General features: G+C 39.4%; 1 protein-coding gene across 1 annotated transcript; it reads right to left on the bottom strand.

The window, feature by feature from the left end:
- Positions 1-19243: 19243 nt before the first annotated feature.
- On the bottom strand, positions 19244-61641 carry sema3d (sema domain, immunoglobulin domain (Ig), short basic domain, secreted, (semaphorin) 3D). The gene is made up of 18 exons (XM_086073325.1): positions 61375-61641; positions 48620-48864; positions 42269-42429; positions 39158-39220; positions 38939-39055; positions 38460-38553; positions 37380-37508; positions 33968-34104; positions 31520-31634; positions 30870-30939; positions 30635-30779; positions 29347-29569; positions 28576-28664; positions 28351-28392; positions 24962-25119; positions 23869-23933; positions 23631-23770; positions 19244-21312 (listed from the first exon to the last, which is right to left on the bottom strand). Exons 2-18 carry the CDS (start codon positions 48825-48827, stop codon positions 20893-20895), a joined length of 2376 nt encoding a protein of 791 aa, XP_085929451.1. The 5' UTR covers positions 48828-48864; positions 61375-61641; the 3' UTR covers positions 19244-20892.
- Positions 61642-72089: the final 10448 nt, after the last annotated feature.

Genomic DNA, 72089 nt, shown 5'->3' with positions numbered 1-72089 from the left:
TACATTTGTGGACGGGCGCTGAGAAGGAATGCATACTGGGTTCAAGGGGATGTCGTGGTTAATGTCGAGCCTTTTTCATCCAGTCGTCAGACGTCTCCTGCGGAACAGCCCATCCATCAGCGCGAGTCAGACCGACTCCGGGGCAGTGGGTTACCTTACACCGCAAGCCCCGCGTCTCTGTTTCTTTTTACCCCTTGTCAACATCCTTCTTACCCCCTTTTCCTATCGATGCGTCCAATACTTCCTTCAATCCGCAAACTCATTCCCCGCATCGCATCTTTTGTTCCGCTTCTCTACTGCTTTCCCCTTCAGGCACCATCACCCTTGTCTCTTCCGCCCTCACACGAGCTGGCCAGTTAAAACGGGAGCAGGCTCATGGGAGACCATTAAACGCCAGAAACGTAGCTTTAGAGCTTTGCTTGCAGAGCAAACGACCGCAGGGGCACAATCCATCGCTGAGCAACAAAAGCCAACTCTAACCTTCCTACAACCCAAGCATGTAGTAGGCTACATACAGTATTAGAAGATATCCAAGTACACCGCTGTTCTATCCTTTGGATTCTATCTGAAGCGCAAAGATAATCTGGATGATTTACCCCACCTCCGCCTAAAATCAGGGTATGCCAAATTATCTGATGGCTCTAAAGCAGCCTGAACTAAACTAACCACCGTCAGCATGCGGGCAGTCGGACACCCAAGAACAAGTCAGCGTAATTTAGTAAGAGCCTATTTGAAAGCCCCCCAAAAAATTTAACAGAGTGATACAAAAAAAATAGCTACTACAATCTAGGCATGCAGGCAGATCAGGTGAGTCTTTTGAGAAGGTATACTCAAATGGCAGACTATGGATTAAGTCATAAGGAAATGTGCCATTTTGATTTTGTTGGGTGATGCAAATCGACATTTTGAAGTTCAGACCGTTGCTCTGAGAAAATCTTTGCATCTGAATTGTAAATTAAATCACTGCTCTGGGGAGACTTTAATGTGTATTTTGCTTTCCATCGATAAATGGTGCTTCAATTAAATCCATACATGCTGATGAAAACACGAAGCTAGTGGGAGTCAACACCTTCTGAACAAATATTAGCCAGGCGTGCTGTCACCCAGCCTTTAACTTTTACGGATTTGCTTTCACGAGAGGGCCATGCCTTAAAACCTCATCTGCTTTTAGCCTGACATTTTCAGGGGAACACTTTATTGTGAGAAATACGCACATATTGCCAGGTGCAAAAAAGAATTTCGACTGAAGTCGGATTTCACCGTTAAGTCGACATTTACATCAAATACTTTGTACGGTCATTAAAAAAATAAAAAACGATTTGTGCTGCGCGTAAGATGCCGGAACCAATAATTTGTTCCGGCTTCAATGGACACTCGCTGCTAGAGGTAACAACAACACTACTTTAAAATGGCGGGATTACTGTGAGAAATTAACGGGTGTCATCAAGTCAAAAGACCTCGTGCGTCGTAACTCAAGGACTCTCTGCATTTTAATGGTGCCTTTTTGCAAAGAACTAACAGAACTCACATAAAATGTGTTAAAACACACATTTTAATTATTTGCCTATAAGACCAGATAATAGCAAATTAATCACAACTTTCAGTTTTGTATCTCTATGCTAACAACCGTCAAGGCAACTATTTTATGGGTCTATGTATCTGCATCTAGATCTCAAATCACACTTCTGAGCAATTAGTTCCGCAAATAAGATCTGTGATGTGAACAGGAACCTGCAAATAAATGAACCTGTTTTCCACAAAACGGTGTGTGACCCGACGCAAGATTCGACTTTCTCCCACACTGACTGGGCATAGACAACTAATTTACATGAGTGGCCACTAGTACAAGGCATCACAATATCACTGATGTAACAGCTAATAAAAAATGAACACGGGCTTTTACATATGAAAATGTGTGTTTATGGATTTTTAACATGAAGCAAAACCAGGCGCCACAGCATCTACATTGAGGTACTTTATACAAATATAACAATTGAAATCAGTTTTGGTATTGTGACAACGCCAATGGGATGTGTGTCACATGAAATATACATTGAAATATACAGACAAACGTATAGGATATAAGCATTGAATCTGAATTGGACAATTGGACCTGCAGTGTCAAATCAGCCGAGGATAGGATATTAAGCAGAAGTTGGGTTTCCATTCCTACAAAACACAACTAGAAATGCAGTCGATAAAACAATTTGCCTTTGCTTATAGATGAATGTTAGAATCCTTCTTTAAGGACAGGTGCATGGAGTCTAACCCAGGACTTTCTCCCCAGCTCGCCACACACGTGGACAGGATTTCTACCCTCTTGCGAGTCGTCCGTATTGCGTGTGGTCTGTAAGTCAATGCCCTCGTTATGAGGTGCTATGTGCTCGAGCCGCCTACCTCGGGATTTACATGTGATGGGGCGCGGTGGGGCAGTGGGGGTCACAACAGCCCCAACTGCCAGGTGCTACAGTCCCTGCAACAAATGGGGACATGCTTATTGTCGCACAGTGAGATCGGAAAAAGCGCAATGATTAAAGTCTCAGGCATCGCGTCTAAAACGGAGTGTTGTGTTACGGCCATCAAGTTACGTTCGTGACGCTAAGGTTACAATGGTGGAAAAGAGGGTCAATTGCATCGTTTTCTTACACAGGGCTAGCATTTCCTCCTCTTGCTTCTGCGAAATTGTGCCCTCAGGACAACCTTTCCCTCAGTTTCCCCAACTCTAACCAAAGCAGTATGACCTTCACTGAACAATAGGTTTCTTTAAAGCTATAGTGAACGGTGCAACCTGTGTTTTTGAACTCCCTATAAACAACAAAATGTTAGGGAACAGTTTCACAAAACCTTCAAATCATTGTAAATATTTATTTATTTATTTTCAGTCATGCAACATTTAAAAGTGGCCTGCATTGAAAACCCCTTGGACACCCCTGGCATAAGTGATGTAATGATGTATAGTTCTTGAGTGACTTTCAAAACATGACATCACAATCCAATATTGTAACTGACCTCATGATCATGTTTGCTGCATAAATATAACCACGTTCATCATGTCATCGTTAAAGTCTGCAAATGTGTTTGGCGACCCAAATAAAATGCTCCGTTTCCAGAGTCAGTGTTTGAGAACGGCTGATCTCAGCAGCACATAAACGCCGCATACCCTTTGTTTTCCACCAGGGGTTCTGGCAGGCCGCTCTATATTAGCGCACAACAACTGCGGGCCGGCGGCAACCCAATCTGCACACCGCTCAATTAATTGAGTTATCACATGTGGCGGAACACGATCTCGTACTTGGAGCGCCACGCTTTCCAATTGGCTTTCAGTGCTTCATAAAGATCAAATGGAGATGTCTGAGGACACCTGCGTGCATGTGTGAGAATGTAATGGAGACCCCTCGACGACTCCCTGGAGACAAGCTTGACACAGAATCTAAGAATAGCCCCTCCCCTGTATGTATTACCAACAGTCAATGGGGAAGTGGGAACCCTCGGGACTCGACATTGTCCTTCAGAGGACGTTTCTTTTTACCTGACATAAGTACATAAGTTCATTATATACCTTAAACTGCAAGTGCTGTTGGCAACAGGTTTAGTGGTAGAGATATGTAAAAGTAGGTTTTGCACTTTCGCTAGCTCTGATATTTTGACCATGGATCTTTTTGGAGCACATCACAACTGTAAAGTCAAGTTTGAAGTTTGGAAAGATGGAATTGGAAGTGTTAGTGGAAGAGCCAAACAAACATATTGCTGAGGAATAGAAAACAAATCTATCATTGCAAAATATATTTTGTTTGAGTTAACGCTCCCCAAGTGCATGGAAATGAAATGTACGTGTTTAGAATGCGTTTAGAATTTGGGACAGTACATGTGAAAAATAGCTCTGGGAGTGGCTAGCACCAGACATTTGCCAAATGCGCTGAAATGAACCAGATGCAAAAAAAAATACTGCGTTGAAAGGAGTTTTGCCATAAGTGACATGGCATGATTCTTTCTTGTGACTGAATCTTAGTCAGCTCTTGCATCACTGTATTGCTGAATAGACAATACGCCATGCACAATTTTGTTTCTGGCATTTCAACAATGTTTACACAAGCAGAAAAGACTCACTGTCTCCTCATTTTACCCACATATATTCCAAACCCCAGTCATGTACACCTCCCAGAATTCTAAAAATGAATTGTTTGGTTATTTTTTCAGTCAATTCTGGTCTGTTTGTGCTTGTGCAAACCCTTTAGCAAATCTAGGCCCATAGCCCTGACCCATGGCATCACCTCTCACCGATCCCTAATTCAGAAACCCGTTTGCTCTTAAATACAAGCTGTGACTGAAATGCAGAGCATGCGTGGATTAGGGCAATTGGAGCCTAACCTCTTATTTTTAGAGCGAGGTTGTCTGTTATCTCTGGCGTCTGATGATGCTGAGTTTTAGGTGGTGTGCGGGGATGAGGGGAAGGAGGCGGACGAGGCAGATGACGGGTGGAGACAGTAAAGGTCTGCTGAAGTGCTTCACTTGGGATCAATGTGCACCTTGGGCTCTTATCTCTGATGAAAAGACAGAGCCAAGCATCGTTTCCTTAGTGTTGCCAAAGTTAAAATAACTTAGTTACTTTACTACTTACTTTTGCTTTAAAAAAGTCACTTAATTAAAAAGGAACTTTAATTATTATTATTATTTTTTAAATTACGTCTTTTCAGGATTTCACCGAACAAATTTTCTACTTGTTTTTTTATTTTAGAATATATATTTTTAAACAGCCTTTCTAATCTTCCCTTAAAAATACAATTTAAAATAATTTCTAAAGAAAAGGCAGCCTTATTTACTTAACATATTTAACTATTAATGTTGTAATGGCAAAACTCAACATTTATAATGTATATTATTTATAAATATGTGCGTTACATTACTTGTTACTAGAGATGTAACAATATCCAAACATCACAATACAATGTTATCACGATATGCAGGTCACGATACGATAATTATCACGATATTGTGGGGAGGTTGGCGATACAAAAAAAGTCACATTATTGTAATTTTTTTTTAAAAAAGAGCTCATACTAAAAAAAACAATATTGTGCTTTTGTATATTAGAGCAAAGCATATAAACAACCTAAACTCTCGAATAACACTTAATATTGGGGCACATGCTTGCCAATGCACGCACATGTTGAGTTCCTCTACATATTGACTTGGTTCTCAAGCATATTACGTGCCCTTTCATCTGACCACTAGCAAGGATTTTAAACACAGAAGGGCCAAAACATGCCTTGTGAAAAATAAACCACTAAAAAACTAGCCACCAGAGGGTGCTAGAACGGCACAAATGGAAATCAACCTGACTTTTTAAACAGATCTGCTGCTTTTAATATCATGACATGATGGCGACGATATATTTTATATGTTTTAATATCGCTATATCACGATATTGACGTTATCGTTACATCCCTACTTGTCTGAAATATGCAACTTATTTTAGAGTAATGCACCACTTTGTACTGCATTACCGACATCACATGTTCCTCAAAACATCAAGCACCAGGCGTGTAGCTACAATGAAGGAAAAGCCAAATTAGCCCTGAAGGGCCTGTCAAAAGCAGCATTGGACTCAATGTGTGATGTATCTAGTATGGAAAAAAAAACACAGGCATGAATAGGTTCATTAAACAGGTGTATACTGTCTGCAATGGTGTGTCTGATAATCATCCATCATTTGATATAATTGTGTAATTGGGGTAATGGATCCCCACTGTGGTCCTCTGATCTCATCATAACAAAGCGGCATTAGTGGATTGCTACCTTTATGTCACATATACACGCTGTCCAATAATATGATGAGCCTCTGGTAATGGGCTATATTTTCATTTCAACTCAGATCATATTTGGGTTGGAGAGAGTGCATTGTTGGATCGACACTAAACAGAGAGTAGAAAAGCAAGCAAGTAAGCATAAGCTATAACCGCAAACTCCAATAATCCAAAACAAAAGCTGTATGAAAAGTGATTTTTTTTTTAAATGTTTTTTATTGCGGTTGTACTTTGCAGTGGTGTCATATTGTAGTTTTTGTTACCTTAAGTACAATCCTAAACCAATACCCAATTATAGCCATTGTAATGTTTTGGACCTTCTTGTTGGTATATAGTAACAATGCCTGGTGGACTTTGTGTCCAAGTGTGATGGTCTTTGTAAATGTAACGGAACAGTTGAACACAAACTTTTACATCTTGAGAGGGCAAATGAGTCAACTAGCCAAGCATTGCACCCTATTTTGTCAGTCAGTTGCACACATGACCATCTTTACTTCACATGCTATTGAGCTTTTTCATGTTTGTAAACAATCACCCGAGTAACCATCACGGGTCCATTTCACAAAGCATGTTCAACAAACACAGAGACAAACCCTGAGATAGGAAACTGCGTTTTCGGTTCCAGGACAGCTGATTTGAGGTAGTTATATCAACGCAGAGTTGTTTCACCTGGTGTTGCCGCTACACTAAAAAGTCCACATCAATGGAGCCCCGATTCATCGAGTCACCACGGCAATGGGGAAGCGCAGTGCGCGCCGCCGCCCTCTGCTTCCATGTTGTTGTTGTTTTTAGCCCTCTCAACTGAAAATCCTAATGCGATCAGATAGCGAATTTGAACATGTCTTTAGAAAATAAGTGCAACACCGCAGCGGCTCCCCATAGATGAAGGTGGCGTGGGAGAACGTTGCTACTGGGGTGTCAGGTCAATGCGTACATTATTGTTATAGGAAAAAAACGGAGCGCAACACACAGTATATGCTGTGATGTGAGCGCATGATAACGTACGGCTGGTAATGTTGCAAATGTAAGGACGGATTAAGTTGTGTATGTAGATGATGGACTGTGATGTGAAACGGTACCGCTCAAAAAGATAACTGTCCGTAAATGCCAGCATATCTATGCGCGGTCTGATAACAATCTCGCAACAAATATTTAGTTCCCTGCGCAATAATGCAGCACCTTCATCAATAGGGTTGTTGGCATGTTCATGACAAAAGTGGACCTTACGCTATAGACTATATGCGTATTTACGCAAAAACTCGCCGCAGCGGACTTTATGAATGAGGAAATGTGGCTGTAAGGAGGCGGGGACAGAAAAAAACCTTGAGGTTCATTGTGGAAAACCTGCAACCGACCAGGTTTGGTTCATGGAACATGTTACTCAGGCAACTGACCGAGAGCTTAAATGACATCTTTTTATGAAACAGGCTAGAGTTACCTCTTTTTTTCTGGTTTTAATGACCTCCTTTTCTGAAACGGAAAACGCTGAGTTTCCCACATTTCAGGGTTTCTTGACCCAGAGTTCTCGCTAAACCTGGTTTGTGAAATACACATCTACTTTTTAACACAATTGTAGAAATGTAAATAAAAAGGCCGACGTTCTGCTATCCACGCAATTCACATGACGTAGCATCTTCTTTTCAATGGATCCTTCATACTTTTAAACTGTGGTGGTGCAGTCAAGAAAAAGGCTCAAAATCATAATTGAAGGTATTTCCTCTGTTTGTGCCATCGCACCTCCTTTTTTAAGTAGTGGTTTCACCTGAGCTATTACTTGGAAGTACGATTTAGTGTGACATCACAGTAAAAAGTTCCACTGAAATAAATCTTTCTGCAGACTCGTTCCAAAAGATACAAAAACTATAAACACCAGGCTGCCAACCGGGAGCAGGAGCTAAAAGAAGATATAAACAATTGATGGTGCTTCTCTCCTCAATGTGAAAAAATATTTGCCTACATTAACTAAAGTAGAGAATAAAAATAAATAACATACGGGGTGTTTTTGAAGTAATGAGGTAAGTGTAGCAAAAACCCTGTCAAAACGACACAGATGTGGAAGCTTAACACATTAAAGCCAATAAATGGCTGATGTCTGGCTTTGCTAGGGTTGAACTCCGCTGCCATTACAGCTTTAATGGGAACGCTGGCTGGTGCGCATTTACTCTTAACGCTCTCATCTGCATAATAGCGTCAACCTTACAATACTTGCAACCGAGTGATGGCCTCTCCCGCTCTGTGATCAATCTCCCTCACCTTTATCTCACATGAGCAGACGCTATAATGCAGACAAACAGGAATGAATTTGCATGAGTGGGGCACTTGTGCATAAATAGAAGCATGTGAAATGTGATCTCACCATTTGTTGTAAATGACCAGATGGCACTGTGATGCAAAAGCAAAGTGAAAACACATTAAAAAAAATCAAATTAAAAAAAGTCCAGTTGGAAGAATGCGGCAAACATGACAGACAAGCCATCAGAGAAAATATGTCACCATAATTTCAAAGCAGCATCCAAAAATAAGTTTGTTTTCGACTGCAGTCAAAGCTTGAAGGTGGTGACACCACAGACATCTAACCTAAAGCCTGGGGGCTAGATCCGGCCCGCCACATCCTTTTATGGGGCCCGTGAAAGCAAGTCATGTGTGTTACCTACAATGTGGCCCACCACAAAAATGAGTTTGACACCCCGTCTTACACTGTCCATTCTAGATTACTGCTTGAACAAGTCAAACTTACTCAATCAATTTACGATAAATTACGTGTGCAGGCAATGTTTCGAGTAACATTTGAACATTCTTAACTGTCAGTGTGAAAAACAGGACAAATGGGCTCTCACATTTTACATTGTGTAACCAAAACCAAAATTCAATACCATGCTCCATCCACTTTAGATGGCGTATACACAAAACCTGTTGCCTGTCCATCTGGGATTCATGCTTACTTACCTGAGGCAAATTCTCTATGGGAGTTAATAAAATTACAATCTAAAATATGAGCATTTTCACCAGGTTACGCTGATTGTAAAACATGTGTGAGTTTTTGGGTATGTTTTATTATGGCAGTCAAGAAGAATGCTGTGCCTCTTCTCCCAAATTAACCAATTGCTCTTCCATACAGACAATTAATGTACATCTGTCCCCATTAATCCCGTACCATTACCCTGTGTGCAGTTTATGTTTGGGCGTTGCTTTAATTGCTGACTCTTTAATTCCACAGTTTCACACCGCAAATAGACGAGCAAATCCTAGAAAATTGCCATTCATTTCATGCAATTTTAAGGAAAACTAATTTAGTGGGGTTTATAGGTCTTTCTTTAAAATGATCTGTCACTGTTTTGGGAGAATTTTTGTATCAAAAGTGCTAGTAGTTTTAGTAGGGTATTGGTGACTACTCGAGTTGAGTATTCATAATGGTATCGTCTGAAAAAAAAGTGGTTATCGAAAATCCCTTATTTTGAATATTAATAAAGACTACATTTGTGTGTTTTTGACAGAATTAAGTCTTTAAGGGCATTTGACACCTTTATTTAAAAAAGCCTTGAATCCGGTGAGGTCTAAACAGTTAGACTGGCCGAGACCAACGAATCTCTGGAAATTATGCGTTTCCCTGACACTGTTGTGCCATTTATCAAAAAGATTGCCACTTTCATTTCGTCTCTCTCGCCCGGTCTTTCTCCCCCCAACCTGTCTGGCAATATGAACCGCCATAAAATTCACAACTGCTCGTACGTGACCTCCACGTCCGCTGTGAAATATACTCCCTGCTTATTCTCGGCAATAATTCAGCATTAAGCATTGCGGAAGGAGCCATAAAATGTCTGCGAGCGAGGTCGTCCCTCACCTGGGGAGAGTGGACGAGCCTGATGAGCGCCGCGTCCTTCACGCTTGCCAAAAGTAAAGACTTAGTGTCCCACTCCTGGTGCTGCCACTCCAACATATCAATGCATTTTTGTATTTCTTCAATTAAGTTCAAAATCTGCTATCGTAGCTAGGTTTGACCCAAACTAGTGAGAGGTAAATTGGGAAATTGGTTAAACCTACCTACTAGGTTTAATCATTCACATGGGAAATTCACTCGTTCAGTCATTTGAGTTCACATCAGAAGGCAGAAATGCGTTTGCTATGAAGCAACATGATTACCAACATGGACACGGATTAGGGAACGCCTTCAAAGGGGGGTTTACTGCAGTGGTTCGCAAATTTTGTACCACCTAAAAAAAATACTTGTTTCTCCAAGTAATATCATGTTGACTAACATTAAATATTGTACAACAGCGTGTTAGTGGTCATCAAAAGCGAGACGGAGGTATCATCTATAAAAGTTGTATGTAGTATTATTGTAAGCCACTGTAACATTTTGCACAATGCTACATTTGTACATGAATATTAAATTACATTAAATATAGTAGGGGAAAAACATACTTAAATAATGATTCAATTGAAATGTTTTTATCAAAAGTTTATTAAAAATGAATATAAATATTTAATAAAATTTTTTCAAAGGTAGAAGTTAAATCCAACTTAACTGTACTCAGGCAGCGATTCTTTGACCTGCCACTTTGAAAATCCTTGACTTACGAGTATTCAAGCCATTACACATTTTAAACCCAATTCATTTATTTATATTGACTTATATTATGATTTTATACAATACAGTAATATGTGTTTTTATTATTTTAAACACAATAAAAAAAATTAGAGGGTGTGTGTGTGGGGTGGGGGTGGGGGTTTGGCAAAATGGATTCATGGCATTTGAGTGGGAAATATCTGCAACTTGAGTCAAAATACCACTGTAGAGGGTGTTGTGGCACATCTCATACTCTAATAACTTGATCTTAAATGTTCTCAAAATGTCTAAAAACAAACTAACTTTACTGTTAAACTTAAATTGAATATATTAGTTTAATGTTTTACTTGGTTCCAAGTTGAAGAATGGCATACACAAGCACAAAAAAAGCATTTAGTGTATTCGAATATACTCCAACACAATCAAACAAGAATGTGCAGTGTGCATTTTCGGTGTTATTCAATAAAAATAAAAAAAATACCACAACTGGAAAGCCAATTTTGAGATGGTACAAGAGAGAAAGGCAGAAATGAAAACATGGTTTGTTATAACTTATAAAATCTAAATCCAATTGAATAGTATTCTGATTTTTTGGGTTTGTTTTTGTTTTGTGTTTATTTTCCATTTTTCAACAAGAAGATGAAGAAGATGTAGTTACTAAGTTACTAAGGCTCATATTTCAAATGGTGTGACTTTTTTTTTTTTTGTAACCTCCTGAATAATGTACTCATTAAACATTCAAACCTTGAATTTGGTTAAATTAAATCCACAGTCATCTACCATCTGGTCAGGGAAGATAACGCAAAATAAATCATTAACAAACGATGAGGTCATTAAGATGATTCCTTTAACAGAGAAGCCCAGATGTGTTGATCTGGCAAGTCAGATGGTTGTTTAACAAAAGAGTCACAAATACCTCTGAAACATATTCAATAAAATCAATTTGGAAAAATGACAGGGACTTTATGGTACTGCTTTGGTAGCACTATTCCAAAATTTTCTATGTACCAAGTTGTCCAATTCTGATAAAACCGCACTTCTGGCATTATCTGGGCCAACCATTGTTTCAAAAGTCTGCCATCTGTTTATATGGATACCAGACAAGACAGCTCTTATTTTGTGCCCGGTCCCGAACAGCTTGAATCTGGGCAAGATGGATTGGTGAAATGACATAGTTAATGTGTATTCTTGCAAATCCAGCTGTTTCAACTCGACTGGCAGGCGTCGTACCCCTTTGCGACAACCCTGAATCATCCATCAATCCGACAATTGACTTAAATGTACCGACACGCTATGTTCAGCGGGTCGCTTTCTGGCTGCACTAAATACATTTTTCATCTCCAGCTGTTTCACAAAAGCTGCAGAAGACCTGACTGTTCTCCAGCAGATGCCCCGGGATTCATTACGGGCAGAGGAGGCAAACATATTTTGCCATCAGAAGGCCTTTCTCGGTCTTGTTGTTGTTGCTTTTTGATTTGCGGTGTCACAAAAGAGAAAAAATTAAATATTAGTGTCAAAGTCAGTAGTCATGTTTCTTTTCAGAAAAAGGGTCTTTTTATGCTTTTGGTTTTGGGGCGAAATCAACCCATGTTAATATCTAGGTCCGGTGTTTATATTGTCAAAGAGCGCAAAATGCTGCGTGTCTTGAAAGGTCACAAACCTGTAAAACAGCTGGCAATATTAGGCTTTGCAAACATCTGGCTGTTAAATCTGAAAAAGTCCAGACTCTGATATGTACTTGAAAATAAATGTAATAAGTAAAACAGTTTTTTAAAACTATTGTATATGAGAATAAAATTTAAAAACATGTCTGTTTATTTTATTTTATTTTTTATTTTACACTCAAAGCTGCTGGCACAACACCAAATTTACCACAAATCATTTTTCAATGTCATGAATTTAATCGGAATTTATAAACAGGTAAGGCAATTGAAAAAAGATTACGATCTGTACAGTGTAATGTTATTTCACACTCCATTATATCACATAAAAAAAAAATTCAGGTGCAGTAATCACGTACAGGATCCTCGCCCCCCAACTTTTTAAACGAGGATATTGAAATAAATTAGATGAGTCTTGCAATGCTTTGCTTAGCTTTACAGTCATTCTTGGAAGAACATTAAAACGATGATTGGCCAAAATAAATTGGACACTTTGAGAGCAAAGAGGTTAATAAAACTGTCTGAAACTGAAAGTGCGGGTGGTGGTATGCATGGTGAGCAGAGAGCGGCAATAGTCCAGTGTCTTTCCAATGAGTTTCTTGTCGCTGACGACATCAAACAATTTTCTTTCTTGGACAGTGGAGCGGAAACATTTTGCTTCCCTACATTGTTTCAGTTGTCATTGTTGCTTTCCAGCTCACATTCCTCCATGTCACTGCTGTTTTTTTTGTTTTGTCTTATTTTGATAATGTAATGAGTAAAGAGCACAGATATCTGTTTGCAAATGTTGGTAGTAAAAGTAAAAAGTCATCCTAAAAATAAAGTAGAGACTTGCTGGCATTGGAGCTGCATTGAAAAATGCATGTTGCATTTTCAGCGCAGCAGGGATGCGCCGCCGGCTCACTTTTACAGTCCAGCTTATGCTTCTCGGCATGTTGTTGTCGTCGTTATATTCTCGTTTATTGCCTGTTCTCATATTAAAGTTTGGACAGACTTTGCTTTGTGCAACATATTTGGTTTGAGGCCTTGGCACTTCGATAAAATAGAAGCACATTGTGTGTTTTATGGCAAAAGACAAACCAGTTTTTTTTGCGAAACAGCCATTTAGAGAACAATGAAGTGACATACCTGCATAACAATCAAACAGACCGGCTGCGGACGCTCGTTGGGTGAGCGCAGGCGTGTGCTTAACATGCAGTGGTGCAGCTGTTTCAGTGTCATATATTCAGCGTGAGCATTTTATCTCCTGACACTTGTTGAAATGACTTGACGTAAAGCAGCACGCATACATCCATGCGGTCACAGCGGGTTGCGGCACTGAACTTCATAGCACCCGGCCACTATCAGTTCATGTGGTTACCTCACATTGAAACATTGTATTTTCTTTGAAAATGGGTCCTATTTAATTCTTTACATAATATTTTACGTTATGCTATATTTTATATATAGTACCATACAGTATTGTGTTGTTTTCCTTCTTCAATTCCGTTGTGCAAGTTGATGTAAGACATAATTGATTTCAGTTATGAGTGTGGTATAGGATCAAATAAACCCATAAGTCAAGGTACCACTGTAGTGCGAAAATGAATACTGTACAGTAAATGTGACCAAAGAACAAAGCTAAGTCAAAACAATCATTCGTGTTCGTGAAAGCCTCAAAAACATGAGGAACGCATATTCACACGCTCATACATAACAAACGCTGTGTGGAATATGATCTCTTCTGGCATCGGACGCAGGCAACATTGTAGTCTGCGATGCATTACGACTTCCACTGACTCGAGCATATATCCAGTCTCATGTCAACACTGTTTGAAAAGTCTGAATGCTTTGTAAAAGTTTATCTAATGAGGTTCAGGACCTGTATCAAAAAAGCTCCGCCAGAAGAAATATAATGTTATTGACTTATGATTGATAGATAGTCCTTTATTAAGTTTATTCTTGTGCTTGAGGTGCTGAACTGCACTGAATCATTGGAGAGATTAAAGTTGAGTTACCCTATTGAGTTATGAGACCCACTTATATCATACATCAATATCCACTTCAGAGTGCTCTACTAGATTATTAATCTTTTACTTGTGTTTCTATTGTTACGTTTCTATTATTACATTGTTGAAATCTTGTCATATTTTCTACAACACTTCCATTGTAAAAGTAATGCATTAGGTCTGGATAAGTGGCCAATCTGAACAATTCTGGTGAGAATTCACAAAAGTCACGGATTTGAGTCATGGATCGGATTGTTTTTCGGATCAGCCAAAAGAAAAGATAAATCAAAAGAAAAATAGTATTTTGTCTTCATTTGTTTTGTTAAACGCTTTATTACCATTAATTAAAAAATAAATCAATTCAAAATGTCTAATATAGCTGTTTAGGAACACAACTTTAAGTGCAATATGAGGCAGAAACATTCTTGTTTTTATGTAAAATAATAAATAATAATAAGTATTAATGGCTTAAAGTTGTGTTCCTAGAATCTAAATGGCTATGTTTGACATTTTGAGTTGAATGTTTTTCTTTTTAATGGGCAGAAGTGGTTTATAAAATAAATGAAGACAAAGTTCTATTCATCTTTTTTTCTTTTCTTTTTTTAATAAGGAAAATACCTCAAATTGCAATTTAAGGCACATTCCCTTCCTTTAAATATGGAGCTGCTAACGCATTTACAGCAACCTGCCAGGCACTCGTTGGTAATGCTAACAGCTAGCTGCTAGCCACTTACGTCGAAGACTCCTGCTTTAACATACAATGACAGCGTAGTTAATTAGTTGTTTCTTAGCATCCTAAATTTGCGAATGAATATGAGTTTGGGATAGCGTTGTGTTGATGTTGGTCGCAACTTTAATGTCAATCAAAACTACGATAAAGAAATCCTAAATGTCTACAATGGAATTCAAGCTAGCCATCACACCACGACGTGGGCCACCTTCAAAGTAGAAGTCTACTAACTTACTAAGGCTATTTTGCATTGCCATCAATGTACAGTGTTATTTGGTAAACTTTATTTTGAAGTTAGCCTTAGCGTAGGCGGCATGTTATGAGTATGTTTCAGATTGAAATGTCTGAATGATTGACATGTCTGAATGGTATTGAATGTTTGTTTTTTGTTTTTTCCAACCAATCCTGGATTGCACCACTAGAAATTGCACAATTAATGGTTTATCAAACTTTCACTTTTTAAAGTGAAACAGAACATTTTAATCTTCTCTTTATGTTAAAATCTCAGGGTAGGGGGAAACGGGAAATTGACACTATATAAGCAGACGAAGTGCATAGGTTTGAGGCTCACTCCAAGCTCTTCTTAAGCCCATCCATCAACAAAAAGACTCTAAGATTATTGAAAGAGTAGAATGTCAAATAACTGTTTTTCGCAGTTAATCCAGCATACATTCACCATCTAATAAGAACCGTCTCAAGTTTAAGTCAGACCAACACTTCTTCTATGCGTATAGTAACATGATGGGATAATATATCAATGTGTGTATCCAGTGAAATGCCAAGAATGTATACTTGGCTAGACAAAATGTAACCGCAGGCTGTTTTCAAACAAAAGTCCGAACTGATTGTATGATTGGACTACTGTATGTGAGGTCAGTGTATGGAAACAACCCGAGCTTTGGGTTGGCTTGTGCTGAAGTATACATATAACAAAAAAAACAATTGCAAGCAAAATTAATGGATTTTTTTTTTAATTATTTGTTTTACTTTTGCAAGCAAGTTTTTAGGTTTTGTTTGCAACTCCTGACTTTTGGTTGCAAACTGAACTAAACTGAATTACCTTGATTCTCCATAGTGTTATAAAGACAAATTGTATGTGAAGCGAATGCAAAGGCTTCTTTTATGAGTAAAAAAACAACAACAAAACTTAATACTAACAGCCATCCCAGTGAGCCGTGTATTTGTAGCGTTTCGACTTGCCAACAACACAGCTTCACGAATGAGTAAGGTATCAGACTATCAGAGCTAGCTAGCTAGCATGGCTAAGCAATGCTGAGTGAGTGATTACGCTAAGTTTAATGGTTAGACCAAAGCACCGGATAAACGATAGATCAAGGGTTGCTTTTAGATAAATATAAGATATAACTAAAACAGAAAAGTGAAAAAAAATAGCAATATTTGCCTCGATGCTGGAAGCGCCTAAAGAATGAGTCAGACGGTCATTGTCACACCCCCATTCCTAGCTGACCAATAAAAAGGCTTCTATCATCGGTTGAGCGGAGGACCCCGCCCACACAAGACAGAAAAGAAAAAGATTTGCAACCAAAAAACTGATTCACAACCAAAAAACTGATTTGCAACCAAAAGTCAGGAGTTGCAAAAAAACATAAATTTTGCTTGCATTTTTTTTTTGCAAATATTTTTTTTGATTTAAAATCCCTTTTTTGTTTGATTAAGATTTATTTGAGGTTGCAAATCCCCTTTTTGTTTAAAATATATATTTTTTAATTGCTTTTTCCTTTTATGTATGATTGAAAATAAAGACACAAATTTCTCTCCATAAAATACCTTCAACTAACATGGTGCATTCAAAGTAGTGAAGCTCTCCATCCATCGCTGTTATTTACCCTTAATGAGTCCCAGCTTTCCCGGTGATAATTTTTTTTTCTTGTGCCCCAGAGCTCAGGATACTGGAACTCCATTTTCTCCATGTCATTTACTGTACAATACTGCCAAAATCTCTTGCTGCTTTCAATCTGATTTCACTCCACTGTCACCTCTCCAATTGGGTTCAATGTCTTTCATCATTGCGCCGCACTGTGCTGCCCCGGAGCATAAAGGGCCATTATGAAATCAGCGGAAGGTTTCCCCACACTTGGACAATAAGATGACTTGGCTTTGTTGTGGATTTTTTTGTTTGCAAGGCAAATTGGAGTTGCGCTAGCGGGATAGAGGTCATCTGGTTAGCCTTCTACTGTACGCTCTTCATGGACTCAACATTTACAAACATTATGAATTTTAATTACTACAATAAGAGCATTTAAAATGGTCAGGCCTCATCTTGACATCTTTTACCCGGCTTGTCTTGAACATGCTTATATGCTTGTTGTCCCTATGCCACCCAAAGTCATAAGCGATATAGCCTGCATATAGACATAGACATACCTGGTGTAGGATCTCCTATATACTATATTCTTCCTGTCACAAATGCTGAACAAGGGGGTGGTCACATATGTGAGTAAATCAGGAATAGGTGGTCATTACTTGTCGGGAAAACAACTGTTTGGAGCCTACATGGACATACCTCTTGTCTACCGCTACCCTCGGGCTACCATCAATATCGGCCATGCGTGACAGCTACGATGCAATTCTGACTCCCTCCACCCCGAGCAAGAGGTTCACAGTCACTGCTTGACAAACATGTACATTGGCACAGCTGTAAATACCCTGTGTTGACGTCTCAATTCCGTTTTCATACCTGCTGACATGCTGTTTTTAGCATCTGGTTTCTGGCATCAAATGTATAGATATTCAAACTGTATGTATGGATTGGGGAAAACTTCAATTTTGTGCCACATCTAAAATAGTAACAATTTATCTTTGTAAACACCCTTATGAAGGAAAATGAATCCGTTTCAGAATCATAAATGGTTTGCTCCACTATCTGCTCTTTGTCATGGTCTGGTATGTAAACAAAATCACATTAATGGTGGTTGAATGATTGGTTTAACACATTAAAGTAGAATTGAAGTAGAAGCTAGTCCAATTGGCTGTTGCCACCTCTAATTCTTTTGTATACGGCCCTCCGAGGGAAAAAAAAATCATAAAGTACGGTAAGCGAATTATGATTACATTAGAACCTCAGTTTATGAACAGCCTTATTTCTGAGTGTTTTGGTTATGATTTTTTTTTTTAAAAATTGAAATTCACACACTACACTAACTTTAGTAGTCTTGGTGTGGCGGCGGAAGGCTAAGAACATTGTGCTTCCCCCCCTCCACATAAACATCATTGGCTCCATTGTTATGTTTATTGTTTTCAGTTTGTAACCACTAGGCGGTGCATCGACACAACCTACAAACTGAAAACGGTTTATGAATGTTTAGCTGCTTGGATAAGCTAGCCCTTCGACTAGCAAGGCCTTGACATCCATCCTTTAGGTATATTTGTTCTTTGCCTAAAATGGCCGCCATGTACCACAATGCAACATAAAAGCGGTGATGGTGGCCATTTCAGGCTAGCAGTAACCACACAACAGCAAACGTAAACATTGTACCCAAAAAGACTATGACACTGCACAATTGTTTGTGAGGTAGCTCACTTTTTTCATCATCAATTGTGTTTTCATCAACTTCTATACTGCGCATAATTTAGTTTTTACCTGTTTAAAATAAGCTAAATGTGATGGATGAATGAATGAATAATACTCTGAGGTTAAAACGAATGAATTGGATTTCCATTCCATCCATCTAGCGTACTAGCGCGAAGCTAATCGAAGGGAATTCAACTGCTTGCAACCTGCCTCTATCTCCATGTAAGTGCGTTGCAAACCCGCTGTGGGGGTCTCTAGCTAGCCCAATGTGCTCATTATTGCTATCACATCAAATTACTGCTTCTTAGCCACACTTTCCTTTCCCGCTGCTTCTGTCTGAGCACCAGCTTTCTTCAAGGAAACCCTAAAATAATGACTAAAGAATGAGGACATTGTCTTCATGGAGTGGTTTCTGTTTTTGCTGGATATGTTTGTTCTGTGCGGCCCGTCAATAAATAAACAATGACAACAGAGGAAGTGTGTAAAATATTCATAAGGAAACGCGAAGAATCACTGTGGAGGATTACTGTAATGCTCTTCATAAAGCCACATTTTAAGACTCCTTTTAGACACTAAAAGGCCTTGACGTGTTAATCATCCGAATAAGTGTCACTAATAACTACACAATGTGACACTATTGAGCTTTGCGTAACACTATAACACGTGAAGATGCTTATCATTTCATTCCAGGAAGCCTCCGCATGATCACATGTTTTTACATACACAGCAACTTTTTTCTTCTTATTTTTTCTTCTTATTTTTTCTTCTTATTTTTTCTTCTTATTCGAGTAAACAAGAGAGCAGCTGGTCCTGAATCATCCCCGACGTACAGCGTCCGGGGACCTGCTTTGCTATATCGGGACACCTGGATAAAGGCCAACCCACCAATTCTCAAGCCGTGTTCTAGAAACTGCACACCTCTTACATTTGTTTACAGACGACAAAGACTTTCAGGTTTTTGGCACGCAAGACATTTATTTAAATAGTTTAAAAAAAAAAAAAAGTCTGACAGTACAAAAATATAATATTGGCTGCCCCTTGACATCACAGCTTACATGTTTATCATAATTATACTACACTGGACATGTTGTACAAGTGCATCTCAATGAATTAGAATACTGTGGAAATGTGATTTTCAATTCAAAAAGTGCAAATCATTTACTGTCTAGTCACAATATAAACACAAATATTTCAGGATTATCTTTTTATATTTTGATGATTATAGCTGACAATTGAAACCCAAATCGATCATCTCAAAAAATTATGTTATTTGTCACATAAATATTAGGAAGGGATTGATCTTCTGAAAATTACGTTTAATGAAGCTGCATGAATTTCACTTTTTGAATTAAACTACAAAAATGAATGAAGGTTCACTGTATTGAGATCCGCCTGTATATCCTGTACAAGTTATACAATTATTTACAATCATTCAACATGAATGCATCGTTATCTCCAAGAGGAAACCGTTTTCTCATGGTCACAAATTTGACAGTAGTGTAAAGTCTCTCACTGATCAAAGAAGGGATGGGCGTAACAATCAGTAAACAAATTGTCATCTGCTATGTTGATGGCGCTTCCATGTCAAATCACTCTAAAAATCTGAACATTTTAAACAAGCAGGTTTTGATTTTTGTGAAATTTGGTGTACTTGTTGGTTAGTGTCTCATAACACTAAATCTGAAATTTGAGGTCCAATGGAGCAGGGGTTTTGGAGTTACGGCCCGTTGAACTTTGAACTTTGGGATTTTGCATGGAACGATCCTAAAACAAAATTGACTTGCACTACTCTCCTGCAACCAGCAGAGAGGTGATCATGTGAGAACAAGATGACGTCAGCTATTGTAATTGTGTGATAGCATGTTATGTTTGATTGCTGAAACAATCACTAAGAAAGAAAGAAAGGTAGAGAACTTTGGGACAACACACTTTGCTTAGTATTTCTGGCATGTCAAATGAATAAAGGGCATCTTCTGTTTCCAACTATACCAAACATAGAACATTAGTAAGAATTTGTGGTCATTTACTGGCATTCTTAACTGTTTTTTATGGAATTGTTTTTCAGACAAATATTTATTGATATGACATCACTACTGTGTTGGCATAAATTAGTGATTGACTGCAACATTACGACAAAAGTTTGATTTTGGAATTTGTCGCCGCAGCAAGAACGGAATTTTGTCCTAAACCGAGAAATCCCTTCACTTTTTTCAAGTTTCTCCACCACATGTTGCTACAATTTTGACCACATTTGAAGGATAAAGCAAAATGTATGCTGTTTTCTACAAAGTTGCCTCGCTATTAAAATGATAACTGTTCCAACATGTGTGCAAATTTGGGTTATTTAATCTCAATGGAATTTTGAGGACCATCATTACTGGCTCGCAGGTTTGTCCAACTTACGTACCATTTCTGTGACTCCAAACATTTGTTTAAATTACATTTAATAAATTGGTCTGTATTTTTGGGACATTTTACACCAGAGCCTTAAAAATAGGGTACAAAAAAAATGCCTGCTAAATGTGCAGTCAACTGTGAATGTTTCCATCTTTTGCCTGTAGACTGATCTTTTCTGCCATTTCTACAGCCCTCGACATCATCTAATGTCCGCTACAGTTTGTCAGTCCCTCTTTCCTTCTCTCCATGGTGCCTCCTGTTCCTACTCTTCTTCATTTCCTGCATATGTTTCCACTTGCCAACTCCCAAGGCCCGGCCGCGGCCCTTTGATGGCCTCTTCTCGAGCCAGAGGGCGTCGCAGTACTCTTCCAGGGAGCCCACGGGCGAGCTCATGAGCCTCAGGTAGTCTTTGTAACGGTGGCCATGCCGTATCTCCGTCATCGGGTCCTCGCCGGTCTTGGGTTTTCGGTCCAGTTGGCCGTGCGGGATCAGCTGCAGTGTGAGCCGGCGCAGCGTATGCGCGAAGTGCGTGTGCTCCTGAGCTTCACACTCGTACACGCCGACGTCTGACGTGTGCAGGGAGCGAATCAGGAGGCCTCGTTCCGTTTGTATAACACGGTCATCCGGTCTGACCTGTGAGGAAAACACGATGTAATGGTTAAGCTTAGCGATAAATTGGTATGGAAATGTTACGAGATTATTTCAGTTTAAGGCGCTTTAGCATTGTGCACCATTGAATTCCATTCCATGATGTTTGGTGTACCACTAGAGGGCGTGCTTTATTTTGTGAATTCCTGATTTAGAAACCAAAGTCTCTGATAGTGAAAGAAAAAGTAGTTCCCACCAACTTTCCACCGTGTTCCTGTTAATGATATCAATTGAATGACCTTGAATATTTATGTATTTATTTTAATTTTAAAATGGTTTTCTGTTCTTTTAAAACGGTTGCATACCTCAGAGTAACTTCTCCAGCTTTGGTGTGTTGAAAGTAAATATGGCTGACCAAAAACGATTTTGTGCCCCAAAAAAATCTTATTATTTAATTAGAAGTGCACAGTTGTGGTAATATCCATCCAATGGATACATGGATTTTTTTTTTGTTTAGTTTTGTTTTCCTCCCACAATATTTTCCATCATGTCAACAAGCCTGTAGAGACATCTTCATAACAACATATATTGCTGTCTGGTGACAAGGATCCCATGTGAACACATTTTTCATTGCTTGTTTAAAAAACATTCCATAACACGGAAATAAAGAAGTCAAATCCACAATATGTATCCAATGACTTTGTTTCACCTAAACGCAAATACCTGACAGCATCCGTGTTTTCCGTGTTGCTAATTATTTTAACGGGCCAACATTCTCGAGAGGTGACCGCTCACATGAATAAAGCCGTAAGCGCAGACAAATCGCTTCCACTCACGCCGTTAGTGGCGGGGTTTTTTACGACGAGGGGGACTTGATTGGTGTGGTTCTGCCGCAAGGCATCAGGAGGCAAACAAGGATAAGGGAAAACATGGTGGGAAGTTGTGCAACATGTGGAGGAGGAAGTATAGTAAACAGAACATCTAAACTGGAGTTAGCATCTAATGGACGCCTGGTGTGTCCAAACTATTTCTTCCAAGGGTAAAAAACAGACACAATTTTGGGGAATTTGAGACTCATTTGTCTTGAGCTCGATTTTCACTGCATAGTTCAAGTAACACAATTCAAAATTTCACTCTTTCGTGGCACAATTATGATATGTGTAATGGCGGCATAAATGGAAACCAGAACCAATTCCAAATGACTGACAAGACAGTGCCTCGTCATCAGTAAGCTGAAATGTAATCAGTGCAAACCGTACATATCAGCAGAATTGGGTACTCGGACCTGCAGTGTAAATTCTACTTTATTTACATGGTTCATATTCAGTGTCAATCAGACAAAAGGAAAAGTTTGTTTGCACGATTATGCAGATTTTGCACTTGTGAAGTGTAATAATTGAAATTGTAATTGCATTTTGATTAATTACACAGCCCTACTTCTTGAGACTTTTTTTTGTGGGTCTGCTCATTATAGAGATGCCTACCAAATTCCAAGGTGCTAACTTCTGAGTGAAACGGGCTATGAGGCAAAATTAGCCAAAATCTGGTTTTGGTTGTCATAATTTTTGCAGTTCCTACATTTGGTTTTAGGTTAATAGTTTAGATTGATTGTTTTTTGTGCCGTTGATTTAATTTGTAAGTAAACTGAACCAAAACCAAGGTCAGTATCTGGAGTTTCATTTTTTTGTCTTCTTTTTTTTTGGGGGGGAGTTTCATTTTCATCAACTAAGTTGTGGACACTAGGAATTGATTGATTGGATCGTCAAGCTAAGGCTTTACTGATAATAAACAATCTTTGTCAATATGAACTTTAATGCAAGCTTTAACAGGATATTTTTTCTTTGCTCTTTTTTTAAGCATCACATTTTCCTTGTGACCCTGAACCTTAACCACCTTAAACATACCTGCTCGCAAATCTCCTCCAAAGTTCCGAATGGATGGGTGACCATTTAGTTTGATACTGAGAGGATAATGGCCAGTGAATGACAAAGCAATTTGTACAAATAAGTTCTTATCCTAGTGTGATAAACTGCTGATGTTCTTCTGTCCTTGTGGCTCGACACTTCCAAAGCCCAAGACACTCGTGAAAATCAATGACGACTCAATTTAAGGAACTCGTAGGTTTCTCCCTTTATTACATTTAACGACACAGTGAACCCACTGGGAGTTTTCCGTTCTTCTGTATGAGAAATGCTTGGTGTCCCGAGTCTAAGTGCTGCTTTAATCGTCCCGTAGGATCCGCTCTAATGTGATTTGTGTTGGCATTCACGACTCTGACCTCCAATAAGTCAGATACAATTTAGTGAAGTTTTACGGTGTAATTGGAGACCTCTTCTAGTAAAATGTTTGAACTTGAGACTGACCTGCTCTCTGTGTTCCGATCCAGTCCTGCGAACGAACCAGCGGATCTGGGCCTGCTGAGACTTGGGGACGCACTCGAGGAATGTCGAGTTGCTCTGCACGCCGAAGAGAACTTGCTCCTCCACCCGTCCCACGCCAAGACCTGAAAGAAAACACAATCCGAAAGCTATGTTGAGTTCTACTACAATTTCACGAAATCACATCCAAATGAAGAAATGACAGTTTGACTAATCTACATACGGTCCTCTGTATCCCAACACTGGCTGGCGGGGTCTCCATGCTTGATGTCCTGTCTCCTGGCTCTCCTAGGGAAAAGGAACAAAAAAATCCTTCAAAAAAGATCTCAATTAATCCACTGGAACGTTTGAGTGGATGTGGTAACCAGATTTGTTGAAGCACTTTTAGCCGTTCGTTGAACATGTCAAGCAGGTAAACTAAACAAAATCAAAGCACTGCAAAGAGTAGATATGAGAAATCGCCAATTGGAGGTGAAGTCAAAGCTACTGATCTGACTTTCTTTTGACTTAATTATACTTTTTAAAATAACCTTTCTTTAAATTCTCATTTTTGTAGCTTCATTTTACAATGAAACCCTGTTTCTCCTTGTTGAAAAGGTGAGTGCTTTTTCAGGTTCTGGAATGGATTAATGGTGTTTTAATTCATTTCAATGGAGAAAAAAAAATGGTTTGACATGCAAGAAACTTGAGTTAGCAGCTTGGTCACGGAATGAATTTCAATCGTAAATCAAGGTCGGCCTACCACTAAACTCGAAAATTTATCAGCGATGACTGTGAATGAGAACCAATTCTTTATTGTTTTCTTCGTTGACCTGTCCTCTGCCCCTTCAACCCCCCCCCCGTCATGCTTTGTCACCATATATCTGCAGACACTCACACTCGCGCTGATGCTGTAAGGATCAGCTTTCAAAGAACCTTGTTTTTTCAGCAAAGGGAAACAAAACAAACATAACAGTATCCCCGCTGGCCAATGACATGCCACTCTGACCTGCTAATTGAACTTTAAGCTGATTTTTTTTTTTACAGCCCACAATTATCTGTTCTGCAAAAGGAGCATTAATGAGATCAAGAAAAGCAAATAGCAAAAATCTGTGTGTAATTGATGCCTACACAAATTTGTTTGTAATTCCAATGCAGTCTTTTATATGGCTTTGGCTTGAGCACAAAAACAACAAAAGGGTGACTTTCTCAGCGAATAACAGAGGATCCGGTAAGAAATTCACATATGCCAATCAGTGACAATATGCACCCTACCACTAATTGGCGACCAGTCCAGTAACAAGGACAAATATCCCTACAGTATATGGGCTCCTCACCTCTTGGCTGCAGGGACATATCTGGAGCACGTATGTCCATCCCAGGCGCAGTGGGGGTCTCGGGCCAGGCAGCACTCGGCGCAGGCTTGGCCGTACAGGTGACATCTGCTGAGTGAGAGCTGAGCCAATCCCTCGCTGGAGCCGACATACAGCTGTTGCTACACGGTGAAACACAACGCACACATTTCACACCTTCACGTTTACATTGCGGTAGCGGGAAAAATCAACACTGTCCCACTTTTTTTGTTTTATTCTGAATTGTTGTAAACAATAGGCCGCAAGGTTGCTCCCTGATGGCAGAAAATGATTGAATGCCACTGATTCATAATGGTACGTGACAAAATGTTATGTTTAAAGGTTTAGGTTTTAGGATACTATATATTGCACTGTATTACGTATATTGAACCACAAAAACATGGTGTGATTGTCAAGGAAGAATTGGGCTGCCATAACATAATGAAATCAGCAAGAAGGAGACAGTGTGGATATTGTGATATTTTGCCACCCATGGTGAAAAGGTCTATAAAGTCTTCTGAGGTGCCGTTTATACAGCTTAGTGTTTAGTTTTTTTTTTTCTTGCAACATGCACCGCAGACGTGAAATACTCCTCAGAATCTCTAAATATGTCATAAAATATTACTTATATATATATATATATATATATATATATATATATATATATATATATATATATATATATATATTAGTACCGTCAAAGTTAAAGCGTTAACTGATTAATCACAATTTTTTTAAATGTATTATTTAATACATGTTTATGTATCACATTTAGAATATTTGTTCATGTCAAAATATTGGGGGCATTTTTTTTCCATTTTAAATTATGCAAGAAGTTAACTGATTAGAAAAAGAGGAGGATGAGCCGTGGATGAAGTGATTAAAATGTTTATCGTGCGACAGCTCTAATATATATATATATATATATATATTAGAGCTGTAATATATATATATATATATATATATATATATATATATATATATATATATATATATATATATATATATTAGAGCTGTCACACGATAACATTTATTTTATTTTATTTTTTGCTGAACCTGTTGAGTTCCGTTTCATCTGGCGATTAGCATGGGTCTTGAATGGAGATGGCCAAAACATGCCTAATTAAAATTTAACTGCACTAATTACAAAAAGTAACAAATAAATTTAAAAAAACTAACCACCAGAGGGTGCTTGAACTGCACACATGAAAAAACAACATGGCCCGTTTAACAGATCTGCTGCTTTTACCTCATTTGCCGGGAGCAAAGGGGATTGCTTCAGTGAAAATGGCTGGGAGTGAATGAGTTAATATGTTCTGGGTATGTGACATGACGATATTGTGACAATTTTAATATTGTAATATTATAATATTGCCATTATCCCTACTGAACACTTCAAAGTTATTGATGTTGAATACTATCTGCTCAAACTTGTCCCAAGGTAAAGAGATTCCTCAACGAAATTTCAACCCCCTGAACTTCCACCCCCTCAGACACGCGCAGGTCAAAACACAGCTAGAGATTAATGGAGGCTTTGATTAGGGTTGAAGTGTCTGGTGACACGGCTGACCTTTGAGATAATGAGGCGCGAGGCGGCCGAGAGAGCTGGAAACTCCCGGTGAGAGTGGAGAGGAAGTAGAACGAGCGTGATGAAGAGCTGAAGGCGCTTTTACAGTCGGAGATTAAACAGGACCGAATGGGTCCGGTGGGGCATGAAAAAACAAATAAACCAACTTGTGTTGCACCCGCAAAGCAACCGCTGATGAAAAATGGCAACGTCACCAGTAGGCTGACAAGAAACATGATCCTAAACAGCCTTTGACCCTCAGCTACCGATTAGGTTCTTGCTTTGGGTTTGAACTGAAAAGGTAGAAAAACTGTCACTTGACCTTTCGTTTAACATCAGTGATACTCAATGTGTGGGACATGAATGAATCACTGCTTCAGTACATTTCAGTTGTATTTAACTTTGAAGTCCATTACATTTGCAGTGAATCTTGAAGAAGTGTTAGTTTTTTAAAAACTTTTATTTAGGTCCCATTTTAGGTAAAATCTATTTTAAATTAATCCTTATTTAAGGACATGTTCCCTATATTTAAGCACTATGTTTATTTTAATTATCAGAGTCAAATCAAATCCAGAGAAAGTATAGATCTTAACTATTTTTATTATTATTTTGTGAGATGCCTCACACATGATAAGAAAACATAAATAATAACACAATAATAATAATTTTAAAAAATCAATAAATTTCAATTAGAACATTTTCCCCCCTTTGCTCATATAAAAACCAAATCACAGAAATATCTTTTGTTTTCTCCTTCTGGGGTTTGTTTTACTTACTGACACGAAAAAAAAAATTTTCCAGCAAGATTTTTCCCTCATTAACTTGCATCACCTTCCACAGAAATAACACTGGGGAACAATTGCAATAAATATTTCTGTTGAATTAGATTTTTATGCTGATAAAAAAAAATGGCATGCTGATTCAAAAAGTCAGTTTTCTTCTGTAGCACATCAAGTATTTTCTCCACAGCTTACCCTCCAGATAAGCAAAATTCCACTGACTAGCTGTAGTAAGACTGTAGTAAAGAATATCTGATTACGAATTGACTCATCTGCAGCAACTTGTTTGTACAGTTAGAATTTAGACAGTATAGGGAGAGGTATGTGCACCTCCCAATACGTTAGTACTATTAATATCTGTAAACAGAAAGTGAGAATAGTAGGAATTAGGAAGATTAGCGCTGAATTTTCTCTTAACCTTGTAACCATGGGCATAAATAAGTTATATTTAATTTTTTGCCAGTTTTTTTTTTTAGTCTTCAAACGTGCAACTATTCCAGCTTAGTGTTTTATTTACATACATACATGTTTATTTGTATTTATTTATTTTAATAAAACAAGGATCCTATCCTATAGTTCAAAAACTTGACGTGGTAGCGAAAAACAGTTTTGGATTCCACACCCCAAAATTTGTTAAAAACCGTTGTCAGACACAAACTCAACAAAAATTGGGTTCCCGGTGTAATAATCAAAATATTGATGTTCTTTACAGATAATATTGATGTTGTGGAAAAAAAAAACATTTTGTCAAATTCAACATCATTCTGCGTGGCTCGGTCGTCTTGTCCAAGAGTAACACAGGTGACCTTGGCACAAATATTTGCAGCTTGGAAGCACAATTTCCATGCTGATGAATTGTTTTTCCATCGTATAAATGAGCACAATATCTTCGTGTGTACACTCGGGTGTCCACTTAAAATCCAACCCACACCCGTCCATGAAACTCCACCTCCCACGAGCCCTCCATCACACTTTGAACCCAATTATAGTAAGTAAGTGAAGAGTAAAGATGTAAAATGAGGTCTAACCTGCTTGGAAGAAATCTCCAGACTGAGAATTGGAGCGGGAACCTGTAAACAAAAATAATTACGTGATTATGACATTCACTTTTGGACCACTTTCTAAAAAGAAAAAAATGGTTATTTTTCATTGTTTGTCACTGCACAGCTGGCATTGTAATGTCAAGTAATCCTCCGCAAAGTCACTTTAATTGGTGTGTGCGTGTGTGTGCGTGTGTTTCTTTCACATCCAACCTGGAACACTTGAAGCTCTTCAAGCACCACTTCCTCCGAGGACCACTTGTCTCTGGTGATGCTCACCACTTTCAGAACTGTGCCAGCATCTGTGACCGACAGACAGACACTGATACACTTTTGTTGTGGAAGAAATTTCAAGTATTTGAAAGAATTTTGCACACAATTTTGTCTTCTCAAATGACCAGTCTAAACAAATTCCAGCTTTTTTTTTTCTTGTGGTAAAAAAATGTTCAGCAGGGTCGCCAACATTTTTGCATTAAAAAAATTAGACCTATTTGTTGCGAAAGACATTTCAAGCCCTTTAAATTATTTGATTCAAAATTTACATTGAAATGTAACACCCCCCAGTTAACAGTTGTGTTAAAATAAATGTCAAGCTGTTTTTTATTTTGTTTTGTTAATCCAAGCAACTAACCAATTCAATATGTGTTGTGAATGACACTTAAACCCCTTCACAGCTATTAAATCAGAATCCAAATCATGTCACTTATTGTGAAAGACATTCAGCTGTTTGACACAATCAATTCTAAGTACAATTCAGTATTTCACTTTTAAATATATACAATTTTGGTTTACTTGTTAAATGTTTTTTTTGTTTTTGGCAGTATCTGGTTTAAAACGTTTGAGAAATACTATTGCACACTTTTTTAATGAATCCAAACAAAAACCCTTCCCTGTCGCCACAATAAAAACCCTGCTGATGCTCACTTAATATAACACTTCCCCCTAGTGGCCAGTTTGGGTAGCAGGCACCGGTGACACACTCACCCGTCCCCAAGAAGAGAACCTCATATTGGCCGTCCTCGGCTAAAACTCTGTCCACCACAACCTGGGTGAGAGTGTAGTCCACGCGGACGCGCGTGAACACGGGCCGGCCGCTCAGTGGGTAGACGGAACGGAACATCAGCGGGTGGTAACGGATGAAACTGACCACCTCGTCTGGGAAATCTTTGGTGGTCTTGATGCGAGGGTCGTATGTTTTACTGGGACACTAAAAAACAATGGAAAGCAGAATACAATGTTAAGTTTTGCAATTGGATGCAGTCTCACTCTTAAGCAAAGTACTTTACAAAAACAAAAAAGACTGGTAAAAGTAGGCTGACAAGTTTCATTCAACTTTTTGCGTTTGTCTCTCTCTGGTGGCCGTGTGAAGCATGGCAGGCTGAAAATACCAGTTATATATATTTTTTTCACGTTGTAATTGAAAAATAATATTTACTGCAGAGAGTATATGTAGAGGGTAAAATGATCGTTTTAATAATTAATATAGCAAAAACATTTTGATGATTTTTGGGGCACTTTGCAGTGTCATCAAGTAAAATGCTGGTAAAGAAATGTGTCTAAATATAAATAAACTAAAATTAAAATGCCATTAAGTTAATATAAATGTCATTAAGGACTTTAAAGCCACATTTTAAAACCGAAATGGGGAAAAAAATCTACAATTAAAGTGTATTTTTAGAGAAATTAACAGGTGTGCAAATATATTAGTGAAAAAAAACATTGGATATATATTACAATGAACAATCAAAAATATATATTAAATAAATAAATAAATGAATAAAATCAAAATGAAATTGTATTTTAATTAATTTTATTTTTTTAAATGCCAGCAATTATGTAAAAATATTACTAAAAATTATTGAAAAAAACAATTAATAAAATATGGTAAATAAAAATCATCAATAAATTAGTTAGGGAATCAGAGACAACTACAAAGTTATTGATTTCTGCGATTTAGCATTTTACACGCATTGTTATTGAGTCCATTTATTTGGAGGAAAACAAAACAAAAAACGGTCAAAACATGAAAAAATTGTCCATTATTTTTTGGGTCTCTTAATATTTTCCAGAGCTGTATTACATAATTCACTTTTCTAACTGTTCTGAACTCCTATTTCCTATTGATGTCCTTTTACTAAATTTACTCTAAAATTCCAAGAGTATTTATTTGCAGGAAGAAAAAAAAAAAAAGTCCACTGTGTTATTTTTTATTTTTTTGGTCTCCTAGTTTTTCCAGAGCTTTTCATTAATTTGTGTTTGATGATCTACTAACCGTTCCAGGACGTGGGTAGGGTATCCTCCCCTCGTACTCGACCCAACGGTGGTCTGGCCCCTCCTTGTGAGCGTACGGGCCGTTGAACGCGGCCCTTATATCCACCATGCTGTACACGCACACGGCTGAGCCCCGAAATATGGCGCTGAGGGCCAGATCACAACAGGAGACCAAAATTTCAAAAATAATAACAATAAAGGAGATGGCAGGTGGTGTGGACCACAAACAAACAAACCTGGAGGTGGTGAAGACCGCATACACGGTTGGGTTCTTTGGATCCCTGGTAGGAAGAATAAAAATGTCCTCTAAAAGAAAGACACGCAGTGTTAATGTACTGTAAATTCACCCATGAAAGATTAATAGGTACAGTATTTACTTTTTAGTACCGAGGTTCTTATTCCTATTTAAGACAAGCGGCTCCCTGAAATTTACTGCTTTCATAACCGTGCGATATTATCGCACCTTTTCCCACTGAGGCACTATATTAGATTATATTAAAAAGTCAGCCTCAATACAATTTCCACTGCTTTTACTCCTCTCAGAGGAGTGCAAATGGGATTCTGATGAATTAAGAGCTGCGAAGGGTTCGCACGTCTTAATGTTTTCATAACATTTCAAAAAGCCGCTAAAGTGGGGAAAACGTTGCGTTACTTTAACGATAAAGCTGGCTGGAAATTTTTGAAAAAACGACAAAGTTCAAACGATCCACAAACTTTGGTGGAGATTCACAACAGGATTTATGGAATAGTCCAAGGACCCACACCCAAAATTGCTAGGGAATTTACCCAAATGAGCCCCAGTTGGGGGCATGATCATGAGACGGTGCTAAATCATCATCATGATCACATAGTTTGTAGCCCAAAAAATGGAATATGAGGGACATACGTAGCTCATCAAAGTGTGTGTCCACTCCGTCGGGTCCAGGTATGGAGCACACAAGTCTGGCCTTGAGGAAGGTGGTCCATTTGTTGGTCAGACTCCTCAGGCCACCCACATCATTCTGAAACACAACCGCTATCATCACTAACAAAATTGAAGACAGCTGGACAAACTCCGGTGCAGCCTTTTTACACGCTAATTAAATGCCCTGAATGCTATGTGCTTGCTAGCTGTGTTTGTTGTGCTGCTACTACCACTACATCATTGTTCAGTTAATAACATCCTGGAGATGAGGCTGGAAAAAGGAAGTGCTGAGTATTGTTGGATCAAATAAAATAATAAAAACAGGCGTAGTTGCTGATTGATAACATAATCTAGATGAATTGTATTTGTTTTGTGGTTTTCAGTTTCTGCCCAGACACTGACTGTTACCCAGACGGTCGCCCTTCCCATCTGCATTGCAGCTTTATCTTAAGCCATAAATACGCCGCACGCTATCCCCACAAGAATATAGCTAAGGAATCTCGAGCGCTAATAGCTAACCTCTAGGTGGTTGCTCCCTTTTGGCCCAGGTCCAGCACACACCCAAGGTTTTAAATGAATGTTATCAGCCGTGAGTCTGTCTGGACTCCCCATCCTACGTCAATGTTGCTGTAAACTATCAGTTTAAGAGGAAGCAAAGTTAAACTGTCAAAATGTAATCTCACTAGGTAAAAAAGAAAAGAAAAAAAGAAGAAGATGTTTTAGGTGGGAACATTTTGGATGATTAGCATTCAGTTGTCATGAATGTTCCAAAAAGCTAAATAAAAGACAATAGTAAGAGAGCCTGTACAAAAGTTGCAGTAGGGTTAGCCTAAGCAACACCCGTCAACCAGTCTTAAATTATTTAGCCAATGTTTTGGTCTTTTCCATGCTCAAAAACTCAATTCCCTGTCTGAAAAAAATGTGGTTTGAAATGGCCATTACCATTTTCAAGTTTTCCTATCGATATTTGGTCAAATTGCTAACCAATAGATGATGCTTAATTGCTAAAAATGGCAGCAAATTTGAATAACAACTTAACTAATAACGTGACTCCACTAGGTCAAAGTTTGCCTAAACCTGACAGTTCCGCCCTGAAGACATTGATCTGTTTTGTACGAATGATCTATACTAAAATTGTGTCCTACTATTTTCCTATTTAGTTTTTATTTGTAGCACATTCAATTCAGCTGGCAAGATAGCTAGAACCAAATTAAAAACCCTCTAGTGAAATCTATTATGTCTCTGCTGCAATTCCTTCATATGAAAAACTGATTTATCTAATACAGTGACACATTGACTACACTAATATACACTCATCTGATTAAATTATCTGCACTCATTTTCTTTTTCAAATACATTTGGCAAAATGCAGACACTGAAAAATGAAAAATGCAACCACAAAACAATTATGTGCATTTTCACAACCTATGGTAGCATAATGTTTGTAAAGTTGGCATATGTAAAACGCGCTTATTAGGATGGGAGAATACCATTAGTAGTTATCGATATCTGTGCCGATACCAGCCTTACTTTTAAGGGAACAGTGTGTATTGTTTAGGGCCATCTCTTGGCGAATGCAATGATTTTGAAGCACACGCACTGCGGTGCTTTAGAGGCCACACTTTGCAAGGCGACAACCAATCACTTCTAATTATTATTTGGAGTGAGCGAGCAAGCAAGTAGAAGGAGCAGCGGGAGTGGCTAGCAAGAACTCGCTGGAGCAGTTCACCAAAGTGGATAGCAAGGACTAGCTGGAGCGGCTAACAGCAGCAGCTAGCGGGATAAGCTAGCAAAAGCTAGCAAGAGCAAAGCAGAGGGGACAAGCGCCAGGAGCAATGAATAGAATATAAATAGAAAAAGATCATAGAATAATATAATTAATTCCATGCAATTTTAACGAAAAATGCTATATTGAGATATATACTGGTAGGTCTTTGCTTAAAAAGATTTTTCGATATTGGTATCTGTCTGGGGGGGGGGGGGGGGGAATAGTATTGAACATCCCTAATGCTTCAGGTTTAGTGTCACAACACAAAGTTAAAAAATTTACCAAGCAATGGCTTGTAGCTGAAAACAATTCAAGGCATTGCAGTACCATAAAATCAACAAAATTCTCAATCAACAATTAACAAAAGTACAGTGCAAGGGTCTCAGTAAGTGCACCCGGTTTGCTTTTGTGAGTGCAAGCAGGGTTACAAACATGATTTACTGCCTCTGACAGCAGCACCAAGTCTCTCTTTCATAGCAGTGCAAAACAAGACTGTCTGGAGAAAAGGCCTCCTTGTATGGGAGATAAAGCACATCTAAAGTGGATGACATAGAGATCCTTATCCTATCAGATGACATTGTGAGTTATGGCTCCTCTCCGTGTGTGAGAGGATTTTTCTTTCGCCATTTATGCACTTCTCTGAGGCATCCAGTCACACTCACCTTGCAAACACGAGCCACGCGGGACAGAACACTCTTGTCGTTGCCTTCCCACGACACCTCCCGGAAGAAAAAGTAGATTTTGTCGTCGTCCGGATTGTAGGTGTCCGCGATGGGGTGTGCCGATATGAACTTAGCCTCTAAAGACACAAAGACAACAATAATTTGTTTGGGGTACTGTACTGGTTTCTAGTGATGGGAAAATGAAGCTTCATGAAGCACTTGTGATATTTTTTGACTCCCCTAGATGGTGCTCTTGGTTTAAATATAAAGGCTAGTGCAAAGCAAATTGATTACATTTCCACTGCATCTTTCAACCAAGAGTGGCATCTAGAGGAGTAAAAAAAATATTACAAGTGCTTCATGAAGCTTCATTTTCCCATCACTACTGGTTTCCACAGAAAAAAAAACATGATTAGCTTAATTCTTGAGTAGTGACCAATGGACATGCAAGGAGTTACCACACGCTAAAAACATTTGGGTCAAAAGTTACCCAATTATGGATCAAAAATGGACCGATCCAACTTTCAGTGTTGTTTCATACAAAATGACCCAATTTTGGATCTGACCAATGTTTATGAGTTGTTTTACACTAAAAGACCAATTTCTTGACTCAAAGTTGGGTCAAATTGACCAAAGTAGAGGATCGGCCCATTTTTGACCCATAGCTGGGTCATTTTTGACCAAATGTTTTTAGAGTGTATACTTCAAATGTTAAGACAAATTAATTTAATTAAAAGAGACTCTTGTGTGGATGGACAAGACAGTCCATTCAATGTAAGGAATGCTGCCGACTATCAAGATGCCATGTCGTGTCTCGCATTGGGGATCTTGTGGGAGGCAAGTTCAAAGTGTCGCAGTGACGTTACGCCAACATTAGCTCAACATCTGCAAGCTGAGCCAACAACGTCGGAGTGACGACCCGACTGGAACAGCTTAACGTATGGCCGCTAATGCGCTCAGCAACAGAAGGTTATTGTTAGTTCTGTGATTAAAAGATGTTCCATTGGCACGCAGAGAAAGAAAATCATCACCAAATGATGAGCTCTCTCCATCCCTGTCACCACACACTCAGTTTATATATACAGTACAATATATACTGTCTATACTAGTAAGACCGAGCGAGAGCCAGAGAGGCGTCATTGCGCCATACAATTCAGCAGTTGTGACATGTGGAGGCCATGTGCAAAGATTTAGATACGGCTGACAAATGTTGAAGTACAACAAGCCATCAATGGCTGGAAGTTGGAACACACTTGAAAGTGGAAACGTTTGCGCCACAGAAGACAATTAAGTCATCACTGTTCACGCCAAGTCTGTGTTAACGGCTAAGATGAGTATTTAGTTAGCTTTTGTCCAAAAGTGAATGCACTGCCAAGCAGAGAACGATGAAGTTTTCCATTTTTAAATTTTCCAATGACACTACCTTGAGTTTGCCCAATTTTTTTTGTCAACACAAGAGTTTCTGCGTGCGCATGGAAATAGTGCAGATGTAATGATGGACAAAAGCGGTATTGTTATGTCTGAAGAAAGACCACATGAGGACAAGCGCATTGCGTCGTTTTTTTTAGCTCACTCCAGCGAGTGAAATCCGGGCCAATGTTGATCCTTGACTGTCCGTTCATCAGGGGTAGCTTCTGACTTATGCCATAAAACAGTCAGAACATTTGTATTTTTTGTGTGGCAGTGTCCTTTAACCTTGCTCTCGCAAGATATATTCTCACGGTATTTGTGAGTTCACAAACTCCCAAGAATCCATCTTGCACTGCTCCCATTGATTTCCACCGATACGAACCACTGGTGGTTTGGACCAATCACAGAGCGACATTGTATTTGAGGGCGGGACATGCAGCTGTGACGAAAACAAGAAGCGGCGAAGCCGTGAAACAAATCAAACATGGCGACGCCGGTGGACAAATAAGTGGACACTGCAATGAATTCTGTTTCTCGCTGAATTAGTCTCTTGTTTCCGCATATCAACATTGCAAAACCGACAACATAAGCTCAACGCCATGATATCAGCTAGTCACAACAGTCACATGTCGGTGACGCCATTTTCATCCTTTGCCGTGATAGGTCGAAACAAAAGTTAGGTAGCCGTGCACACGATTCTTCTTCGTCCAATCAGCTCGAAGTGTTGTACAGCATGCCCCGTCTTTCCCGAGCAAATCAACGCGGAGCAGTCCCAAACTGATATTGTGGGGAACTTGATTGAGTGAAGCACAAATCAATCTGGCTATTGTCAGGTTAAGTGTTCCTAGCATCCTCCTCAAAGTTGCTTAGCACCAGTAAAAATGATACAGACCCCCTCACGCCATGGCAAAGGTACCATTCAACTAGTTTTAAGTTGATGTTTCATCAGAAGAGTTGTGAAAATATTTTATTAAGGTTGAAAAGTTCCTTAGTGCTACTTTAAGTCAGGCTTTCATTACTACGTGGAAATGGAAATATTATTTTATTTACATTGCACGTCATATGTAAAAAGCAACATCATTCATTTTTCAGTGTCAACCCAAGGAACATAAAAAGAACGGAGAGGACAGGACTGTGAAGACTGACAGGTTGCCCAATGGCGGCACTCTAATTCCCCAAATAAGAAAAAGGGAGAAGAAGAGCGAGAAAAAGGCATCCAAAATATGATACTTAAGGGGGTCACAGTGTGATATTTGGAGGGAAAAAAAACTCATAGCATCATAATAGGCGAATAAAAGTCATTACAGCAAAACTCAAAGACTTGCACGCTAGTTACTACACTGTATAAAGTAGTATGAAATCATAATTACAACAAATACCTCAAAACAATCAAATCAAAAAGTAAGCATGATGATACGATTTCATATTCTACTCAAACTAGTATGCTCCGAGCCATTCATAGCCTTGAAACATTGTAAGTCGAAAACCTGTAAAGACTCCTTGAAGGGTTAACATGTGTACTGTTTGCTACCAAATTCCAAAAACATATCAAAAACATGCATGCTAGGTTCATTGAGAACATTAAATTGTCCATCGGTGTAAGCACGAGTGTGAATGGTTGTTTGTCTTGCCGCACGGTTGGCTGGCAACCGGTCCTGTGTACCCCAAAGTCAACCAGGATAGGCTGCAGCTCAACAGGGACCCTCATGAGGTATAGAAAATGGATTTATATCGTGAGAACAGGTCAGCGTGTGACTGTTTGTGTGCGGTTAACAGCGTTAAATTTGTTGCAAACTGTAAATTCCTCAGTAGGTGTGGCAGCCGTGCTCGGCTATGGTGTTCATGTAAAAAAAAAAAAAAAAGGTCACACTAAATGAATAAGCAAGCTCTGTCCTCTGCGCTGGAATTCTAATAACCCTCTCGCAGGCACAGAGAGGCTCTTTGTGGCAGAAGTTTTGGGGAGAGAAATGCAATACGTTTTCAATGCAATGTGTGTGTGTACCATTGATCCAGTAGTCCTCGGAGATGTCGGTGCGTATGAAGTTCTGGTCAGGTGGCGGGCCGAGGGAGCGTGTGAACGTCGGGTCTTTGCCCAAGAAATCCGAGGCAGTGCCCGCATATAGATACTGGTCTGGATCAAAAATACAGGGAAAGCTCAATCAGGGATCTTAAGGAGAACATAAATTGTAGGTGGGGAATTAGGCTACCCTGCTTTGTACGTATATGTATTAGGGGTGTCAGGCGATTAAAAATTTTCATTGTAATTAATCACATGACTTCAAGTGATTAATCAACCATTTTTATCTGTTGTGTCTAAATGTACAATAAAATGTACGATACATTTTTGTTCCAAGTTTTCATATTCTTGTAAACATAAAAGTGGGGGGGGGGGGTTAACTAAGAAATATGGCTGCATCTTTTAGTCCTTGATACAGTATTTTCATAATAATTCATAACATTTAGTTAAAATTAAAAAGATAATGTAAAAAAACGAGTGTGATATTGATTTCTGTTGAGGTCACTTTTCTGCCACTAGATGGCATAACTGCATTTATAAGACAGTGACAGCTCAGGGCATTTTTCCTTTCATATTAAGAGCTATCTAATCTTTAACATGAAGTAACTTGTGAAATTCTGCCCCTTTTTTTTAAATTATGAAACATAAATTGACCCCAATCTCTAACAAATATATGCATAATTATTCAATTTATTACTGCTAAATTTTGACGTGGACGTGTCTGCTGCGTTGAGACTGGAATTTAGTAAGAGGCGGTCATTAATAGCGCGTAAAAAAATTAATAAAGGAACTTGAAAATGAATGCACTAATTTTGACACCCCAAATATATATCGCTGCCGTTGGGCCGAAACCTCACAAGTCACAATTTGGCAAATTTCATATTTTTGTTTTTAAAAATCTATACTTTTGGTCATTACACACGTGTGATTGTCATTTTTTTTTTACAAACGACTGACCAATGAGTGTTGAAAATTGCTTGCTCTTATTGATGATGTAATTTTAATGGTTGAACAAACATGCCGTTTACAACTTCAGCTGTTGTATCATGGAATGGCTCATCATACCTGTGAGGACTGAGGTGAAAGTTTGCAGTGGATCAAAAGGACATTTCAATCTACCGGACTCCACTGTAGCAGACAGCAGCCGGAATACACCGTCCTGACAAACAAAGTGATACAAAGTGGCACAAATCAAAAACGTTGGACGATTGTGTTTGGACGAATGTTTCTTTGTTGTAATCTCTTTGAAAGGAATATGTATTCTGAGGAGTAAGATATACCAAATTTTGACTGCCTGTGCCCAACAGTTTATTGGAGCAGGCTCATCCTCACCCTAATGAGATATGGAAAATTGATTGTTTCTTTATAATCAGTCAGTGCACCAAAGAACAATCAAACCAGAGACAGGGGGATGAGCTGCTTGGCCACAAATTTACGCTCCATACAAAAGTCTAAAATGTATTGCCAAGAAGAATTGTTACACAGAATTAATCTCCCCAACGAACATTTTAGAACTTTCCGGCGATTCTCTTCATTATTTGTACCTGTCTTGAGCCTGTGATTTCAATGAAAGCACAGCTGGGATTGAAGGCTCCTGTCCCACAGGCGTAGACATGCGTCAGGTTGTAGTTGTGGAGCACCCTCACAAAGTTGGCGCACTCCTGCCATGACACAGCAGAAAAAGATGGAACGAGGAAATTGTTTGGAAATAATATTTTTCAATGGATATTTAGAAACAAGTAAGCATACTGCGAGTGACTTACATTCACATTTTTGCCTGCCAGTTTACATACTTCCACTCTGTTGCGAGGCGCAGGCCAATGAATCTAGTTAGAGAGAGAGCAACATTATTTTAGCATTTACAGTCAGCCCTCGATTTACAAGTGGAGATTTTCAAGTTACGAGCCATCTCAAGGCCGTTCAGTTCATATTTCAAACCCTATTTTATGGCTTTTAAAAAGAGAAACAATGTTTGTAGATCGTAACTGTATTATGTCGGGATAAATCATGACTTAATAAAAGATGACATTCTCCCTCCTGTTGTGGCACAACATTAGTGGAATTTGGCATTTTTACTGTTGCGTGGTGCCTATCACCTCCGTGTGCAGTTGCAATAAATCACACGTCGCACAACATACGCTTTCCCTTCGGTGCACCTCGCCGCGTTCACACATGTGTTATAACAGGCTTATGTGCTTAGCGCGTTGCCTCCCCCTAAAGCCTACCAAGAGGAGCTATCGCCAAACGGTTTCATCGGGCTCGTATAGGCATGCAAACATACCACCTTCAATGTTAAAACATCTCATGAGTCAAAATGCCGGCCAGGAATTCATACGTAAAAGTGCCGTAAGCCCATGAAAGGACTTATAGGAATGAAGATCAATACCCTTGTTTTACTACATCACATGAGGATCTTAGAATAGCTTTATAACCACACACCTTTCAAAAGGAAGGTGAAAACACCTGGAATGTTCACAATGTGCTTTAACATCATTTCGGTAAGTCTCAAGTTACAGAAAAAGCTCAAGGTCGTGTCTCAAAGTGGTCCCTAAAGGGCCCCGCATATGTTCCTTGCGGTGCTAATCTCCCCAGCATCAGTATCAGTGACCAGAGAGGCAACATTCGGAGAGTAGGACGTTGAGTTAAAACAACCAGATAAGGATCAAATAAACACACGTCCGCTCCACTCGCAGGTCAACCTGGGCAGTATTAACACTCAAACATATGGAGAATGCATGCGTGTGTTTGTGTAGACGTGTGTGTCAAATGCGTATTTATTGAATGTATGTGATTTTTTGTTTACATATAATAACCCATAGCCGAAAGCCGCTTTCACTCAGCTGTTTAAACAATATTGAGCGTATTTTAGCGTAGCCGGCGTACTGTATACATTGGAACAGAGAGCAGGAATCAATCAATACAAACGTAATTGCATTTTAGGGTTTAAATGTCAAGACATGATCCGTTAACTGACTGCGCTCAACCGTGCATGCTTGTCGTAAGCAGATGTTAGTAAGACTCCTACAATGACCCCAAACGAGGGTTTGAATGTAGGAGGATTGGGAAGATTACAGTATCACAGAACTCTAGACTGCCCCTAAATTGTAGGCTAATATTTTAGTTGTAGGCGATAATACACAAACGAGCTGGTTTGCCAACTGACAATAACACCAAAAAGAAGACCGAAAGCAGATGTAACAGGCTACAATAGTCACCAAAAGCACTGTACATTTTATGACGAATGATGCGCATGCTACGTGGTGACGTCATTTGCGTGCGAGCAAGCCTCGGCAATTCTTGGCTGCCGATGTAGCTAGACAGCGTGTCACTCTCTTGTAATTGTTTTCAATATAAAACTAAATATTAGAACGAATGGGTCGCGTTGTGTTAAGGGGTTAATTGCTGTGGATATTTGGCGCGATTTTGAGCTTGTTTTGCGGGTCGCTGGGCACCGTTTTGGCCCCGTTGTCCGTCGACGAGCAGAGCTAGGTTGCTAGCGCCGATTAGCACGCGTTCAACTAGCGTTATTTCTGACTCTTCGGGAGAGCAACACGAGGATTTGTAGCCGCGCTCACTCATTGTTTGTGCACTCAGGTAGCCGCACAATAAAGGAGTGCAAGACCAACTTTGACTGGTTGTTGAGAAGAACACAACACAGAGCAGAAGTACAACGATTACACAGAAAAACGCCCAAAAAGAAGGTGGACTAATGTGTGGGAGAACAGCAAAGCAAATGACCACTGTGATTGGCTAATGTAGGAAAAATGAGGCGGGGCTTGGGTTGCTAACTTGTGCAAAGAGGCAGGGCTTGGTGTTACCATGGGTTTCCACAGGTTTCATACATGGACTTACATGAATGGAGTACCAATTGGACCCTCACAGCTGAAGTCAGAGGACAGCCATCTTACATTGCCACTTATTTTGTATTTTTTCCACTGAAAACACTGTTTTACTCTCGGATCCTTGTATGGAGTAATGAGAGCCTCTCAAAGAACGAACGCCATTGTTTGCAGTGACTATTCAGACTATATAATCTTAGTAAATTGTGACTCACAAAGGTAAGGTTTACAATTCAGTGAATTCACAGCATTTTTTTCCTCCTTATTGTCACGGTGTGGTCACGGAGCGGCGTGGTGTCTGTCGGCGTGTGAAGTGGAGGACCCAAAATGCAGGGAGGCAGGAGAACCACAGCAGGAGTGCGAAACTGGCGTGCTTTATTTTGCAGAAAACACTAACCAGGGTACTGGTTAATGCTAACTAAACAACAAACTGAAAAGATACAAAATCAAAATGACAGAAAGAACTCCGGGGGTGACCGTGACCAGCGGCAATGATCCCACGCCGACTGATCACCACCCGAGAATTAAATACACTCACACTAATTGGGTAACTAGCCACACCTGGGGCCAGGCATAAGTGGCTGAGGGCCCGGATTGGTCAACCCGGAAGGGCTGGAACCCACTCAGGACCAATCGGAACCCTCAACCAAAACCAGATCTTCCCAGACATGACACTTATGGCCTTTACTTTCATTTGTTTGTTGATCGTTCTGACAATATGGTGCAGATGGATCTTTGGGTAGCATATTATAAAATGCCACATGCACCCCACTTTCACCCAAAGTTAGCTGAGATGTTCTCTATGTAGTCCCAACCCTACAAAAGACAAGTGTTACAGAAATGAATGGATGCACTTTCTTTAAGTGGGTGGAGGCATTCTTACAGCTGCTGTAAACACTTGTGCATTGTCTTAAACAATCTGTCAACCCTGGCAAATGACCTGCATAGCTTCTCATGCTAAATATTGCTGAAAGAATCCAATTTTGCTCCCAGCTTTGCACTCATACATATTCACATTCCCCTGCCATTGTGTACCTTTCTGGGATCTTTGGCCAGGTTGTCAGGGTCAAGCAGGTAGATGTGATCCCTGGCTCCCAGCAGAAGACGACCCCTCTCCTCATCCAGCAGCAGGGAGTGTGACAGGAGGCCGTCGGAGGGGCCCAAAAACAGAGAAACACTGTTTGCTTGCAGCAGCTCTGCTCGAGATAAATGGGAAAAAAAACACAGACAAATGACAGATTTGTTCAATATTGTGTTGTAAAAATGAAAAATGTGGATGTGAAGTCTCTACACAAATAATATTTCAGCAGGATATTTCTTGGATCTTTTCTCAGCGGAGCTCAATCCCTAAAACAAGCACTGGATTTCCTGTTGTCGAGAGAAACGTGTACTGGCTTGAAGTGAAACGGTCTAATCCCGTGTGGTTCAACACCTTCACCGAGAAACCGGATTGAAAAAAAATAGATACAATAGAAAAGGGTCTGCCTATCTCAATGGGTGTGTTTATGGATATCTGCATCAGGGTATTTTCACAGCCTGTTCATTGACCATGACATCTCTCAAGTCAAGGATTTACATTCCCACTGTGCAGATCGAGCGAAGAAAAGCAAATGCGTCATCTCAAGCCGTCTGTACTGCAAACTGATAAGATTCTAAAACAACTCAGGCTATCTTGGCCATCTTGTGTCACACATCATTCATGATCCATCAAGATCCTGCTCTGATGAGCCGTGAAAGGAAGAACTTTGACAAATTAGACGTGTAGATTGCTGCCAATGAACACGTATCAATGTTCGGCAAACGATACAGTTCAATTCATCTTACAGCTGTACAGTTGACAGTATAGAGTAAACCATGATCTGGAATGTGTCTCCTTGGGAGACATGTCAATACTGCTACTACAATACTGGCAAAGAGGAACTTGACATGTTTAAAATAATAAAAATAATAATAATACAATGATGGACCTTCAGAATGTTCTGTTCTTCCTTCTTGGAATGTTGCCATTTCCTGTATTACAGGACATCAATGGTACCTTTGAGAAAAGGCGAGGTTTTTGTTGTTCTGTGTTCCATTCCCATTGTTGCATCAAAGTAAGTAACAGTTCTCTGTTGACCAATTAACAGTATAAGCAGTAAGCTCCATCCTGTAGGTACCACTGCACTGCGATTAAACCAAACTGTACTTTGTGGCTGAAACCGAGCTTCATATACAGAGTTTGCTGGCACATTGAAAAACTTCATGCACATGTCCATGTATTTTTCTTTCACGTAGCTGTTCTTGCTGTTGTTGTAAGCCTCCGAAGCTGGGAAAATTGGGAACTCCGTGGGTCGACTTCATTCCTCTTTCAGTAACTTCAACAGCCAGTGTGAAAGGAGCTTTCGATAACAAGCAAAACTAATTGCTGGTGTTCACCATTGACAATAACTCCATACATTTTAAGGAAGGTAAAGAAGAATGTATGAAATGTTTCAAAATCAGGGTGTAGCATTGAATTTTCCTCAGAGACTAGTAGAATGGTGATCATGGTGGTTGACCGTAAAATAAATAAATAAGTATTAAGAATCATAAGGAAAGGCATTTTCTATTGTCATAAATAGAAATTGGGTCCTCACAGGCCAAATTTGAGCCGTTTTCCTCCCTTACTTCCAAGTCAGCAAAGGACCGATTCCCAGATGTCTCTGAAAGATTATCCTGAGTGATTTTCCTGAGGTACGGGGGTGTGTTTAGAATGTTCTCCTCGCCAATCTGTTTGGAACACAGTTGGGACTGTAATTGTTAAACTTGTTCAATTTGTACAATGGCAAATCCTTGTGCGTAGTCAACATCAATGTGGGTCAAGCCAGAGACTCTGAAGATGGTATTGTTGGAGAAAGAGTAGCAACTGGTTGCGTTTAGAGCTTATATAACTTGTCTCACAAATAATTTGCCGTGAAAATGACTTACGAGAAAATAAAACTCTTTCATAGTCAGTTATGTTCTTTTCTTGAGGCATCCCTGAAGGGTTTTACAGACAGTCTGTTCGAGAAACTACTAATAAAATGAATCAAGGGCAAGATTGTGATGTACAGCAGATGGAAAGATGGTCTGACAGAATTTATTACGGTTACCATGGAGATGACTGCTGACTATACTGTCAGTGCTGTGTGTTCTTGATGGCAGTCTGAGGAAAACTCTTGTCTTTCAGTGCATCAGTGCTGCAGCACCGTGCCTGGGATAAACTCTGGCTCACTATGTGGGGAGTCCTGTGGGAGTCACTCTGAAAGGATTGACACTGTGATTACCCTCTTAGTGTGAAGGATCGGAGAGGTTACCAACCTTCAATATTTGAACTTCTCCATCTCATCCACTCCTCACAATCCGATTTAATACCTCCTCTAAGTCATAAGCCCTCGCACACACAACCACACACACACACACACAAAAGCACCCCCGCTTGTTGGTACCCCCCCCCCCCACCCCAACACACCTCAAACTCACGGCAAAGGAGGGAGATTAGGCTCGCTCGCCCCATCGGCGAACACTAATCTGTTCTGTAAACATGCAGCACAGTGAGCCCTTTTAAATCAGCCTGCTCAGCCGATATTTCTTAGCACCATGCCACTCACCTCTCCCTAAAGTGGAGAGCCTTGGCAGTCAGCAGCTCTTGGAACCTCTCGCAAAGCATTCACACACACCGGCTTGAGTAAGACACCAGCAAACAGGCGTAGGCAGTGCTGATAAACCAAACGCTCTTTCTACACCCATCGGCTATTTTGACTAAAGTCAGCCAAACAAGCTTTTTGACCAATAATTTTATTTAAAACTCATCAACATTGTCTCAGTGTGTAACTTCATCCCATTGACCCTTGCTCTGGTTTAAGGGCAGAAATGAGGAGACAGTGTTTAAGATATAAACCATGGGGTCCTTGGTTTTGTTTCTACAGCGGAATTTTTACATAGGTCAAAACATGTCATAGTCTATCATGAAGCTACTTAAATGCAGTAGTAAAGTCATGCAACCATTTGTTACCAACAGCGCTTGTCTTTATTAGGGTTATGGGTGAGTTGATGCCTATCACGGTTGACTTTGGGTGAGAGGCAGGCTATACCCTGGACTGGTCCCAAGTCAATCACAGGGTTCATATGGACAAATGACTGTTCACACTCTAACAACTATGAACAATTTAGCCTTCACTGAAGCCATGAGGGGGTGGGGGGGGGGTACTCATTCTACACACAGGAATGATGGAGCCAAAAGCCGGTTCCAGAACCTCAGAACTTTAAGGATGCTAATCAGAATGCCACCTTGCCGCTCGAGTAAAGGCATAATCTTCTTAGTCACATATTTTCCCTAGTTAGGGTTGATGTTTTGATGGGCCTTCTCCAAATGTTTTTGCTAAAGGTGTACCTAATGCATTGTAGCATAGCTTTTATGCATGGATGCTGTTACTGATTATTTTTGTTTGCCTTTTGGCTTGTCCTGTTAGGGGTCGCCACTGCGCACCATCCTTTTCTATAAACCTTCTGTTCAGTCTTCCTTTAGCTCTATTGCCTGGCTCCCTCCTAATCATCCTTCTACCACTATGCTTACTATGTGTCCTCTGTATTTGTCCAAACCATCTAAGTCTGGTCTCCAAAACATCTAACCATGGCTGTGCCGCTGAGCTCATTTGTAATCCCATCCAACCTATCCACTCCAAAAGAGAACCTTAACATCTTCATTTCTGCCACGTAAAGCTGAGCTTCCTGTTGTCACTTCAATAAATGAAGTAGTAGAAGTAGGAAGCTCTTCCTGAAATAGTGATACACTGCTGTGAAACAAGTTAACGGCACACCGTTCATAACCTTGAAAATTTCATATATCATAAACTTGATACACCCTGTAACCTCAGAGACACTCCAAAGAAAGTATGGCCCACAACCATCCTAAATTTGGGAAGGTAGCTAGTTTAGTGAGCAAGGTGCATCTGCAATTAACTGTGAAGATATTATTATATCTAAAGCTAACTGACTGGAAAGGGGCACCCGTGACCCTGCCGTTATGTGAGGTTGTCTCTGAAGCATGGGTGAATTTATTGCTTTGATAACATTCCTTCCGTCGAGCTGAATTCTCATGGGAGGTTAGCTCCGATGTGAAGTTTGAAGAATGTGCAGTGATGAAACGAAGATGCGTCCACTGTCTGACTGAGATAACCAAACATGGAAGTTTTGTCTACTGTCGCACACTCTGAGGTCTAAAAGGGTATTCCCGTGAGCACAAAAACAGCTGGGCACATGAAAAACAGACAATCGAGGCCAAAATACAAAAAAGTGTACGTCCAGATTCTAACTGCATCATAATGGGACGAGAAGAGGAACGTGAAAGATCTGCTGCGGGTTGAAAGGATACCTTAACTGCTGAGTAAACACTACAGAGCGCAATTCCCACAGCTACTTTCTTTTTATTTATAGTAGACACTCAGGACATAAATATGGATCTATTTGCAGCCACGTAGGCTTTTTCAATGACTTTGACCAGGGGAGAGCTCTGTGCATTGGGTCAGCCTCGGTTTACTTTCTGGTAGCTGTGGGAATTTGGGTTTATGAGCAAGACTGAAGTTCATTTGTGTGGTTTCTGTTGGTGATACATGGCAAGAGCGATAAATTAAAAAAAAGCCTTTGAAGTAGCGTTTGGGCTTAAGTCTGAAATGAATATTACGGCAAGCCATCATTTGATGTTACCCTGGTGGCGCAATGCTAATACCCATGGCGTACACAGCAGAGGTAACTGGGTGATATTCACCCAACGGAGCGAACCAAACGGCCTTAGACCAGGAAATTGAACTTTGTAACAAATAGGACTGCTCCTCATTTCACTCCAGAATATGCTCTCAGTACTTTTCAGGTGACAAATTACAGGAAAACAAATTCAATTATCGTGCACACAAGCCAGTGAAGAAATTTTAGACAAAGCCATACTGTGTTGATGTGGTTAGCACAATTATTTCACTACTTATTTGATGTAGAGGCACTAACTTTTACAGCTTGGAAATTTCTCTCAAGAGTGAAATAAAGTCCAATAGTGATGATTAAGAGCTATGTTAGTGTAGACCAAGAATAGATAAAGTATTACCTGTCAATCCCACTAGGCATTTACATTATAGTTGGGCTGGGTATCAATTCTAATTTCCTTAATCGATTCGATTTCGATTCACTGGGGTTCAGTTCGATTTGATTTAGATTTTTCTAGATTTGATTTGATCCGCTTCAATTAAATCGATATAGATTAATTATGGCACATGAATTCTTCTTAAAGGTCAAGGGCATGATTAAAAACTCCACAAACAAATTCCAAATTAAACTGGCAGTAACTGGTTAAATAATTTAATAATTGTAAATATAGATTCTGAATGGTCAGTGCAATAAGTCAGGTCTTTCATTCATGTAAGAAAATACTTTTAAATTAATCTGAACAATACATTTAAAGAAAACAGTAAGATACACAAAAATGTATCGGAGGGAAAAAATATAAAAATAATCGATTCATAAAACCATGAATTGATATCAGGCTCAAAAAGGAAAATGTATTCGATATCGATTATTTATTTATTTTAAACCCAGACCTACATTACACAGTGTCTTCAAATATTTGTTGCATTATTTGTATATTGTTTTTTTTCCTAATAGTGTATTGATTAATTAAATTTTGTTTTTTTATTCATGTGCCACATCAAAAAAAAAAAGTTACTTGATTCATTGTACGTAAACTCTAAAGTCAAGACATAATATCTGGAATCATCTTTCCCAATTTAAATGAATGGAATGACAATAATCCATTCCAGGCTCACTGAAAAACAAAACAAAAATATTTTGTAATGTGTTTTCTAATAAGGAAATATTTTATTGTTTACTTAGCAAATCGTTGGCATTTCATATTTTGTGTTGGTATTAAGCTAGCGGATGACAGTTGTGTGGTTGTTTTGAATACTCAACGTGTGATTCCCCTTTTTTTCAGTATAGTTTGACAGTAAATTTAAACTGGGAATGTCATTAATCTTTTTAGAATAATTGTTCATAATTAATTCTATACTGCTGTAAATCTAACAGTTTTACATATGCATTTAACAATTTCTGTTTAGTTGAATTTCTCATCTTCCACTTTCCTACACAGATAGGGATGCAGTGAGCACACCATTCTGTCAATCCAAAGGAAAAAGAGTATTTTAGTTTCTCTGTCATGCAGCATCTGTAGTCACTTAGAATTTACAAGCAAGAATGGGACGACCAAATGCAAAATTATTATTTAATAACAGGGAAAAACTGCTAATAATACATTGAGGTAAACACTGAAGGGTCGTAAAAGGTGGCCACATAAGATAAACACATGAAACTATCATACAAATCAACAGTCTTGTCATCCCTTACCTCTCTGGCTCAGTTTGACTCGAGGGACACTTTGTTTGATGCTCGCTCCAAGCGGGAGGATGGCCAAGAACATCAATCCCACTAATGGGACTCCTGGATGGGATAGTGCCCTAATCCTGCTGTCTTTGCTGCCATAATTGCTGCCAGACATGCAGCGCTGAGCCCCATCTTCATTTGGACTTGGATGGCGAGAGCCTCTTTGCTCCATGGCGCGTGGACGGGTCTGATTTCCCCTCTGTGCTGCCCTGGAGGGAGACCAATGCATAGGATGAAGCCAGGGAGGAGCAATATGTGTGTGTGTGTGGGGGGTGTGTGTGTGTGTGTGTGTGTGTGTGTGAGTCTATTCTAAGTCCAGTGCAGGATATGTACACACTTGTGTTTGTGACCACTGAACGGCTTCACCATGGAGCCCTGCAGGCATGTTGCCCTCTCTCCTCGGCCATCCTACCTCTCAGCTCTTGCCTTTTGTGTTGCCTTTAAACCTGTTTGCTCAACACAAAGGTCATTCCCGCAAAATAAGTTACACTCCACTATCAGTCACTCTCGCCCTCCTCCATCTTCTTTTCACCCAGATAACTCTTTTAATTCTGCGCCTAAATGATACTTGGCAAAAGTTCCAAGCGGTCGCCAATGACGCTGTCAGCTCCTCCTTTATGGTCGGTTAAAAATGGCCCACATCATGTGTTGGACTGAAAGAGGCCTTGGGCACACCAACATTAGATCACACTTGGGGATGAGTGAGATGTATTAAAAGACTCACAAGTTTTTTTGTATTATGATAGGACAAATGAGTGAACATGGGGTGACGTGGAAGAAACTGTTATTGTGATACTCAGAGCGAGGTAGGAACGGGCATGATTAATAGTAACACGATTGAGTCACAGAATACTATTATCTATTTGCATAGACTATGGCTTTCAAACTCATTTTTGTCGTGGTTCACTTTGTAGTTGCAGCTTGCCCCAGAAAGCCCTTAAGACTGTGAAACCAGATAAATGTTTAATTGTCTCATTGTATTTACTTGTGATTTCTAGTTCTGAGATCAGAAGTCAAGGAAAATACTTACTTGCTTACTGCACTCCATATCAAAAGGTAGGATGGGCACGTTTATCTGTACACGATATGTACTGGCCCATCTCTTCTTACAAATTAAGTAAAACTGAACTTGGTCAATGCACTTTCAGTTTTTCTGTTGGTGGCTTCTGTAATACTCTACAACAGGGGTCCTCAACCCGGGCTGCACTGAAGACGAAATTAAAAATATTTTATTGATTATCAGAGTCTAAAAGATACGGAGTCCCTAAATGGACATAGGAGAAAAGAAAAAAAGAAAGAAAGATTTTTCTCATTAAGACGACAAAAGAGAAACTTTGTCATCGTTAGAATGAGAAAGTTTCTTGTCAGAATGCAATTTTTTTTTACGTTAAAACGAGAAAGCAGCATGGACATGGTGGGGTGTGGGACTTTAAAATATGTTTCTCATTAGGACAAGAAACTTTATTGTCCTAACGAGAAAACGTTCTTGTTCTAATGAAAAATGGTTTATTTTTTTGTTAGAACGAGAAAGTTTTCACGTTAGGGCAAGAAAGCAGCATGCGTGCACGGGAGACCCTATCACTACATTTCAGTTTGTGATTCTGTGTGAAAATGACAACTTCATTTGCAAGTAGAGCATCAATGTCCTTTTCGTGCAGAAGCACAAACTGAAATGTAGTTATAGGGTCTCCCGTCCACGCATGCGGCTTTCTCGTCCTAACGTAAAAACGTTCTCGTGCTAACAAAATAAAAACGTTTTCATTAGAACAAGAACGTTTTCTCAACAATAAAGTTTCTTGCCCTAATGAGAAACATATTTCAAAGTCCCCCAACCCACCATGTCCATTTAGGGGCTCCGTAGAAGCCACAACTTCAGAGGACCAGACAACTACGGGGGTTGTTAAATTTAGTAAACTGATGCAATTTGAAAGGAAAATAATTGGTGGGTGTGTTTGGGACAGACCACACATGCTTCAACAAACTGGGGACTTTTGAGGATTGTTGAGGCCCCAAAAAGTGCTGGATATATCAAAAGACGCATAATAAAGATGCCGTTTATTTCACGACGGGCATTTGATTATTGCATGTCTCAGGGGAAAGTGTCAATTAATGGTGAGCAAAAAAGTAGGGACTGTTGGTAAATCATTTACAATTACTCATCCCCAATTTCCTTCATGTTTGAACCAAGTAATGTGCTAAAAATGAGTGTAATACTGCAGTAATAAATGTTTGAAGCGGTGTCCAGCTGGACTTCTGATGTTTATTGTTAAAATGTGGACGCTTTACTCTTAACAATCAGAGCCTCCTTCATCTCAACTATTATTGCCAGAGTAAACTTTGATCAACAAATGTTATTCAAGCAATTTATTTCACATCACTGCTCAATCATTAGCTCTGTAATTTTGTGTATCGACCACTCCAACTTCCAACCTCCATAAGAGCAATTGTTTTCCACTTCAAGGAGGAAGTGATATATTCCAGCAGCAGATTGCATGTATTGAACGTATTGAATTACCAAGTTTAATTACACACCCGCCCGGTTGATCAAACCTGAGTTCCGGCTCATTTCACAGCCATCTGAGCCACTAATGAACCCGACAAACAATGAAGTGCTTCATGAACCTCAAGCATCCCTCTTGTCCTCCCCCTTAGCTTCTCATTGCTACATCTCCCTGATTTCTTCCCGCCTTCCGTCTCTTGTAACATAATTAGCCTCTCAATGACCGCGTGAACAAAGTCAAGCCAAACTAATAGCGGCGATGTAGCGCTCGTGTCTCATGTGCTCTAAGCAAGCACACCGTTGCAGTTTGGAGTCATCGGAAATATTCTTCTCGGCCTTCTTGTGTCAAACTAATTACAAAGGAGATGACATTATGAATGCATTCATTCATTCGCACCCCCACACAAAGACTACAATGTTCAATGGCAAGTTGGCAAGAGTGTCCATTCCCCCACTTGACTTTTTGTTTATTTTCCATGTCCTGGCTTGCCGTGCGCTATTTGAAAGTTGAGTCGGTTACACTGAATGAGGGCTATCGTATCAGGCACTGTAGTAATAAACTGGAGAGGATTAGTCCCCGATTAACACACTGATGTTTAGATAAGATGACAAATTGAGACACCCTAACACCTGCGGGGGTTACAAACTTAAGATACAGAGTTGTGCCTAACGGATGGCGGATCAGCAGCGGTTGCCTAAGTGTGATAGAGAACGTGAATCCAACTGAACCTCTTTGCGCTTAAAAATACTTCTTTTTTTTGTCTCCACTCAGGGACCAAAACAAATCTCATTTATGTAAGTAGCTATTTAGCCAATTAGAAGCCTTAAAATGTTTGCAACAGCCACCTTGGTAGCACATTGTGAATACCAAGTATAGTGAGAGATAAGTTCTCTATCTAGGCCTATAAACTGTACGCTAATCAGCATTTGTATGTCTGAATAGTGCAACTTTGTTATATGTTGCTCTTGAAGAAGCCACAAACTGTCCATTCAGTTTTAAGCACCCTGAAACACTGTTAGGATTTTGTCAGCCAAAACGCATAGAACAATGTTTGTGTGATATACCCATGTTTTTAGAGACATGGCCTCTGACTAGGGTGTCCAAATCCGGTCCTCGAGAGCCACTATCCTGCATGTTTTAGAGGTTTCTCTCCTCCAAGTCACCTGATCAAATGAAATGATCAAATCTTTATCAATTTTCTGCAGAGCCTGCTGATGAGCTCATCCTTGAGTACCAGAGTTTGATACCTATGGTTTAATAGGATGTCAGATTACGTTTAGTTTCGATACATGTTATGTCTCATTTCCTCATATGTCGTTGACTTGTCTTGCTCATTAGGGTTAGTTTCCACCTGTTCTCATCGATCCCTTGTCTAAACCAATCAGCTCCCTCCAGCCTCTCGTGTCTCATTTCTTCTCGTTGGTGTTCATGTCACTTCCTATCATTTTTGTGAGTCCATTCCTAGTTTTGATTTGCTACTTTGTGTATTGTTGGTCTTCTATTAATCGATTCTGCATGCTTTTATTTGTGGAAAACAATTACATTTTGTTTTGAGTACTGCCTTGCCTCTCTGCTTCTTTTTCACCTACGTCTGCCTTATTGTCACTACCACCACAACAACTCACAACAAAGCCAAAGAAATTGGAGTGTGTGCAAAACTGTCCGAAGAAGTGTGTGATTCATCCTACACAGAGAAATATTCTGTAAAAAAAATACGTTTTAAGTGATGAGTTGAAATCTGGGACTGGCAGAGCTTTAATATGAACAAATTCTATAACAAATGATGAATCACTCAATGAACATCATCTATTTCTGAGTTTCCACTATGTCTATTTCTCAATGCGCATACCTGTTGAAATCTCCTTCTTGACTCATACTTCTGTTTACAATTAGTGTAATCGGACATCGCTTGAGCTGCTGTCACCCGACTTACATGTGACAGTCCCATTTTGAAGGTCTACACATGTCGCTTCAGTGGGACTACAACAAATCATAACTTTATACCATGTGTCGCAAAAATAAGTTAGCAGCCTTGTTGCAGATGCCGGCCCTCAAATAAAGGAGCATTAAAAAAAACTCTGAAGTAATTTGGCTGGAAAAGATAAAGTCTATCCAGTTTGAGAGTCAATAAAATAGATGAAGAGTGACAGCAGGGGTAGAGAAGCACGCCGCTCTGTGCCATGCGAGTTAAACAAAATCAAGTGTTTCCTGGCAGCTCCAGCCTGGGGACCCCCCTGTTGTCTTTGGCAGAGCGCCTTGCACATGGGCTTTGGGAGAGAAAGGGGGGGCGACAGTAAACAAACTTGATGACAACCTTGGCAGATTTGAAGCCAGACGCCGGCATAGTGCCGCCTCATAAAATAGACCTGGGTAAGGTACGGCCCGCGGACCGCATCTGCCCATGTCCACAGGCTCTGACTGGCCTCAAAGTCTTAAAATCAAACTTAAAATATAAATATGTGCTTCTTTTATTTTTGATAAGTGTGACTGTTTCAAGCCAGCAAATGGAACAGCTTGTCTTCAACTACAGCTCTAAAGACCACTGCAAAGTTGCAAAGGTTTCTCTAACTTAGTATTTTAGAAGATTTATATGGAGAAAATGAATAACAAAACAATAAAACAAAAGTCTGTTGTTGTTTTTTGGTCTCTTAATTTTTTCCAGAGCTGCTTTATATTTAGCAACATTTCCAACCCTTCTTGCTACTGTTTTTTTTTCTTCTTCTTTTCTTTAACGCAACAATCGCCAATGCCAAGAGTGGTTTTGCAACATTCTGGTTTCCTGCGCAGTGGAGGGAAAAGAGGGATTTGTTTATAATGATATGGGAGCCACAATTGTCCATCCATCCATTTTATGTACTGTCTGTCCTCGTTGGGGTGAGCCCCCACTGGATGTTTTTTTTTTTTGTGGATGTTGGTTAACTGTTTTCAAAGCAAGGTTCCTCATATTGCCTCTGATTTAGAGTCGTTTGCCTGATCCTTCAAGACCCACAGAAAATTTTCTGCGACAATATACGCACTGAACCAACCACAAAAAAAGAGAAGACTCGATTCTTCCACCAGAATTGTCTGTTTCTAGCTTTTTTTTAGTCTAGTTTGGGAAAGGGCTCTTGATGGTAAAATGATCGTTTCTTTTCAGATAAGCAAACGTGCCGTGAGCAACACTGACTCACTGCATGGCTTGAGTTGAACCTCAGTGGCTTTTTTAGATGGTGTTCGTCGTTCACTCCATGAACTTCATGTTTGATCGCGAACTACATTCTAACGCGACACATACCGCTGTACTCTGTTCATACCATACATAGAGTACATACTCTGTTCAAGTGTGACGTGCCTTAATTTGTCCGACTTACGTGTTGTAATTTGTCTGCCTGATAATTGATATAACAAGCCAAGACAACCCCGTAATCATTATCTTCAGCTCAAAACCTGTGTTGATCTCAAATCCAAAGCAATGCAACACCGCCATCTACTACTACAGTGGCCTACAAACAAAAATTTCACAGACAAACTGGGCGAGACTCCACGCCTGTATGCTGAAAAATACACTTGACAAATATGAACATCCACAGTAGTGAATAGATTAAATCAACGAAATGTTGTGCTTTGCATATATATATGCATTAAATATGGAACAAATGTGAGGTTAGCATATTGGTACGGGCCTCTACAACCATTACAGTTTCTCACGTGAAAATGAAAAAATATTTTCCCACCCATTACAACATGTCACATACTCTGGTTTACCGTGACATCAACAAAGCGAGGGGCCTTCCCCCGCCGTCGGTCCATCCATAACGATCCCAAAATGTAGTCCGGCAATTAAGAGTAGGCAAACTTTTCTGAAGGACGTTTCCATGTGCAGGTTGTCAAACGGCAGATGGCAGTAAAGCTGTGTGGCCATGAGAATTCTCACACACAGACCACCCCTAATGAGGCAGTTAGCAACAACCCAGGTGCCCCGTGGAGGACACCATTATCAAATCCCTCCATCTCGCCATGACAAGGTGCATTAGCCGGGCTATTTGTCGAGTCCCGGCCACCGAGCAGACGTAACAACGTGGATAATTGTTGCTAACTCTCGAGACGTTTTTTGTTTTTCTTGGCAATGGTCAATCACCCGTTTTTTTTTTTTCTGTTTTCTTTTTGGTAACCTTGCGTTTAAGCAAGCATACAACTCCCTTGTGAGTTGGTGTGAGTTCGTCTCAGTGAAAACACAGGGCCGCCACCAGTCCACACAACTGCTGTTTTTATTATAACTAAAGATGAGAAGCATTATGCTTTTTATTAGCTTTTTTCTTGTAAATTTGAAGTAACGGCGGTCTTACTTTTCAGAACTTGCTTTTGTAGCCTATTACCTGAGGAATAGTGGATTAGTAAAACTAATATTAAAGAAAGAGAAGAAAGCAGTAAATATTTTACGTCATATCCTGGACTAATATCCCATTTCAAAAGGCTAAAAGACAATAAAGAAGATTAGAAATCCAAGGTGCAAAAGTATATATTCATGATGGGCCTTTAGTCAGGCCCAATTTCTAATAAAAATCATTAAAATCCATTTCAACATGCTAGCAGTGGATATGCTAATATGTGACAAGATAGCAACATGAAAGCAAAACGTTATAAGGAAGAATGATGATTGACAAGATGTTAACAATTTGTATGCTAATGTCCTGCCAGATAGCCTGACTACAAAATGAGTGAATGTAGATTGAGAATGATTTTACATCATCCCTTATAGTCATGGTCTATTTCTGTTTAAAACAGATAAAATGCCAAGATAGCAACCAGATGACACAAGGTACCCTGGCAGATTGATAAGGATTTTACATCATGTCTTGTAGCCTTTTTTTTTTTTTTATCTGTGGCTAGCACGCAAATAATTGGTGTGGTGACATACATACAGCAAGATAGCTATGTGAGAAACACAAAATGTGCCAAAGCAGGTCAATAAGGGTTTAGACATCATTATAATGATTATTCTAATGATAAGATATAAAATGGAATAATTTGTATGCATATAGAAATACACTATAGCATTCTGAGCACCATGGTAAGGCATACACTTTGAAAACTGTCTTAATGCTAACCCACAGTATACATACTATAGCTAGGCTTTTGCCAGGCGATGTGAAGCATGTGAGAACGGCCATGGAAATTAAAACCTTCACTAAACGCAATCATGCAAAATAAATTTTGGCAGCATTTGCAGCTCTGGCATAAACTTCAAGGGAGCACGCACAATGTGATTTATTTAAGATGTTAACCTCTAGCATGACTTGTGTGCGTGCATATCTTTGCAATTACACGACGTCTGTCTGTTTCTGCTAATCAGCGTGAATAAAAATGACGTCGCCCAAATAATTACAATGTGTGGACATCGCAATGTCAGAGGACTTTTGAAGTCACCAGCAATGAGTGCAATGTAGTGAAACACATTGTAGTAGATAAGGCCACCGAGGAGTTTTCCATGGAAACTTCAACAGGGCTCACTGCCATTAGGGAAGTTAGAATTTCCCACAGCTGTTTACATTCTATTAAAAACTATAAATCATAATTCTGCGGGCTCTTTTGATCACGGACTGATTTTTGGAGGCAGTGGATTTATGAAATGCAGTTACGGTATTGCATGTTTTGCATCACTTATTTCATTACATCACTTTGAATAAAAAAAAACAACCTCACAGGACAATCTGTGTCCAAAATCAAAGAATGCCCCCATGAGAGGACGTTCCAGTAGAATTCCTTCTGTTTTGGAAGGGAAAATGACGTCTCTAGGTAGCAGCAAAGAATACGGGTAGAATTCCAAACCTCCAGATTCTGGCCAGTCTGCGTTTTCTCTCTCACGGGTATTTAACATCTTAAGTGAGTTTTAAAGTGGGAGAGACCTGGCCTACCCTACGCTGACCACACTCATAAGGATTTGAAGAGGTTTAACATATGGTTGTTGTCTCCGTCCGTTTTCTGAGCAGATTGGGGTGGTAATGTCACTCTAACACACCCCACACTACAAGATAATCACTCAGCGTAATCTTTAAGAGACATTTGACAATCGGGCGTTTGCTGACTTTGATAGCCATTTAGGGAGGGAAAATACGCATATTTGGACTGATTGTCGGGATGTGTGACTCCCTGCTTCATGATTAACAATCAGGAATATGTGCGCAGATCGTGGTACAAAGACTGCTCTGAACTCACAACAGGACCATTTAGGAATATTATTCCGAGACGTCCGATCACTGGGTCTTTGGTGATTTTGATTTCAAGCGAGGGAATTTCCTCAACTGCCTGTTTGTAGGCATTTGTGTACCTCAGTTAATCGGGAATATTGAACCAGCATAATCATTATGATTGTCGTCCTCTACAGTTTGCAGAGCACTCTGAGGAAACATCACTCTTAACAAGTCTCACACCACAGGATAATTGTTCAAGATCATTTAGAGACATCCGACAGTCAGGACTTTGTTGACTTTGTTAGTAAGGAAGGGAAAATGCTGAAATTTGGCACGATTGTCAGTACGTGTGTACACTGCTTAAATCAGAACCAGTGAATACTTCAGGCAAATCTCATGTCTGTTAACGATCTCATTGCGTATCATGTGGCAGTTTAATCCATAACTCTTTGTCCATGCAAAGTGGGCTTGATATGAAAGTGATACAGTGTCGGGTCAACGGCTGCGGGTTCGAATAGAAATATGGAATGTTACTGGATCTGCTGTTTACCACTCGAGATGGGACCAACCCAAAGTGGAAACAAAGTTGTATTGAAAACACAGACATGGCCGCGTAATCGAGACGCGGATGAAAATGCCAAAAAGCTTTGCTGATACGGGACAACAAAACAAGTAACTCTACACACGTCGACTAGGCCGTGACCTCAGCCGCGCCGCGCTGAATTTGTATGAGCGCGCATGTACGAGCGTATGCGCGTAACCTAATCCCGTCCTGAGGTGAGCAGATGGGAGCAGCGGGGCATGAAAGCGCTATGTGACAGCTCTAAGTACTCTCACTTGTCTGTCCACAGCCCAGAGGAAAACACAGTAACACCAGTGGAAGATATACAAGCACTATCCGCTTCTATTGTTCTTTTGGTCCAAGGACATACCCACAATGGATATTTTTGTATGTGGTTTGCAAAATGCATTTTAAGGGTTTAGGATTGGGACTTTTTGGAAACAAAAATTTACAAGAATAACCGAATGGCACATTTGAACCACACTGAGTTTCGAATGGTCAGAACAAAGCATTGCTCTTGGCGTTTATTTCCGGACACACCCACGACAAGGGAACGGAGACCCCAGGTGCAAGTCCGAGCTCCACTGTTGCAGGTCTTGGTTTTTGTTAAATACATGTCCCCACAAAATTTGACTTGTTCTCCAGAGTGACTTGTATGTTTTTGTATTTCTTTATGATGTCTTTTTTGACTGGTGTTTATGGGGTAAAAAAGTATTTGGCCAAAATCCAAATGGAAGTCTATGGAAAACTGGCCAAATACCTTTTTGTGCAAATTCAGGGCCTCACAGTCCAAAAAATACGGTAATGTAAATTAACAAATATGAAGGCTATTAAAAGAAATAGTAAGGTACTGTAATCTGGGGTAATAAAGGGACTGGCTGGTAATAAGGGACCATTTTACAAATGTTTTTTTTATCATTGTGTTTTTTTAATCATCAAATTTACACTTACATCATGAATTAGTTAGAATTGTGTAGAAGTACTGTAAGCTGGTAATGATAGAGACACGAAACATAGAATTTACAGTTACATTGTGCACATCCTGTGAACATGTTTTCACCAGGACAGACTTGTTTTGACCCTAGTCGATTGAAGGGAACAAAGTTTTTTTTTTTTCACGTGGCCTCAGAAAGGTGCATCCTGAGCTATTATTTCCAAAGGCCAGTCGAAGCCAGACAGAATGTCTGCCTGCGAGCAATTGGCACCTCGTCACTGTGGACTCTGCAAACTTCACAATTGCGGTGCATGTGCCCTTCGTAAAACGAGGCTGGACTTTTGGGAAAACTGTACTTGCGTACAACTCGACTGAGCAAAAATAAATGAATAAATTGCCACTGCTATAGGCCAAACTGGGGAAAATGTAATGGCTTATGACAAGAGCCAGCTCCTCTTTCCCATTCCAGAACTCTAATAGAAAGTGGATTAGGACAGAGCACGTTGTTACCTGTCAACACGTCCTTATTTTAGACTGCCCGGGCGCCATGCGGGGATGACCCCGGCGATGATGTCATTTTTTTAGTCGTCTTTCTCTTGGCAACTTGTCAAAAACCTTAAACGTATCTTAAGAAATTCACGTTCTGTATTCTGTAGTCTCTGACCTCCACCCCGCCCCCACCGTCCTCAAGCTCCTTGTAGGGGTGTTGCAGAAAAGCCCCAAACCGAGTGGAGAGTGGGGCCTTTAGACAAAAGCCACACAACTGTCTCTCGTTTGCTTTTGTGCGCCACTGCACAGAGAATATTCAACACTCGCTCCTCGCAAAGTGGAATGTCTGACACACGCTGACTGTGAGCAGTATTTTGGGGCGGATGTGCGTGCTAAAAAACGTGAAGCACTGCACTCATAAAAGAAAAAAAAATCCAAACGTGCTGTAGCCTGTCACTGTGTGTTTATTGTCATGTGCATGGTAAAAAATAGACGGACAATAGAATTCTTATTTCGCTTTACGAGTATAGAAAAGGTAAATAAAACAGACTACTCACATAGTTCTTCAAATAACTCCCAGCTATGTGAAATAGGGATGTGAACCAGCAAACTGGATTTACTGGCCACTTATGATTTTAATGTGGCACACAGATGGAACAACCCGCATACAATAATAAATAATACAAATATGAAAGGTTGCATAGTGTTCAGTTGGCCTTTCCCCTATGAATTTAAATGAGGGTGACCTCCATATTACACCACTGGCCGCGTTTTACATCATATTTAATTGTAGTATTATTTTCCCCCTCTGTAAATTAGGTTGTGTTTACGTTGAACTCGCATTGGCAGACATCCGATACGTTTTGGGTTTTCATTCGCATTTGGCCTTCAGATATCCGAGCCCCTCCCCTAATCTCAGTTATGCCACCGTGTGCGTTTTATCGTCACACAATACCCCAAAACATTGCATCATTTGCATTTGTTAATTTCCAAAGTGAAGACATTGAGACCAATACAAAGCTTGACATGCCTTTAGCAGGTTTGCTTTTCAATGTTGTTCACACCAATTCTAGCATCACCATGTCTGTTGTCAAACACGCAAATCACCTCTTTTGTTACTTTCGATTCAAAATCGCACCTCTAATGGATTAATTGTAGAATTATTAATGAACCTGCACGAAGTAAACAATAAACATGCATGTTGATGAGCCATAAAGCACCCAATGTGTAGGTTATGCAACAGGCAACCGTTGACTTAAATAAACAGCTTTGGTAACTACCAAAATATTTGTGTTTAATTCAGTTGCGGTTTGTAGACATGTATTTAGAAACACTTTGTAACACATTTTCAAATGTAATGTTTTCTAAATAAAATTTTAAAAAGCACATTATTATATTTTGATTATAATTGTAAAATTATACATAATTCCTTAATTTGAATGCTTTCTGACTTCTGAGCTGGCTGATTTTGGGGTACAAAATGATTAATTGGGCAATTTGTAATGTCAAAAGCTGTTTTTATCGAGGTTCAGATAAAAACAAATCTCAACTACTTGTCCCAAACACAAAGAAGTGTTTTAGTTCTGTTTTGTTTTGTTTTGTTTTTTGGGGTGAGGGTGACACAAAACATATTTTTATGCCAAAACAACAGAAAAAAGTTGTTGAGTTTGGGATTTAAAGGTAAAATACTTTTCTAACATTTTCTTTGGAAACACACACAAAACTATCTATATTTTTAATTCTGGATAAAAACATACAAAAAAGACACAAAACACATTCTGAGTTTTTGTTTTGTTTTGAGGTTTTCCTTTGAACTGTGACAAAATGTGTTTACAAACAACACCGTCATTACAAAAATGTTAATGACAGCAAAGAAGTCATGTTTGACCCTTTTAAAGTTGGTAGAAAAGCTTGAAGATGTTTCTTTAAAACAATCAGGTTGGTTTAGTGAGCCTGTGCAATAATGCAAACAATTTTTAAAAAAAGGCAATAAGATGCAGTCAAATGTGTTGATTTTTACAACTCCATGTACATCAAGCAACATCATCAAACCTGCATCTTACCTGTGTTCAACTTTGCCTCTCTCACAGGCGACACATGCCCATCTGTGCCGCACCTGAATGCACCGTCGCTCTGCTCCTTCCCCTCGTGCACACGCTCAAAAGTCAAAATTGAGGAGAGAAAAAAAAAGAAAGAGAAAGAGCAGCAGCAACAGCTGACTCGCCTTCCTCCCGATTCCAAACACACGAAAGCGATCCCGTCTGATCCGGTGAGCACTTTTCTCCAAAATGTGTCCACTCCCCTTGAATCCAGCGCTCTTGAACTCTCAGTGCACTCCGAGCGTGTGTTTGCGTGTGTGTGTTAGACTGCAGGCTTGCCCCTAGAGGGACTCACTTCTAATTGGGGCCCTGAGCTCAGTGGGAAGGGCCCCTCAGCAACTGTGTGTCTGTAGATAGATAGATAGATACTGTAGATACCTTGACTTACTTAATGAAATGATTGGAAATGCCAGTCATCTCTTCGAGCCCTACAAAGTACACACACAAACAAAATTGAACAATAAATTTTAATAAGACAATCAAGTCCCAAGAGATAGTTTCATGAGGTTTGCTGGAATCTCTCAATAGTTTATGAATTCTCGAAACGTTGTTTGGAGTCTTACAGGATTTTCTGAAGATTTTCTTGAATGTCACAATATTTTCAAAGTTGCCACAAAACTCTGTAGTCTCATGATATTTTCTGAAGTCTATCTGGACTGAACAATAGTCTCTGAAGTCATTTGAGATTTACTGGAATCTCACATACAAGACTTTATGAATTTTTCTGAAGTCTGAGAATGTTCTGTAGTCCCACAAAATGTACTGAAGTCTCACAAGATTTGCTGTAATGTCTTATATTTTCTGAAATCTCACAAAATTTTACTTGAATATCCCAATTTTGTCTTAAGGCTCATGAGATTTTCTGAAGTCTCACAAGATTTGATGCAATTTCCCAAGATCTCTTGAAGTCTCATAAGATTTGCTTGATTTTCACAAGATAAAAAAAAATAAAAAAATCTCAAATCTCCCAATATTGTTTGAAAGCTCATGATATTTTCTGAAGTCTCACAAGATTTGATGCAATTTCCTAAGATCTCTTGAAGTCTCATAAGATTTGCTTGATTTTCACAAGATTTAAAAAAAATAAAAATCATTTCTCACAACTTTCTTTAAAGTCACACAACCTTTCTATCAAGTCTGAAAAAAAAATGGAAATTAAGTCACACAGTATTTGCCAAACTTACTATCCACATTTTGTGTACTCTTGTAAAATGTGACGGCGTTTGAGCTAAGATTGGCTGGATTTTCAAAATAAATAAATAAAACCCTCTGATGTCTCATGAGGTTTGCTAAAGTCTGACAGGATTTGCTGCAATCAGTTATTTTCCAAGATTATTTTGAAATGTAATGAATTCTCAAAAATGTCCTTGTTAACATTTACTGAAGTCTCATAAAATTTTTGTGACATCATGATTAATGACCACTTAAAAGCCTATTATTATTATTTTTTAGCCCTATTTTTTCTGTAAAATTTCAAATGGTACAACATTGTCAAAGCAGTTCCACTGTGTTTGTGTGCCATAAAAAGCTGAGTGAGTTAAGAGCAATAAGAAGAAAAAACCTCGAGGCGGCCGTCTCGACTTTCCCAAACTGCAAATTGAGACACAAGACGCTATTCCCATCTCCAGTTCTCTACTTCAAAGGTGACTCGAAAGCGGCAATATAATGGATATGATTCTTGTGGAATATATTTTCCGAATTACTCACTGAATGATCACAGCCTCATTGGGGAATGAAGCAGTTGTGGCAGTCTAGGCTAACTTATGCACCCACGAAGGTGACTGCAAGTAAAGTATGCTTTGCTTAAAAGCCCTTCTTTGAAATGTTATCTTGATTTACGGACTATAATCATATTGGTGTACCCAGCTCAGCTCCATCCAATATATGACTACAAAGGGATACAAAATATGTGATACATTTTCATTGGAAGCTAAATTGGGGAATTTTGGAAATATCTATTTATGACTGTGAAGGTTGTCAATTATCCAAGTGAGTCATCTGCAAATGTTGAATCAAGAGAACTGGAATTTTCCTATTTTTTGACTTGGTTGTATAGATTCCGCCCAAAATAAATAAATAAATAAAATAAGCTAATAAGATTGGAACTTATCTATGGGAATTAGGCGAATTTATAGGAATTGACTTGATTTGAGGGTTATTTAATGGAAGGGTACCACATCAAGCATCCGTTCATGTTCTTATGCCAATGATCCCAATATGTTATTGTTTGGTCTTAAACAGACATGCAAAATCGCTAGCTTAGCATTCCGTTTCATCAGTGATGGCGCATGATGTATCTGTTCTTTTTTTGTTGTCCATCCATCCAGTTTTGATACCGCTTATCCTCATTCACGAAAACTAAACCCTATCTGAAAAGTCAATATACTTTTCTGACATGTTCCTGGAAATAAATAAAAAAACGTAACTTTAAAAGTGCAAAGCTTCAATTTGATAAATTCCTTTTTCATTTCCGTTCATTCCCATGATGTACATTCTCAGACAATAATGATGCCACATTATCTCCCTCGGAAACCGTCCTTTTCCTTCTGCAGGGTGTGGACGACTTGGCCTCACGTCTACCAGACAGGAGTGTGCGGCCTTTGTCCCGGGTTGATTTCTAAATAAACGTTGATTCAATGATGTCTTTGGCCCACATGCACACAGTGTCTGAATAGGCACTTTTTTCTCTCTCTCTTATTTTGGCACAAGTTGTGGAAGTTTCAAAGAGCAAAATACACACGGGGGTGCTGTTAATAGTCAGCTGTAGGTTCAGAGTTCATCGCTTTTGGGATGCCTGACAATGCACTTGGAAGTGGGAAGAAGCCATGTTGGTTGTGGTGGTTTTAAGGTTGTGCTACCTTAGAGGAAGAGGTTATGGGTTAACGGGTTAAAACAGAGCCCTCCCTCCCCGCTGGGAGATTGAGCCGGGGTGTGGACTTCCCCTGGAATAACACACACACACTCACACACACACAATAAATCTGCTAGTGATGAACACCATGGATGACACATATATGTGCAGGGAATGAAATGTCGGTTTGTCCGGCATTCTGTGTTGCCTGGATATGTGCCACTGTTCACCACACCGCACAAATAAATCTCTGAAACCCACAAGTGGTGACATTGATGCATTATCACTGTCTGTGAGCCTTAGCGGATACATTATTTTTCTTTATAATTTAACTCATTCATTGTAAATAAAAGCATATAGCTGGGTTACCGCGGGTTCTAAAAATGTCTTAAAAAGTCAAAAATTCATCAACTTAAATTATAAGCCGTAAATGTCTTAAAAACACCCATATTTTCTTCCTATGTCTAAATTTTTACTTACCCAAGTCTTAAAATTTACATCTGCTCTGTCTATTCTGAGAAAAGAAACATGTGTGTCGAAAATGTCATATGTGGACAGCTGCATGCACTGCTGTTGTCAACTTGTCACAATAAAGCTGTTCTGATGTTAATAAATGGGAGCTTCTGTGGTAGAGCGAACCCTTATATGCAGGTGCGGTAACATTAAAACACCTGCAGCTTACATTCAGGTGAAGCTTATAAATGTAACAATCAAGTATGCCCCAAATTTAGCTAGCGCGGCTTATAGTCAGGTGCGCATTATAGTCCGGAATTGACGGTACATTGATTACTCCGCAGCGTTTTCACACAATTTTCGGTGAAAATGCTATAGTGCAAGGATGGCAAGATCCGGTCCTCGAGGTTCCAGAGTCCTGCAGGTTTGGGATATTTCCCCTCTTCCACTAAGCTGATTCATGATTAGCTCATCAGCAAGCTCTGCATAAGCCTGATAACGATCCTTCATTGTGTGACTTGAGAACATGCCATGTAAAAACACCACTGACATTTAGCGCGAGCCACATGTCAGCCTTTCTCGTGCTGTGTTTCTTAGATGGATAGTTTTAAATAAATGATCATTTTGCTGTGAAAAGTCCTTTTTCAGACAGAGTTGTCACAAAAGCAAAATAACATTAGCGTCAAAACCACTTGGTTAAAAAAGGCTCCAGATACAACTTACCAAGTCTAACCAGTGATAGACACCTCATCCTCGCTGCAGTAAATAAACGCTCACAGCCACAAGGAGTTTGACATGAGAAAATAACGCTCTCATTTAAAACTGGCAAGAGACTTAAAGTACAACCACAATAATAAACTGATTGTTAAATTAAAATAATAAGTCTGTGGCAGTAGCCCCATTTTTTTTAATGCTTTATTAAAATAGCTTTTGTTTTTTCTGCCCTTTTTTTCAAGTTGCTGTCTGGCACTGACACGAGTCATGGAGTTCATCCTGGAAATTTTCTCCGCCAGCGTGAAAATGAAAAGTGGAATGTGTAAGGTGTTACTTGTAACACCTGACATTCACTTGTCCTGTCCTCCAATTGTGTAAAGGGCACATAGTTTGTTCTCGTACGCTGGGTTGCGTGTAAAAGGCAAAATTATATAAACACCAGACTTTTAATTTGGCAGGATTTCTGTGTAAAAAAAATAATGAGGCTCTTGAATCGGATCTCATTATATCCTTCAGGTGTTGCAATATTGTGGTTGTTGTTGTAAATTAATTGAGTGATGTTTGCGGATCTCAGGGAGAGTCGCTCTCACAGCAGCTGTCAAGTTGTTTAAAAATCCAGCGTGAAGGTCTGTGACAGCTCAGTAAGGGGTTCTTTTATCCAATTAGGCCTCGGAGGGCTTCATCCAAAACAAAAAAGCGTCGGCAAAACTGCTGATCGTCTGTTTTTGTCTGGCTCCAGCATGCAATAAAGAAGACATTTTTTCTTTTCTTTTTTAAGCTACCAGGTGTTTCTAACTGCATGTGTGTATGTTTTCCTCAAAATACTGCAAAGCCAAAAAATTACCGCTGACTTTGTACCTTTTTGCTCTACTCTGGCTGAAATTAGCCAGTTTTAGAGAGTTTCAGAAGCATAAATGTTTTCCTCCACGTTCTGCTGTCTGTCAAGTTACTGATTTGTGAACACGTCACATTAATGATTTAATATCCTTAAGTAAACACTGCCTTAAAAAAGTTCATCTTATTACCAATTAGTCTTGGTTTGGTTCTGAATATGGAGATCGACTCAGGGCAGGGGCGGATTTATAGTAGTGGGATACAGGGCTCTGGACCACCCCAAAATCATGAAAAATCCTAAACTGTTGCCTTGATAATCTATCTAAAAAAAATAATTAAAAAAAGAGCAAACAAAAACAGATAACATAACTATAATACATGATTGATTGATAGATAGGTTGATTGTGTGCTTAGCGTGTTTTTCAATTAGTCGATGACGATGGATGATTTTTCTTTTCTATTAAATAGCCATCCCTTTATTTGGTCCATAACGTGAGGATATAAGCAAAAATGGTGATCATTGTTTTCCAAGGTAAAAGTATATGTTTGCAATTTTCTTATTTTGATGAAATACAAAGATAATCAGTCTGCTTTCATTAAGAACAGCATACATTTGAGAATATTTACTGCTGAGAGGCTGAAATTCAGAGTATTTGAACAATTTTATGTTAATCAAAGTCTAAAATATTAATCGAGTATCAAAATAATTATCGATTAATATGGCAAAGGATTAGTAGGGATTCTGTACCTCTACAAATATCCCACTTGATAGTTATCCGATGACTGGGATGATAGCGATTATTCTCGCGGAATGTGTTCCAATTGATACATGGAGATCACAATTATCACCTCAGGAGGACAGCTCCGCTATCTGCTCGCTAACGCTGCAGGCGGTGGGCCAAATTCTTTCCCTGTTGGAGGGATTAACTCATATTATATTGGTAAAACTTTCACTTCTTATTAATGTGTTTGGATTGTGTAAGTGGCTCGTAGCTCACTCTTCTCCAAGCAGTTGGCAGTTTATACAGCGCAGAGGGTTAATTTATAGTCTCCCCTTGGCCGAGAGGCTTTACAGGATGAGGTGTGAGCGCACAAATGCGTATGTTTTATTCGAAGCCTGACTGACTGTCTTTTGGCTGTTTACAGAAAGTTTTTCATACAAACCTGCATGCGGCAGCGAGAGGTCAGCGTGTGCGTGCTTGTGTGCATGTGTGAGCGCAAGCTCTACAATCTGTGAGTCATTTCATGCTGTAATCAGGAGGATCTCCAGCGAAAGGCCGTGCTTGCTCGCCCAGGCAGCTCCCACACAAGCACAATGCAGCTTAGCACTCATTTGTTGATCTTGATGACATGCAATGCCACCTATCAGGCACAAGCTGGACCTGCTATTTGTCAAAGTCAGGCGTCCGATTATGGACTTTATCTCAAGTCGACTGAAGGAGTGAAAGCAAGTGGCTACTATTCACAAGCTCGTAACACCGGTAAGCCCAGAATGCAAAATAATGCGCACAATACATAAGAGAACATGAGAATGACAACATCACAATTATAACAAATGTCCAAATAGGGCATCCTAAATATTGTAATTATAATTATTATTTATTATTTTAATTATTATATCATGGTCAGTAGGAATTACAGTATGCCATTGTCATAATGGCATAAATAATGTTCAGCTGTATTAGGAGAAAAAAAAATCATAGTACAGTATTAAGAAAATTTGAAAAGTTCTAATTGGAAAAAATAAATAAAAAGTTGTTCCCGTGGGAATTTTTTTAAAAAGTTTTATTAATTTATAATATTATGAAAATAAGTTGTATTTTTTTTATTTTACTATAAACATTTGTAAAATGAGAATGATAATAATAGTAATAGTAATAGTTTTTTCAAGAGTAAAGTTGTAAATTCCCTCGCGACCCTTGTGAGGACAAGCGGTTGAGAAAATAGATGGATGGAAGTTGTAAATTCTGTTACTTGAAATAAAGTATATAAATAATTGTGATGTGAATATTATATGAATAAAGTCCCAACTTTCCAAGAAAAAAATATTAAATAAATAGGCTACATATTTTGGGAAAATAGCAGCTAAACAATAGCGGCATTTTTTATTTTTTGAAAAAATGCAACAACAACAACAACAACAAAAACTGTTTGTAAGTAGTATTCAAGTAATATTCTAAGAACGTTATGATGATGCAAGAAAATAGTTGCATTTTAAAAATTACAAAATTTAAGAGAATGGATGATGACAACAACAAGAATATTCTCTTTTAAATTAGAAGAATCGTAATAGTAGTGTATGTATTTGTCATTTCCAAAGAGTACTGGGGCACATGAAGATCGTCAGAACTAACATTTTCCATCCTTTTCTTTAGTTTTTTCTTTTTTTCCGTAAGTCCTTCATATTTGTTTGTATTTTACTTTGATGTTTTACTTGGCAACTTTTTTTCCATTTTTGTTGAACTTGTTTGTATTAAATTATAGCGAGAGCACTTAAGAGACAAAAAAAAAACACTTAATCCTCACTTGTTTCGGCCGTTTCCCCTGTAGGACACAACACAGAAGTTGAGGTGAACGCATTTCTATGTGAGTTAACAACCCCCCAACATCCACCATTACTACATGCATTTGTGATTACTATTATTATTATATTTTCACCCCACGCATGCACTTAAACTGCATCCATTCTTGCATATTCACACAAACTGCCTTACATCTCGATCTGATCATTATCTCCCAACCAAATGTTAACTAGATTTAAAACAAACAAGATTCAGTACATTTGTCCATATCGGGCATAACAATCTGACACTGGCAAAACATCAACTTCAAACATCGGCGCACTGCAGCCACCGCAAAAGCTACACTATCCAATTAAATGCACATAGACAAAAAGGGCCTTTTGGGAGTAAACACATCCAAGCGAAGGGAAGAAGCTCAACATGTTGTTTATTTATCACGTCTTTGGCTTTGTTAGCGATAGCCGGGTGTTTGAGCAAGCGTGTGATCATTTATTTATTTACAGCTTGACTCACACTCGCGGACCGCTGCTTTCTAATATTAATGTACAATGCCACAATACACAAGTTGGAAGGTAACCAAATACAAACACGGTACGAATCTAATTTGTTCTGTGACCACGCCTGTGACTCAAAACAATCTTTCCCTGTGGAAGTACACAGAAATGCCATTAATCTATTCCAGCCTCCTAAAATACCACAACAAAATGTGCGCAATGTAAGAACATAGTGCTCTATAATATTGTTCTATTTTGTCCCTGCTGGTTCCTACAGGCAGTGCCTAACAGTACAGAATAGTGTAAAAATAAAGTAATAATAATTACATAAAATGTAAAGAATTCAACAGTTGGTGTATCATTATTTTATGCTTTAATACATAAGCTGCAGTAATATTAGTCGTTCTTTGCAGAAGACAAAGAATCTATCCGATATCTGTTGCTTAAAAGGTTTTGACACCCCGGCACTGATGCTATTTGTTAGCCTGTCAATGGTGTTTGTTAGCATTAACCTCAAAAGCTATATTGATGTTTTAAATACACAACATGTAATTGTCTTTGTTTTATGTTTAGTTTGACAGTAAACTCCAACTGAGAGTGCTTGAAGACTTTTTTCAGAAGAATTGTTCGCTATCTTTCAAAAATACTGCTCGTGAAGTGAGTTGAGTTTGCTGCCACCATACAGCGCTCGCATCTCAAAATATTTTTAAATCAGGTCACTTGTATTTTAAGGCACCAATGTAATGTTCATCTCCACTGAAAATGTTTAAAATGTGCACTTCACTTCAAAGCAAAATGGCTGTATCTGTTCAGGCATGGCTTCTTGACACTCTTTTGTAGGTGTCCTCATGATAGACATCCCCACCAAACTTTCACGTTTGTATCAGAAATCGACGGCATCCCAAAAAAGAGCCCCGAATGTTGAGAATGTGATTAAAATGCTATTAAATGCGCAGGTAATCCCGCCAATGAAGACCGGCCACTTTCCCTAATCTGCTGCTTGCAGGAGCAAGGAGGAAAGAACCAATCATGGTCTGCCTGAGGAAATGGACTGCTCTCTTATCTTGTCCTCACTTATAAAAAATAAATGTTATTTTAAGGAAAAGGCCCACCTCCCTCCTACCCAAAAAAAAAAACCTCCCGAGTCGCTTCATCCACATTCAAGTTCAGCAAATGAATGAATTAGATTTTCACAGCCAAAAAAATGTGCCACTGTCATAAAGGTACTTTCCTGCAGCTCCAGTCCAGGACGTTCATTTCTTTTGGCAGGACATGCAGCCTAAATACTTGCGCTGACATCTGCCTGGGACTCTGACGGGCCCTCACATTCCTCTCTGCTGAAATAAACACGACTTGGATCCCATCTCGATAACGTCGGCAGCGCTTCTGAAGGAGGACCAACAAGCTCCAAAGGAAGACAACGTATTAATTGGACCCACAGGACAACTTTGAACACAGTTAGCAGCCTCCTCCCATGTCCAGTTGGAAGTGAGCGTGTGTCTGTCCATGTGTTGATGAAGGGCAGCTGTGTGGTTTTATCACAACGACCTCTCCCGCCTCCACCAGCTGTTCTCGCTGTGTAAAGTAAATATTCCAATCCTACAGTAACAATCTCTTTTACCGCTATTGAGACTTTCAGCTCGATAGCAGGCTTTATCGTGCGTGATATGACAAACAGACCTTGTGATCTATTTTGGCGTGACTTTGGCACGTCTATTGCCAGGCCTGTAGAAACTGTCATCTTTGTACCCTAACCACAAACCACCGTTACTATAAAGGCCTTTTCACACTGCACTTAGTAGAGTGCAGCGCTAATCGTAAATTGTTCAATTCAACGAGAGAGGTTGGCGGAGTGATGTTAGAACGCTAACAGCAAAAGATTTTGCCGGATGTGTAGCGTAAACATCATGGAGAAAATGGTGGAAGTAGTAATAAAGCTTCTGGACATAAGATGTAGCATACCAGGATGTGGTTAAGAGGACGCAGCAATGGATGGAGATCTCCACCGCGCTAAGCACAGGTGAATGCTAAATGTCCAGACCAATGGTAAAAGCCTCCAGGCAAGTTCCTGGTAGGCGCTAAGCAACCACTTCCATATATGGCAAGATTGCCCAGTGGTGTCGTCATCTCTGTGCCCCACCCTGAGGTGAACACAGAGAAAACCAAGTGCAGTGTGAAACGGCCTTAACCCGAAACCCACCCCAAGACCTGTATAAGCTCTGACTTTGTCATTGTGTGCACTCAAATACCAAACACATATGACTCTGGACACATCTGGGACTTGATCATCCACAGCTGGAACTCTTGTGATAAATGTCCAGTGGTGATGGTTTACTTAGGAAGTGTCCAGCTCATTTTAAAACCAACACCAAAAATGTTCCAAGGAGAATATAGACCACATTGTTTGAAACCAAAATCCAAAACAGGAACATTAAAACTAACGTTGACAATCCAAACCACTACTGCAGGAGCAGAGCTGTAGAATAAAGCAAGAGAGAATCATTCAAATACCTCAACTTCACCCCAACCCATCATAAGACATGAGAAAAGCTCTGACTTTGTCATCTTTGCACCCTAACCTCAAACTCTAACCCGAACCTCTAGCACATGTTGGGTTACGGTCCTGGTTAATGTGTGGAAGTGAAGACAAGGAGAATGTGTAGCATTCTTTTATACTGCTGGCTGGGAAACATGCAGGAAAAACAGCCATAGTTAAAATATTAGCCCACCCAACAGGGGTGTGACACAGATTTACTGTCAAATAATATGTTCATATTTGAAATTTAAACCACATGTAGATAGACTGAAAGG

The sequence above is a fragment of the Leptonotus elevatus genome, chromosome 4 (assembly GCF_054856555.1).
Source record: "Leptonotus elevatus isolate MCC_2025b chromosome 4, RoL_Lele_1.0, whole genome shotgun sequence".
NCBI classification, from domain to species: domain Eukaryota; kingdom Metazoa; phylum Chordata; class Actinopteri; order Syngnathiformes; family Syngnathidae; genus Leptonotus; species Leptonotus elevatus.
Note: the sequence above shows the minus strand (reverse complement) of the source record. Positions and strands in the feature narration are given on the sequence as shown.

What these genes read in the sequence shown, in the direction of transcription:
- sema3d (XM_086073325.1), bottom strand. Translation starts at nt 48,827, where the DNA reads ATGGAGCAAAGAGGCTCTCGCCATCCAAGTCCAAATGAAGATGGGGCT. An exon ending in TGGCAGGCAAAAATGTGAAT is followed by an intron (nt 39,056 to 39,157) that starts GTAAGTCACTCG and finishes GTGTCATGGCAG; the next exon opens with GAGTGCGCCAACTTTGTGAG. An exon ending in CGAGGACTACTGGATCAATG is followed by an intron (nt 34,105 to 37,379) that starts GTACACACACAC and finishes TTGTGTCTTTAG; the next exon opens with AGGCTAAGTTCATATCGGCA.